Source organism: Sciurus carolinensis, unplaced genomic scaffold (assembly GCF_902686445.1).
Source record: "Sciurus carolinensis unplaced genomic scaffold, mSciCar1.2, whole genome shotgun sequence".
Lineage (NCBI taxonomy): Eukaryota > Metazoa > Chordata > Mammalia > Rodentia > Sciuridae > Sciurus > Sciurus carolinensis.
The window spans coordinates 3459507-3531595 of NW_025920119.1; the positions used below are offsets into that span (position 1 = coordinate 3459507).

A 72089-nucleotide genomic window follows, 5' to 3' on the forward strand; every position below is an offset into this window, starting at 1 on the left:
ATCCCTGGTAACCCCCCCAAAATACAATAAAATTACCTCATCCCTTAAACTAACCAGGAAAATATGCATTGTAAGAATAAATCAGAACTTCATTGAACTATCTGCTTTCATTGAACTATCTTCTTTCCACTCATTTTGTAGTTTAGTAGTTTAAGTTCAAACTAAATATTTAAAAATGCACTATTATCTTTTGAACACATACTTTTAAACACATACTCATTCATTGTTGCCGTGATTGCTGGTGAAACAATACAGTATTGTTCCTACTTTCTAGGGCACTACAGATTTGTGGTTTTACAGGAAAACCAACATATAAAGAAATAAATTCAACAGCAGTCTGTTTGAGAGGTTGGGAGTTTTGCTGTGAAGAGCCAGAGAATATATATTTTACACTCTGCAGTCCATGGAGTCTTCATCACAACTACTTAAGTCTGCTTTTTGTGCTGCAAAACTAAGCATAGACAGTATATAAATGACTGCACATTTATGTTATTTTCAACTATAATGGTATTTCTAAAAATAGGTAGTGGGCTATATGTAGCCTGAAGGTCACAGTTAGCTGATTCCCTCTCTACTACATTGTTACCATTGTGTAACAATGGCTGTAATAATTATCTGCTCCTGTAATAGAGACACAAAGCAGGAGACAACCAAGTGCCTTCAGATGTTTCAGTAAACAGTCTACAACTGACACAGCAAAGATAAATAAGGAAATTCCTACAAGGATGGGAACCATAGAGAAGATGAGCTACATCCCTGCCTAAGTCTTTGGCTGACCACCACAATGAACAAAAATAACAGTGGAAAGTCATGTAAACACAGCAGAGATATTAGCAGTTATATACTGCAGGGTAAAGTTTACAGTTTAAATTCAGGCAAGTGAATTCCTTAATAGGAAAACAACAACGAACCTCAGAGGAACATGAGAGAATTCAACCACTACAATCTATTATCAACCAGATTCAGTCTGCAATGAAAAGATGTTAGAAAAGCAGAGCAAGTGTGACCCTTATGGATTAAGAAAATAGTTAACAGCAACTCACCATAAGTGGATCAGTATTTTGCATAAGTCAGACAACAATTTTGCAATTTATAGTAATATATATTCTAAGAAATAAAGGAAAACAATTCAACAAATCGAAAACTCATAGTATCAATGAGCACAGAGAGAGAATTCTGAATAAAATGAGAAATCTGATGTAACTAAATGTAAATTTTGAGTTGAAAAATATAACCGAAGATGTAGCAAAACAGTAAATGTGATCAGAAGCAGATTTATGGCCAAAGAAGGAATAAACATGAAAATGTATCAGTAGAAATTATTAACTCAGAAAAAAGAATTATGGACAAAAATGAGCAAAACCTCAGACACTTGTAAGAAAATAGGAAACAATCCAATATTATTACAATTGGAATCCCAGAAAAAGAGAAGGGGGTGGAAAAATTATTAAAAGTATTAGTGGCTGAAAAGTCAAATTTGACAGAAAATGATACACAGATCCAGGAAGCTTAATCACTGGGCTACATCTCCTAGTCCTATTATTTTGTACATGTTCTATGTCATAACAAATGAGATGCTTGGTGATATTCAGGCATTTCCTATTTCTTGATGAAATATCATCACAGGAATATAGGAACCAAAAGGGAAATGGGTGGGAAAAGAACTACAGCCCTCTATCTCAAAAATGTGCCTGTAAAGTGTCAAGAGAACAACTGCTTCTCCTTGTTTTCTCTTTTCCTTGGCCAGTTGCTGGTGGAGGCATAAATGTCTCTAATTTTCTATCAGACCAGCAAGCTCCCTCTATTTTGAGGAGCAAATCCTTCATAAGCCATCAGTCTTGCTACGAAGGTTAGTTCCATCAGACTTTTACATTGTAGCATTTCATCCCAGGTTTTTGGAACTGACAGCCCTTGTTTTTCAATTTTATCTCCATTTCAGTAGTGGACAGATTCTAGAAAATACATTCATTATACTCTGTTCCTTCACACAATAGCTTCCTGCTCTTGACTTTTACATTTGGAAAGATATTGGGATTTTACAATGACCCCCTAACTTTCTCCTTCAGGCATGGATAGTACCTTTCCTTTGGCATCCATTCACATCTATAATGAATTCTAGCATTTCCTGCATGCCTGCTTTTGAATGGCAGCTTTAGTTATTCTATCCACTAAAATCCATAAGCAGCCTACTAGTCCAAAGGAATAAATTCACAAGCAGTCTATTGGGTAATAGGATAGCCACAGTGAAATGATGATTTCAAGTATTTATCTGAGTCAAGTAAAGGTTTTCCAGTCACATTCTTATTCTTTCAATATTATCAGGTTCTTAAAAAATAGAGAAGTTGTCCTATGCTCCAAGTCTAAATGGTTTATCCATTTGGATGTTCACATATGGAGACAGTAAATGTTAAAGATTATGCTACCCTGAGACTTTAAACACTTCTGCCTTTGCACCATTAAAAAAATCTGGACTGTACTGAACTAGAAATTAATTTAGTAACAGAGCATAAGGAGGCAATTGCTATGATGTCTAAGACTATTGCTCTACAGTGTTAACACACAGAACCAACCCTAGGACTGGTCCATTCACTGAAAGAACAGAAAGTTGGTCCTAGGTCTGAACCTCCTCACAATCAGACTAATGTGAGATTCACTTTGCTGTGATTTGCCATCAGAATTCAGTATCACTATCTCAATGCCTTGTTTATTTTGTTAAAGAAAATCATGAATTATCACTCTTTGACCTTTATATTAGTATACAGATTTGCTCAGTAAGCAATTGCCATTATTGGTTATTTATAGTATCCTGGCCTGTGATGGAAAGGCCAGTTGGAATTTTCAATATATAAAAGATATATATCATCTTAGAATTAATTTAAATGTAAACAAACACCACCACAGTGTTTTCTAGTCAATTTCCTGTGTTTATAATAGTACAAATGCAAAATGTCACCACTGGAATCTATTCTAAGGCACTGCTAGTAACAACATTGAAATGGTATAAGCTATGACATTATAAACACTGTTAAGAGGCAAATCTTTTCTGATTGGAACATAAAGAGTAAATGGGTCTAACTTAGGATAATTTAAAAACAATTTTTCATTTCATAGAAAAACTTTTCATTTTTACCCTGGATTTTGAATAATGTCGATTCTATTGATAAAAATAATATAGGGTGTTCATATTTATGTTTTAGAAATTTTGTGGATAAAAATAGTTTTTTTTTTTTTTTTTTGCAGTGCTGGGGATTAGAACCCAGGGCCTTGCACATTGCTCTACCAAATGAGCTATATTTCTAGCCCAAAATATTGAGTTCTTGAATGCTAATAATTTACTATTTTAAAAATAATAAGTTTTAAAAACCAATTTTTCTAATTAACTCACTAAAAGTTTTCTGAGAATACTAGTTTGAGTTCATGATATCCCAGCAAAGTTTTGGTTAGAAAACTTTGTATTTAATTTAAAAGAGAATGAAAAGTAATCCCTGGAAGGAAATTTAGAACTTAAAGAAAACATGAGAAAATTGACTTTTAAATCTTACAATTTCCCCTAAGAATTTCCAGCTCAAGACTTTTCATTTTTTCTTCTTTTCTACAATAATTTTTATATGTATCCATGTGAAATATAACCAAAGTTAATAAAAGTAACATATTTGCACAGATGAGTTAGGAATATAACTTATAAGGAATTGATCCATGTGGTATTAAAACTATACCTAAAGAAGCTTAGAGAATTAATTTCATCCTCAAGATGATACTGTTGTCACCAGTTTCCTTTGCCTGTATCATAAGCTTCGGTTTATCGTGCAAGTGCTTGTCCAAATTCTGGGTATTTCAATTTTGTTTTCTTTTGCTCATTAATAGTGTCCTCTCTTTTCTCAGAGTCACCTAGTATGAGACCAAAACCATGACAGGAGTTGACTCACATGGTCCTTTCCCTGGACATGGCTACAGAATCAAGAGGGAGTTAAACAAGAGAACTACTACTGATGGTATTCTGGGACATGTGCTGTAATAGAGATAATGCTCAGAAAACAACTATTCACTCAGATTAAAGGGAGTGGTTAGGAAGAGGTCTATGGAAGACTTGACTCAGATTAATTTGCAAAGATGACTAGGAGATTATTGAAAGAAGTCACAATGGCATGAAGTTGTCACAGTTGCAGAATAGATTAGCGTGGATACCAGATATATTTTATTTAAACATCCTTCTCATCTTCTATAAAAAAATAAAATATGCAGAGAAAATAATAGAGAGATTAAATATTTTTTGTTCTGTTATGGTACTAGTCAAAAAGTTAAAGCCACCACATTAAAGAAGTTCCAAGTTCTACACTGATTGCTATCTCTTCACTAAAGAAATTTTATTTCCCCAAATGTTGCCCTTGTCAAAATTCATCTCTCCCATTAAAATTCAAGTGGCAAGCAAACACACAAAATAAATTCTGATTCAAGTAGCAATGACGTAAAAACTATTAAATTTAGATTTATGGTAATAGAACAAACTTTAAAGTTCATAATTTCCAATGCATTTGTGTTTCTTAATCCTGGTTTGCAAAACAAGCTCAAAACCCAAAATGGAGTATCATTTATTTTTCAAGGATCTAAAAACATACAAAAGCAATCTTAACTGCATACAACATTAGCCTATTGTAATACCCTCTTATTTGCTGACGTGTACTCACAAACTCACTGTTCAGTATGTTTTGATGGGTCTCTATCGCGTTCCCTCTGGCCGCAGAGAGAGACACGACAAACGTCTGAAGCTTTGGAAGTTTATTATGCACAGTCCCTCTCCTACACTTCTCTTACTCCCAGCTTCCGCGCACTCCCAGCTTCTCTTCTCTTGGCTTCTTCTTACTCCCAGCTTCCGCGCACTTCCAGCTTCCAGCTCAGCTTCAGCCTCCTCCCCTCTACTCTCCCACCCACCAGGCTTATATACACTTCAACCAATCAGGGGAGAGTACACGAGGTAAACGCGGACAGCTGCAAGCATAGGATAGGTACACGAGGGGGGCATGCTCTAATCACATCGTTAACTAGCCAATCATTGGAATTCGCTGGTTGTTTACTGTATAGCTGGCCGCTTTTGGCTCAGCGTCAGGCGCCATCTTGACCATGCCCAAGGCTGGGGGTCCCGGAAACCCTGACATATCCCCCTTCTTTACTATTAAACTAAGGCTCGGGACCATGTCTGTCTTAGGTTGAGTGGTCAGCATATGTCCTTACCCGTCATCAGAGCCTGCAGAGCATGCTGCAGCTCCTGTCTTAGGTTGGTACACAGCCACCTCCTTCATTAACCGTCTTTGACTACCGGTCCAGCATCAAGAGCCATACTAATGGGGGGCTGTCGGCCTTTAGGGCGGTCATGGCCTGATGAAAGATATTTTGATCTCTCTATTGGCTAGCTCGTAGATGCATGCCAAAATGAATGAAGAGAAGGAGGCCAAGGCAGAGGAGTACCACCAGAGCTCCTAAGCCTGCCCGCTATTTGACAAATCTATAAGCAGAAGAAAAACCATATAGCCATATTAAATACAGAAACAATATACATCCCAGTAGAGTTATAATACGGGCAACACAAAACAGCTCTCAAGGAATAAACGCATCCCAGTCCCAAAAGTTCTTGCAAGGTATCCACTTGTTCTTATAATGAGTCCACTCTCTGATAGAGTCTCTATGGTCTGTAAGGCTGCAGCTGCATTCTCGGCCAAATGATCGTTGTTATGGTTGTGTCAATGCTGCTACTGCAAGGACTGTGATGACAATGATCACGGCTGTTGCAATGTCAAAACCTCTTCTGTTTCTTGATAATAGCACTGGCAATTCTATATCTGCAACAGAAACTAGGACTGGTAGGAAGATAGAAATGTGCAAATTGCACGGGTGGCAAAAGAACCATTCCAGTATTGTGAGAGATAGCACACGGTTAGTGAACAGTTAAGAGGTGTTATTAGAAATGTTAGTTGGTAGAAACATAAAAGGAAGGAAATACTCAAGCTGACGTAGGAGGAAAAGCAATATTACAGCTAGGGTCAGCAGAACGAGTTGCTCTACTCTGGGTCTGATTTGTAGTATGATTCCAACGGCAAAGTGCAGAAATTCCTTCTGTTAAAGCAAAGAAAGGCTAGAGATATCCTTGTCACCAAAAACAGCACGACCTGAAAAATCATCAATAGAATTGACAGGCTTTTAGAGGAATTGGTGAAAACAAGAAAAGGAAGGATAAAAAATGTGTTAGTTAGAAGTGAAAAATATGGCCAGGCTAACAATGGCCCATAGGTTCCGGGTTTGCCTTTCCGTCTAAGTTTTTGTTATTGGAGGAAGGCTCAGACTCGCCATTACGAGGAGGAGCAGCATCACTTGCATGCTGTAAAACTCTGATTAGCCTTTCTGGAATCCAGACTGGAGTCTGTTGATCCTGTGGGAAAATACAAACAGACCCTCGGACCCAACAAAGGACTGGATCCGGTCCTTTCCAACAATCTGTCAGGATATCTTTCCATTTTGCCCATACTTGAGGAGTATTATGGGGATTATAATGTCGATCAGCTGCAGAATGGCTGTCCCTATCCAGAGTTAAGAAATTTAGAATGAAAAGAACTAAATTAAGTTTATCTTTAGGAGACTTGTAGGAGGCTCCTATTCCCCCTTTTTGTTTATTTAGACAATTTTTTAAAGTAAGATGTGCTCTTTCCACAATGCCCTGTCCCTGAGGATTATAGGGGATGCCAGTAACTGATTGGATGTTAAATGTTTGTAAAAACAACCGGAAGCTTTTGGAAGTATAAGCAGGACCATTATCTGTTTTAATAACTTTAGGAATGCCCCAGCCAGCAAATGTTTGTAGGCAGTGTTGAATGACATCTTTTACCTTTTCTCCAGAATGAGCGGAAGCCATAATGACCCCTGAAGCAGTGTCTACTGACACATGTACATACTTAACAGTACCAAATTCAGAAATATGGGTTACATCCATCTGCCAAATATGACCAGGCAGCAGTCCCCTGGGGTTAACTCCAAAGGATTGTACTGGGATTAAAGGAGCACAATGTTGACAATTTTTTACTATTTGTCGAGCCATACATTTAGATATAGGAAATTTTCTGCTCAAAGTAGTGGAATTTACATGAAATTTTTCATGAAAGAGTTTTTGCTTGTTCCTCTATGGAAAAAACAAAAATTGATTTGGTGGCCATATCTACCAAGTCATTAGCATTGGCCAAAGGTCCTGGTAAATTAGAATGAGCTCTAATATGTCCTACATAAAATAGATGTTTACGCTGTAGGATAAGGTTTTGTAGCGTAGTAAAATAAGAAGCTACCGTGGACATGGAAGAAATATGGGGCACCGTTTCAAGAACCTGTAAAGCGTTAACGATATATAAGCTATCGGATAGAAGATTGAATGGCTGATTATCTGCTAATTTAAAGGCTACTATTACAGCTGCAAGTTCAGTAACCTGTGCGGAGTTGGGTGGAACTATTATGGTGTGAAGTTGTTTACTGATAAGTACTGCACCTACTCCATTTTTGGAGCCATCAGTAAAAATGGTTACACAGTCTTTAAGAGGCTGGACACTAGTCACTTTTGGAAAAACTATGGGAGTATTTTTACAGAATTGAATCCAGGGATGTTGGGGATAATGGTTATCGAACTGAGCTGAAGTGGAACAATATAATACTGACCAATCATCATCATTATTAATTAGCCATTTAATTTGCTGAGTGGAATAAGGAGTTATAATAATAGACGGATGGATTCCAAAAACAGTAATGCAAGATTCTATTCCCTTGAATATTACCTGAGCAATAGCTTGGGGATATGATTGCAATGTTTTAGCCGGAGAGCTAGGGAGATTTATACTTTGCAGAGGTCCTCCTTGCCAAACTATGCCAAAAGGGGTATGCTTCTCTGAGATTATGATTAAACTTAATGGTTGAGTAGGATCACAACGATCAATGTAACACTGCTGAAGTCTATTCTCTACTAGCTGTAAGGATATCTGTGCTTCAGGAGTAAGTTTCCTAGGGGAATTCAAGTCAGGATTACCTTTTAATATATCGAATAAAGGTTTTAATTCCCCTGTGGATAATTTTAAATAGGATCTGATCCAGTTAATGTCACCTAAGAGTTTCTGAAAATCGTTCAAGGTATTCAATTGATCTGTCCTGATGGTCAACCTTGTTGGTCTGACTGTAGTAGCAGTGAGCCTTGTACCCAGATATTCTTGGATCTCCTCTAATTGTAATTTTTCAGGGGCTATCGTTAGTCCTCTCTTTTCTAATGCTTGAGTTATAAATTGTAATGCTTCTAACAAAACTTCTTTTTCTGGATGACAAATAAGTATGTCATCCATATAATGATAAATCAACAATCTCTTAAACTTTTGTCTAGTAGTTGTTAACGCTTTATCTACGTATATTTGACATATAGTAGGACTGTTAGCCATACCTTGAGGCAACACGGTCCATTCGAATCTCTGTTCAGGCTGAGTGTGATTAAGAGAGGGCAAAGTAAAAGCAAATCTCCAACAATCATTTTTGTGTAAGGGTATAGAGAAAAAGCAATCTTTTAAATCCAGAATAATAGGCCAATTTTTTGGTAGTGCAGTGACAAGAGGGAGTCCACATTGGATGGGTCCCATAGGGTACATTTGTTCGTTTATGGCTCTTAAATCATGTAATAACCTCCATTTTCCTGATTTTTTCTTTGTTAAGAATATTGGAGTATTCCAAGGAGAGGTAGAATGTTGTAAGTGACCTGCTTGTACCTGCTCTTGTACTAACTTATGAGCTGCCTCTAGCTTCTCTTTTGTTAGGGGCCACTGTGGAATCCAGCGAGGCTTATCATCTTTCCATATTATAGGGATTGATGGTTTATCAGTGGCCCCTAGGAAAAACCCAATCCATGAGAATCATTTTTTGGTGGAAGTAAAGGCAGTGGTTGGGTAGATCCTTGACTATGTCTTCCTAATCCTTTTTTATCATCATAGTTCATATTTTGTAGCATATTTCTTACAGGAGTCCCTTGGTAAATCTGGTCAGTGGTGAGTTTCATATCCATTTGCTGCAGGACGTCTCGTCCCCATAGGCTAATAGGAGCATTACAGACATATGGCTGAAATATTCCTGTGTGTCCCTCTGTATCTTTCCACAATAATGAGGAAGCACTTTGATTGGGGCTCTCTGCTACTCCTAAGCCTCTCAAGCTCTGAGCTGCTGTGATCAATGGCCAGTGCTTTGGCCAGACCATTGCGCTAATAATACTTTTGTCTGCTCCCGTATCTAATAAACCTGTAAATTCCATATTTCCCACTTTTAATTTTAGGAGGGGCCTCTTTCCCATATCCATAGTAAGGTTTATTAAAGTGGTTCCTGTTGATCCAAAACCTCCTTGTCTTTTATTTGTATTTTTACTGGGCCACAAAGAATGTCGACTGGGCAATATAAGCATTTGTGCAATGCGATCCCCTGGAGAGATGACCGTAATTCCTTTTGGTGAAGAGACCAAGGCTTTTATTTGTCCAGTGAAATCAGGATCAATAACCCCTGGGTGTACTATAAGTCCTTTTAGTGTTGAGGAACCTCTACCTAGTAATAGTCCTACACTGTTCTGTGGGATTTTTTCATGCCAATCAGTATCAATCATCTGCACCCCCATATCTGGGGTTAGTATGAGTCTGGAGGTGGCACAGATGTCCAATCCGGCACTTCCTGAGGTGGCTCTGCGCTCCCCTTCTCTGTGGGAGGATACCACCGTCGGGGAACTTGTTGAATTACCCCGTATATTTGTTGCGGGCCCCGGGGAGGGCCCTGTCTCCCGTTTTTTTGAAGTTTAGGATTCGACCCTAGGAAATTATCCTCCCTATCTCTAATAGGCTGACAGGCACTATTCCAATGACTTCTTCTTCTGCATCTTGGACATAGCCCAGGTCCGGTTCCCAGGTTATTCTTTGTATAGATGTTCCCACCCCGGGCAAAGGGTGGCCTTTTGTTTGGACAAGTGGCTTTTAGATGTCCCTTCTGTCTGCACACAAAACATGATCCTAAAGACTCTTTATTAGTTCTTGAAGGGAACCTCCCCTGGGCTTGTGCAAGTGCGGCAGACAACAAGGTGGTTTGTCTGTCTATGGCTGCTACAAAGGCACTGCTCTGCGCCGAAGTATCATTTACATCTCTACACACTTTTAAGTAGGCGGACAAGTCTTTGTTTCTCCATGGTCTTATGGCCTCCCTACACCACCTGTTAGCTTGTTCGTAAGCCAACTGTTTTACTAGGGGCATGGCTTGCTCTGCATCTCCGAAGATGCGTGATGCTGTTTGAATTAGCCTATCGACAAAATCCGCATAGGGCTCACTATTCCCTTGAGTTACCTTTGACAACTGGCCCTGCAAATCTCCTGCTCCTTGTAATGTTTTCCAGGCCTTGGTTGCAGCCACGGCAATTTGCGCATAGACTGCTGGATAATAATTAAGCTGTGCCTGAAGGGTTTCATAAGGTCCTACACCCATAAGCATGTCCCTATCGACTTGGGGATTCCCCGCTGCTGTATTTCGGCGGGCGGTATCCGTAGATATTTCTTGCCATGATGTTTTCCACATAAGGTACTGTCCCCCAGACAGAGCGGCCCTAGCAAGATTAGTCCAGTCCTGGGGCACTAAGTTTAATGATGTCAAGGTATCTACTAAGGCTATAGTAAAAGCTGTCTGAGGACCATATGTGCTAACTGCTTCTTTTAACTGTTTCACTATTTTAAAGTCTAAGGGTTGGTGGAATCTTTGATTTTGAGCATCCTCAAAAACAGGATACGCTACAGATCCAAGATGACTCCATTCTGAGCGTAATCCAAAACCGGACGCTTCATGAGGGGGTTCCCTATTTATGGGAGGTGCACTAGGCAACACGGGCACCAGAGGGGGCTTTTTATCTAGTCTTAATCTTTGTACTCTTTTTTCCAGTTCCTCTCCTGATAATTCCCCCTCCGATAGTTCCTCATCTGAATTAGTTCCTTTTTCTGAATTTTGAGAAAGATATGAACGTTCCTCTTTTATTTCTTCCAAAACCTGTCTTCCTTCAGCTAAAGGCTCGGTGAGTGAAGGTTTTTTGTTTTTATCTTGCAGACAGGATTTAATAAGAGACCAAATAGCCATAGTGCCTACTGGCAAAGGGTTTTGCCTATCCGCTATACGAAGGTCCTTCCCCAACTGTTCCCACTGTAGGGTATTCAAAAGGCCCTCATCCAAAAACCAAGGAGAAATCCTTTCCACAGTATCAAGAAATACTTTAGCTGTTTTTTCCTTTAATGGCGTTCCATGGTTTTATAATAGCTCCCTGAGGGGTTGCTGCATTCTGAATTTAGACGTTTCAGACCCCATTGTTACTAATTTGAATGGCTTTAGTTATGGCAGTTACAAAATCAGACAGTGGCCTAGCTGCCAGGAGCAACGAGATTACTGAAAGGAAAACTATCTATCAAGTGTGCATTAGAATTTTTATAGCGGCTTTTCACGTACTACCTACACCCTAATTGGACCGCTTCAAACGTGTTTCTACTTTCACTTTAATTAGCCGGCGTTCCACGCGTCAGGACCGCTGATGGCGCATCCCGATACCTTTTAACCCGCGTTCTACGCGTCAGGACCGCTGATGGCGTATCCCGAAACCTTTTAACTGGACCGCATTCCGCGCGTCCCCAGGACCGCCGATGGTGCATCCTGACACCCTTTAACTTTTTTATAACTGGTTTAACTTGTATATATAAAAAAGATTTTTTAGGTATCTTACCTTGTTTTCTTTATAAGGCCTTCATCTTCCCGGGTTTCGGCACGACAAACGTCTGAAGCTTTGGAAGTTTATTATGCACAGTCCCTCTCCTACACTTCTCTTACTCCCAGCTTCCGTGCACTCCCAGCTTCTCTTCTCTCGGCTTCTTCTTACTCCCAGCTTCCGTGCACTTCCAGCTTCCAGCTCAGCTTCAGCCTCCTCCCCTCTACTCTCCCACCCACCAGGCTTATATACACTTCAACCAATCAGGGGAGAGTACACGAGGTAAACGCGGACAGCTGCAAGCATAGGATAGGTACACGAGGGGGGCATGCTCTAGTCACATCGTTAACTAGCCAATCATTGGAATTCGCTGGTTGTTTACTGTATAGCTGGCCGCTTTTGGCTCAGCGTCAGGCACCATCTTGACCATGCCCAAGGCTGGGGGTCCCGGAAACCCCGACAGGTCTCCTTCACTTAACATATTTTTGGATATTTTTGTATCATATGTTTCTCAAACAAAAATTTCAACTAGATAAGAATTACTTTCTGTCACAGCAGATAATACTCCATCAATGTTAGCTTGAACAACAGATTCATTGGCATTTTTAAACAAGAGACATTTCCCTTCTTAATATGTCATTGAATGAGACATATTAAAAATAGATGTGGGCTAGGGAGATAGCTCAGTTGGTAGAGTGCTTGTCTTGAAAGCACAAGGCCCTGGGTTTGATCCCCTGTACTGCAAAAAAAAAAAAAAAAAAAAAAAAAAATAGATGTGCTGCACAGCTTTCTGAGGTAGATTCTATGAAAAATTTTATGAACTCAGTTCCATATATCAATAGTAATACTGTGAATCACCCCAGTTTGTGGAACCATTGAAGGAAGCAGGAATCAATGACTTTAATAATTGTGCCCTCTTTGCCCATATTGGTCAATTGAATTGTGGAAGAGTTTCTTTAAAGATTTACTGTACTGTTAACCCCAATTCAAGATTATCTTGCAAAAAAAGAGTGTTTGCCAAATAGTCAATAGTTAAAAAAAGAAAAAAAAGCTATCAGTGTGATTTACATTTTCTTACTATGGACAAACAAACTAAATTTGAAGCTTCAAGGGAGGAGAAAGAAAGTTTGTGACCTTGATCACAAAGTGACAGATGTGAGAATCTATGTCAAAATAGGTTCTTTTCATAAAATAAGTCAATAATAGTGCTACATATTTTTTTCTATCATGTCATTATTCATGTTAATTTAAATACAACAGAGTATTACACAAGTTGGCTACAAATTACAAATTGACTACAAATTTGCAAGAAAATTTTGAAGAATGCTTTGTTGGCATTTAGGGTTGCTTTTCAATTTGTGACATAAATCTTTGATATTGATGTTAATAATGTGAAGTTTGCAAGGTTAAGGAATTTCTTTAGCATATATAAATGTAATTTTGAAACTTATGCTCTAATAGTTGAGGTTCTCTGTAGAAAGAGAACGGGACCCACACACACATAGTCTCCAACTTACAACAGTTAGCATGATTTTTCAACTTTGCACATTCAGCTAAAACCATAAATTTAAAATTCTGGTCTTTCCTATGCTAGAAGTACATGGTGCAATGCTCTTTCATAATGTGGGGCAGCACCAGTTTGTCATGGCTCCCAATCAGTCATATAATCACAAGGGGAAAGAAAATATTGGTTCTCAGAACTATGTTGTCAGTGTATCTTTGATCCAAGTATTCAATAAATCATGTAAGACAACCAATAATTTATTATAACATAGGCCTGTGTTAGCTGATTTTGCCCAACTCTACCCTAATGGAAGTTGTTTTGAACATGTTTAAGGCACAGCGATGCTGTGATGTTTGCTAGCTTAGGCGTATTGAATGTTTATTTTCCATATGCTATTTTCAACTTCTGAGGGGTTATCAGGTACATGACTCCATCATAAGTCTGAGAACATCTGTAGACAGGTAGATACACCTGAGGGTAATTATAATTGGATTAGATCATGCAATTTCAGTGGCCAAAAAGTCCCATGATACACATCTGCAATCTAGAGTACCAGGGCAGCCAGTGACCTAGATGGTATAATTCTCAGTCTGAGGCTGAAGGATTGAGAACCTGTGGGGATACTAGCACAGGACCAGGAGTCTATAGCTGTGAGAATGCAGAATTCTAAATTCTCAGGGAGATTTTGGATGCACCAGTTCCAGAATGGAGAATGAATTTGCCTTTCCTCTTCCATTTTGTTCTATCCTGACCTCAGTGGACTGGATGATGGTTTCCCTTCATTGTTGAGAGTCAGAGCTTTCTTATTCAGTCCACAAAATGACAACCTTTTCTGGAAACACCCTCACAAGTCTATTGAGATATAATGCTTTACCAGCTATCGGGGTACCCAACCAGTCAAATTGAAACATCAAATTAGGTATAATATTACATAAATGACAAAATTCTTCTAAAAATGATAAACCAGTCTTTTGATATGAAATAAAAATTTCATTTTGAGTATTGGACTTTTATATGTATTTGGAATGACTTGAAAATATGAATTTACTTTTTCAACTATAAATTTTATTAAATCTAGAGAACATTTTGATGGAAATTTGGTGTTCAAATTTCAATGCATTATGCAAAATTAGCACTTGGACTACAAAGATTAATCATGATAAAGAAAATAAAGAATCTCAATTGAGCCATAAAATAAAATGAAATATTATTATTATGGTATACCATGGATAGAATCTGAGAATAATTATCCTAAATAAATGAAAACAAATAAAAGTCACATTTGAGGTTATGTTGATTACATATTGAAATGAGAAGCCTGATATATTGTTTTAAATAAATATATTAAAAATGTCACCTGTTTATGACTTTAATATGGTGACTAGAAAATATAAAAGCAACATTATGCTTGTGAATTGCACTAGCATAGAGTTTTACGTATGTGAATTAATTTGTTTGGTATTTGTATTGTTTAATACTATGTTTTACTAATTTTTGTCTTTTTGTTTTCTCTCCACAGAGAGATGTGTCAAAATCTCCCATTTTAATTGGGGAATCATCTATTTATATCATTTCTTTTAATCATTCCATCTAGTTCTTATTTGTAATTTGAAAAATAATTTATAAGAGATAGTCAAATTTGGAATTATAAACTAAGTTGGTATAATGACTCTGGTTATAAAATGATCTTCTATCTCCAGTGGTGTTTTTGACCTAATGTCTATTTTCTCAGATGTTGACATTGTTATATCAGCTTTCTTGATTTGGTCTTGAGATATTATTTTTTTTAAATAAAACCATACTATTTTCAAACCTGCCTAGTTCTTTTACCTTATGTGTTTATATTTAATAGACACAATATAGTTGGGTTAGGTTTATTAGTGTTACCTTTCATCCAGTTGAACAATCTTTGACTCTGATTTTAATATTTAGCCTAAACATGCTTATAAATGTTTCCATTTTAGGACTTCATCACACTACCACATCATTTTCTTCTCTTTGTTCCAACTGTGTTACATTTCTTGCTCTTCCTTTATTCCATTGCTGAGTTGCTAAAGGCTTTTTTATGCCACTTTACCTTCTTCATAGTTCTGCCAGTTACAAAATCTTCTAAGGTGAATATTCTTTTAGAAATTAAAACATATATGATTTCATAGAGTTGCAAAACTCATTCCTCACCTTTTTGAATGTTGGAAGTTAACATTTATCATTCTTTTTTAAAACAAATAGTTTATTAAGAGACCATTCCTATACCATAAAGTTTATACTTATTAATTTAATAATTCAGAGAATTTTAGTATAGTCATGGTGTAGCAAATCTACCACTATTTAAATCTAATCTAGAATATTTTCATCACTTCAAAGATAACCCCTTAATCATACCAGCTTCCCATGTCTTGGCAACAATTAATCAACTTTCTGTCTCGGTGGATTTATCCATTCTGGACATAACAATGAAATAAATGAATGTGGCCTTGTATTTGGCTTTGTTTAGGAAAAGTAGTCTCAGAATCCATCTGTGGTATACCATATACAATATTTTATATTATGGCTGAGTAGTATTCTACTATGTGGATGTACTACTCTCTGTTTATCCATTCATAACATGATAGACACTGAGCGTCTGTCACATCTTGGCTATTATTAGTAATGTTTCATTGGATGGAATTAGAATCATTGCCAAATAATACTGTTATGAGCATTCATGCACAAGATATTTTGTAAATATGTGTTCAATTCTTTAGGTATGTATCTTTGAGTAGAAATGCTCAGTCACATTGTAATTTGGTTTGATATTTCAGGAACTGCCCCCACCATTTTACATTACCACTCAGATAAGCAGGAGGGTTCCAATTTCTCCATATCTTGTTAATGCCCATTACTCGTTAATGCCCAATAACACTACTTACTCATTGCCCATTACTCGTTAATGCCCAATAACACTTCTTACTCATTGATGTGCATTGTGTGGTTTTGATTTGAAGTTCCTGGTGACTAATTACATTGATCATCTTTCATGTATTTGGAATTTTGCATATTTCCTTTGGAAAAATATCATTCAAATAATTTGCCCATTTTAAAGTGGGTTATGTATCTTTTTGGTTTCAGTAGTGCTATTTTGATATTCTTAGGTACTCTGAATACTAGATCTTTATCAGAAACAATATGCAAATATTTCCTCCTGTTATGTGTGTTTTCACTTTCTTGATATTGCCCTTTCATGCATGTAGATTTTTTATATTTGATGAAATTCAAATTATTCTTTCTTCGATTATTTGTGTTTTTGGTGTCATATTATCAAGCTGATGCCTAATTTAAAGTCATGCAAGCTTTCAATTTTATAGTTTTAGATCCTACATGTTTTTGATCTAGTTTTAATTAATACTTATATGTGACATGAGGCAAGGATTCAACTTTATTCTTTTGCATGTGATTATCCTGTTGTCTCAGCACCATTTATTAAAGAGACCATTCTTGTTCCTTTGAATGGTTTTGGCCTCTTTGCTGAAGATCATTGGCTATCAGAGTTTGGGTATATTTCTGGCTTCTCAATTCTATTCTGTTGCTCTATAGGTATATCCTGATTCAAGTTCCACACTCTTCTGTTTATAGTAGCTTTGTGATAAGTTTTGAAACTGGAAAATGTCTTCCTTTTTTTCTTTGTGAAGAAAAATTTTGAAACAATGTTTTATAGTTTTCAATGTATATATCTTATACATCTTTTGTTCAATTTATTCCTATTTCATTGGTCTTGAAACTTTTATAAATGAAATCATTTCCTTAATTTCTTCTCTGCACTACTCATTATAAAGTACATAAAAAGATAATGTATTTATGTTGGTCTTGTATCCTGTGACCTTGCTGAACTCATTTACTCTAATAGTTTGTGTGTGTGCAAATGCGATTCTTTAGGTTTTGCTATACACAAGGTCAAGTCATCTTTTAATATAGTTTTAGTTCTTCTTTTCCAGTCTGGAAACTTTTTTTTTCACAGTGTGGGGGATTGAACCCAGGGCCTTGTGATTGCGAGGAGAGAACTCTATGAGCTGAGGTATATCTCCAGCTCCTGAAAACTTTTTATATAGTTTTCAACTACAACTGAACTGTTCTCACTACAACCTACCCAACATCAACACTAGAAGAAACACTGCATACATGCTTGTCTTGTTCCTGATCTTACAGGAAATTAGTCATTCATCATTAAATATGTAAGCTATGGAGTTTTATATGTGGTCTATATCAAATTGAAGAAATCCTCTTTGTTCCTATTTTTAAGGTTTTTTAATTGTGAAATAGTGCTCAATTTTGTCAAATGCCATTTCTATATTTATTGAAAGAAGCATGTAGTTTTTATACTTTGATTAATAAAATGTTTGTTAATTTTGTATACTAAACCAATTTTATATTCCTGGAATATATTCTGCTTTTTTTATAACAAATAATCCACTTTGTCTATAGATAGGTAAATCTGCTTGCATGTTCAGTAATTTTGCATCTGTATTCATAAAGGATATTGCTGAAAGTTGTCTTGTGATATCTTTGGTTTTGTTATTAGAGTAATACTATCATAGAATAAACCACAAAGTGGTTTTTATTGTATTTCTTTAAAAGTTTGCAAATAATTACTTTAATTCTGCCTTAAATTTTGATAGAATTTACCAGCAAAGTCTTCTGGGAAATTATCTGATTACCAATTTAATCTTTACTGTTATAAGTCTATTCTTATTTTCTACACAGTAAGTAAATTTCAGTAGTTCATGTCTTTCTAGGAATGTACCCATTTCATTAACATGACCTAACTTATTTGCACACATTTGTTCTTAGTATTACCTTTAAATTCTTTTCACTTTTGTAGGGTCATTTGTGAAATATTTTCTACCCATCTCATTTTAGTAACTTCTTTGATAGTCTTTTCTCTCTTTGCATGGCCATAGACAAAGACATGTCAGTTTCTCTTTTAAATGAATCAGGTTTGGGGTTTATTTTTGTCTTTTGTTGGTTTTTGAGTCTCTATTTCATTTATTTTTACTCTAATGTAATTTTCCAGCAAAAGCTGATGAACAGGTAAAATACTGGTGCTTATCTGGGGCTGTAGCTTTGGCATCCAAACCCTTTCAGAGTCTTCTAAGCCACTAGTTTTCTGTTTATTTCATTTTGTTTTAAGCAACTGAGATTGCAAGGTTGTTGGTTTTGAGTTGGCTGTGTATCTGAGAAGATGTGGATATGGTTAGAAAAAGTAAATAGAAACACCATCTTTCTTCAACATTCTTGGATTGTTGCAAGATTTTAAATTCGAGAGTTCTGAAAAATGCATTTGACAGTTTTGACAGATTTTATGGAGAAGCAGATTGCCAAAGGTAGTTCTGATGCAAAATGTCCCCTTCTACTTTTTATGACCTTAATTGTAGGTGTTATAATATTTTATATTTTTTTAATTCATAAACATTATTTTATATAGTTGCTATTTATTTAAACTCATTTGTGTTGTCTGTTGGCTTTTCATTTGCTAATGCAATCCTCATTTCCATCAAGGACGATTTCCCTTTGGCTACAGAATTTCCTTTAGTCTGTTGGTGACAAATTCCCTTGGTTTCATTTGTCTGAAAATGTCTTTATTTTGCCCTCATCTTTGAAGAGTATTTTTCCCCAGGTATAATTCTTAAATTAATCTTCAATTATTCGTGATTTTTCCATGAAATGATAAAAACCTCATTAGTTGTCTCTACTGGAAGAACCATTTCAAAGTTTCTTGCTCCTCACATAGGAGATCTAGCTAGTAATGTCAAAATATCAATTTGCCAAGAAACCACCAAGCATTTCATAAAATAACAAACAGCTAGAAATGCTAAAGAATGTAAGTGTAGGAAAGAAAGTACTTACCTTTGAGGGGTATAAAAATGTCCCACAGGTGGAACCATACACAAGATACAGATGGAAAAAGTCGTCAGGAAAGAACCTGATTTTGCAGCCATTACTATGGAACTCAGCAAGAAGTATTTATCATAGTTTGTGTTTTTTGATTTTCAGCTTGGTATGGGTGTCCATGTTCCCAAATGATTTATAAAAATACAGTTAGGTCCACCACAAATACTTGATTTAGTCACACATAAGAAGGCCTGGGGATACAGTGTCTTTTAGTGATGACTTCAGGTAATGTGCTGCCAACTGCCAGCACCAATCATAAATAAACTAGTGGTCCTTATAGTGAGGATCCCAGAGCAGCAGCACCAACATCACCCGAGAGCTTGTTAAAAATATAAATCCCTAGGCCCAACCCAGATGGCTTAATCAAAAAATGTAGGGCTAGCACAAGATTGTGTTTTTACAAACCATCCAAATGATTCTGATGTGTGTTTGGGAAATGCTGGTTAATTACCTAGCAAGTCAGAATGAGAGTGCCTTAATTAGCTTATATCACCAGGATATAAGGAAGAAAACAGGAAAGAGCAATTTGGGGCATTGGACAATTCCTAGATGCTGTTTGTTCTCCTTGTTGCCATGACTCACACACTTTGCCTATCTTTGCCTTTTTGGCCAGATTAAAGAGTACCTTATTTTCTATCTTTTCTCTACATGCAAAGGCATAAAAGTGCAATAAAGGCACATTGAAAATCCTCCAAATATTTGACTTTCAGGCAAACTGAACTCACAAGACGTAGACTAGTGTTTAAGAACATGGACTTCAAATATGTGAGGTCTGGATGGAAAGATCACAGTTCACAGGCTTACCACAGGTTGTATCACAGGCCAGCTGTCTAACATCTTTGAGTCTCAGTTTATTCACCTGTGAAACAGTGATTATTACCCCAACTGAAACATTCACTGGGCAGACTCGGTGTGATGATTTATGAGAGGCAGTTGCACAAAGCCTGTCATATAGTAAACACCTGTTGAATATTGTTCTCATTTCTAGATGCTTCCCTATATAGAAGCAACTGTCAATTGTGTGTTGCTGGGGAGGACAATGGAGAACACATACCTACTTACATAAAAAATACATTTATAAACTTGTCATTTTCCTCCATCTTCATTAGAAGCTCAATCATCAACTCTTTAGCTACTGTTAAATAAAGTTGATGGAAGCCAGGAATTTGAACAAGGCACCTGCACTGGGTGGAACAGACCAAACCTGTGCAGAGTTTAACAACAATCACTAAGCATTGGTTAATTTCAAAAGACCTTGTGGGCAATTAACCAATTAAGCTTTGCTCAACTGACTCAGAGACTAAGGGGTAGTCAAGTGAGCTGTTTTCTATGCTTCACTTCAGTTTCTCTATAAATGCTGTCAGATCACAATTATAGTTATAGTTCTCTACACATGCTTTGGCTCTGGGAACTGCCTACCCCATTCACAATAGCTTCGAAAAAAATAAAATACTTGGGAATCAATCTCACAAAAGAGGTGAAAGACCTCTACAATGAGAACTACAGAACACTAAAGAAAGAAATTAAAGAAAACCTTAGAAGATGGAAAGATCTCCCATGTTCTTGGATAGGAAGAATTAATATTGTCAAAATGGCCATACTACCAAAAGTTCTATACAGATTCAATGCAATTCCAATTAAAATCCCAATGATGTACCTTACAGAAATAGAGCAAGAAATTATGAAGTTCATCTGGAAGAATAAAAAACCCAGAATAGCTAAAGCAATCCTTGGCAGAAAGAGTGAAGCAGGGGGTATCACAATACCAGATCTTCAACTCTACTACAAAGCAATAGTAACAAAAACGGCATGGTATTGGTACCAAAATAGAAAGGTGGATCAATGGTACAGAATAGAGGACACGGACACAAACCCAAATAAATACAATTTTCTCATACTAGACAAAGGGTCCAGAAATATGCAATGGAGAAAAGATAGCCTCTTCAACAAATGGTGCTGGGAGAATTGGAAATCCATATGCAACAGAATGAAACTAAACCCATATCTCTCACCATGCATGAAACTAAACTGAAAATGGATTAAGGATCTCGGAATCAGACCAGAGACCTTGCATCTTATAGAAGAAAAAGTAGGTCCAGAGCATCAACATGTCAGCTTAGGATCAGACTTCCTCAACAGGACTCCCATAGCACAAGAAATAAAAGCAAGAATTAATAACTGGGATAGATTCAAACTAAAAAGCTTTCTCTCAGCAAAGGAAACTATCAGCAATGTGAAGAAAGAGCCTACAGAGTGGGAAAAAATCTTTGCCAATCATACTTCAGATAGAGCACTAATCTCCAGAATCTATAAAGAACTCAAAAAGCTCTACACCAAGAATGCAAGTAATCCAATCGACAAATGGGCTAAGGAAATGAATAGACACTTCACAGAAGAATATCTACAAGCAATCAACAAACATATGGAAAAATGTTCAACATCTCTAGTAATAAGAGAAATGCAAATCAAGATCACCCTAAGATTCCATCTCACCCCAATTAGAATGGCGATTATCAAGAATACAAGCAACAACAGGTGTTGGCGAGGATGTGGGGAGAAAGGTACACTCATACATTGCTGGTGGGGCTGCAAATTAGTGCAGCCACTCTGGAAAGCAGTGTGGAGACTCCTTAGAAAACTTGGAATGGAACCACCATTTGACCCAGCTATCCCACTCCTTGGCCTATACCCAAAGGACTTAAAATCAGCATATTACAGAGATACAGCCACATCAATGTTCATAGCTTCTCAGTTCACAATAGCCAGATTGTGGAACCAACCTAGATGTCCTTCCATTGATGAATGGATAAAGAAAATGTGGTATATATATACAATGGAATATTACTCAGCCATAAAGAATGATAAAATTATGGCATTTGCAGGCAAATGGATGAAACTGGAGAATATCATGCTAAGTGAGATAAGCCAATCTCAAAAAACCAAAGGATGAATGATATCGCTAATAAGTGGATGATGACACATAATGGGGGGTGGGAGGGATTAGTGTTAGGTTTAGAGTTAGGGTTAGGGAGGGGGGCAAGAATGGAGGAAGGAAGGACTGTATAGAGGGAAAAGAGTGGTGGGAGGGGGGGAAGGGAAAAAAATAACGGAATGGATCAAAAAACATTACCCTATGTAAATTTATGATTACACAAATGGTATGCCTTTACGCCATGTACAAATAGAGAAACAACATGTATCCCATTTGTTTACAATAAAAAAAAATCTATACTGAAATTTCATCTCACCCCACTCAGAATGGCAATCAACAATAATGCAAATTAGAATAATTGTTGGCAAGAATGTGTGGTAAATGGTACACTTATACATTATTGATGGGACCACAAATTGGGAAAACCATTTTGGAAAGTAGTATTATGACTCTTCAAAAGACTAGAAATGGAACCACCCAGGTATTCCACTCCTTGATATTTATCTAAAAGAATTAAAATCAGCAATACTTTGCATACCAATGTTGATAGTATCACAGTTCAATGTTGATAGCATCACAATCCACAATAGCCAAGTTACAGAACCAGCCTACATGCTCATCAACAGATGAATGGATAAAGAAAATGTGACACATATATGTGATGTAATTCTACTCAGTCATGAAGAAGAATTAAATTATGTCATGAGCTGGTCGAAGAATGGGACCAGAGAACATCATGCTAAGTGAAATATGCCAGACTCTCAAAGTCAAGGATTAAATGTTCTCTCATATTCAGAATAGAGAGAGAAGAAAGGTATTTCCAAAGGGGATTTCACACAAATAGAATAGAGACAAAAATAGAATAGAGGGCAGTAGAGTAGAAGCAGAAGACCAAGGTGGAGAGAGGATGGGAGGGAAACAAAATATTGAGAAATAAAGTTGACCAAATTATGCTATGTGCATCTATAAGTATACCACAATGCAATAAAATTTTATATGTAACTGTAATACAACAATTTAATAAAGAAGTTGGTTAAAGGAAGATCAATAGAGTAGAGGAAGGGGATCAAGGAGGAAGGAGGAGAGAAAGGTATAGTATCGGTGATTGAAATGAAGAAAATTGTTGTATGTATTTTCGGGTGTCAAAATGAACCTCACTATCATATACAACTAAAATGCACTAAACATTAAAAGTATATTAAATCAACTGGCATATTATAAATAACCCAAATGACATTCTTTTCCCATAATCATTTTAACATATTAAATTACCAGGTGAAGTGAACATATAATTGCAACACATCAAAACTATTGAAATACAGTAGAAAATGAAGGCAAATTTTATATATACTTAGAGCGGTGAATGTCTAAGCACAAAAAAAGGTAAACATAAAGAATAAAGTTGGCAGACAATGGTGTGTAACTTAGGAATTTTGAGACATGACAAAATAGGACAAATGGTAACAAAAGACCAATAAAAACTTGGGGAAAATCATTTTCATGATAGATTTATACAATTACTGTGCCTTAAAAGATTTTATAAACCAATGAGAAAAAAAAAAGCACTATATGCTTCAAACCAAGCTAGGGTATACAATCAGGAAACACAGTCACAAAAATACAGTTAGAAAAGGTACAGAGAAAATGACAAGTAAACATCATTAGTATGAAGAAATTTAAAAATACAGAATTGGATGGTATTTTAACCTATCAAATTATAAAATGTGAAAAATATTGAAATATGTAAGTGTTGTAAAACATACCAGAAAAACAGTCATATACTGCTAGCAAAAATAGTATATTTAAATTTATGAATCTAAAATCTTAAAATAAGGATGATAATAAACATAAAAATTGTACTTCATGTTTTTCCTTTCCTCTCAGTATATAATCTGAGAAATGGGCAAAGCCACATGTTATTCACTGAAAACTGATTGAAATTGGTCATCACCAAAGTCAATTTATGAACAGTGAAGAACTGAATTATTCATTATGGTACCTTCATTTAACAAATACTGTTGGCCCATTAAAAAGGATTGCTGAATACTGAATTGCAGCTTGTACATAAAATTAAAATTATATTAGAAAATAATGCCGTCAGTATAAGCATTTCTATTGAAAATACATTTGCATATATGTACAATGCTTATGTCATAGTATTAGGATTATGGGTGTTGTTATTGCTTTTCTTTTTTAGCTATATTTAAATATTTTCAAACAGTGAAAATGAATATCTCCTGGTAAAATAAAAGGATTTTAGCAACTTAAGAGTTAAGAAATTATTAAAGGAATCAGCAGCTGGTCTTTAAATGAGACATTATTAAATTAATGTGTATTATTCAATAAAATTCAAAGCACATATTAAGATAGACACAAGTAAGCATGTAACCCTCCCTGATAACGTTGTTGCCTGGGGGGCCCATTCTTTGAGCAAGAAAGACTTTCTACCGAGCATTATATGGCTATTCATGTACATGCTGGCTCCATGTCTAATGAAGCTTTCTCTTCTAAGTAGTTCAGGAAACAAATGCTTAATGTAAGAACAAACTGTAATGCTAATTGTGAAGACCACACTTCAGGGCAATAAAGATCCTTGGTTTGAGGAACTGATGTATATGTATCAGTCACTATATCAGAAGATCATATTGATGGTGTAAAAATGATTCATATGTGATACAGCATGTTCATACTTTCAAATTCTTCTCTCAATAAAGATAATTAAGGTAAAGGGCATTTGCCTTTATGTAGTTGAGGAATGTTTCTCTCCAAATTTTGTACAACCAAAACATTTCTTTCTATCTATGACCTAGACTAAACTCACTTCTTAGTGATGTGGGCCACAGGAAAAGCATTTTTTAAATTTACACAATTAAACAAAATTTTTAATTCTTGCATGCAATGTGACTGATACAAAATTTATAATTTTATTATATAATCAAAAGTAGCTGTATCTTTAGCAACAGAACAAGAAGTCACATATTTTGAATGTCTTCTTAAAATTTATATATTTCTATATATATAAATATATAGAATAATTCTGTATATATAAATATATAGCAAATATGCTACTTAATCACTCTCTACTTCTGTGTTATTTTAGAAAAGTTATGCAGTCTTAAATTCAAGTCATTCTAGTCCATTTTAAAAACTACTTATAAGTTAAAATTTTTTGAATAAAATCAAAGCTTGTAATTTAATTCACTTAATTAAAAATGAATTACTGATATATATAAAAATGTGGAAAATAAGTTCTTAACTCCAGGTTAGTCTAAGTTAATGGCATTTTTCTTGTTACTTAGAGGTATAATCAATGGCTTAAATTCAGTCTGTGGTAATTCAGTTAGAATGCCATTTGCCTGCAAGTGTAAAATGGTTAAAAAAAAAAGTCAACACTTGTCGCGCTCCCTGCCCGCAGAGAGACGAGACACAAACCTGGTTCTTTTGAGCTCTTTATTTTGTGCGCTTACTTACTTCCTTCTTCTCCTTCCGCAGCTCAATATATACAATCCTTTAACCAATCAGATACAAGTGCATGCGGGGAGAGCGTGGACAGGTACAGAGAGGCAATTAGGGCATACACTAGACATGCAGTGTTTACGAAGGAGCCTAACCAATCCAAACAACTTCCTCAAAGTGACGCTAGTTGTTGTCTCACAAGTCAGCTGCATGCAACCGCACTGGCAAGCTGCCAGGCGCCATCTTGGATACACATCTAAGTAAGCCAAGCCAGCTATGCCACACCCAGGCAGCCAAGCCACACCCAGGGCCAGGGGTCCGCGGCGCCCCGACAGTTCCCCCTTTTTTCTTTTACAAGAAAAAGGCTCGGGACCATGCCTGTCTTAGGCGGAGTGGTCAACCACCGTCCTTACCCGTCATCAGATAACTGCAGAGCATGCTACAGCTCCTGTCTTAGGTTGGTACGGGGTCACCTCCTTCCTTACCCGTATGACTACCAGTCCAGCATCGTGAGCCATACTTGTGGGGAACTGCCGACCTCTAGGGCGGCCATGGCCTGATGGAAGATGATGCGATCTCTATCTTGATCTTGGCGCATGCGCATGATAAAGCGTGTGAGGAAGAAAACAGCAATAATCATTAACATACAAAAAGCTCCCATTCCTGCCCATTGCTTTACAAAACTGAAAGAAGAGGATAACCAACTTAGCACTTCAGACTTTGGGGCTATATCAACTCTAGTAGCATTAAGGCTAACAATTTGAGATCTAAGAATAGCAGTAAGATTATCAAATTTATAAGACCAGTTGGTACGTAGCTGAACAGATAAGATCCTAGACAAGTCTGCTGCATAACTAAAGTTATGGTAAGCTACAGGTGTAACGCACAGTCCCGTCAGATGATAAATACATCCCACGTTTAACAGTTCTTGTAAGATATCCATCTGTTCCTGAAGCAAGTCCACTCGCTGGTTTACTAAAAGAATCCCTGCTTTTAAGTGTTGATCCACTGCTTGCTGAGTAGATAAGGCAGTAGCAGTCTGCTGAACCACATTATTGAGCGTAGCTGCAGACTGCACTGACGTAGTTAAAGCTACAGCCGCCGCAGTGGCTGCTGCTGCTGATGCAACTACGGCGGTGATGACTGCCACGGTGATTCCAAAATCTCTCTTATTTCTGGAAAGCAATACTGGCAATTCATCATCCGTAACAGAGACTGGCATAGGCAAGAAGGTAGGAATACGCATAATGACAGCTCGGTAATATTTTGTTGCGTTCCAACACTGAGAAAGATAGCAATTAGTTCCAGAGCAGTTGAGGGTCGTGCCATTAGAAACATTAGTTAATAGGAACATAAAAGGAGGGTAGACACATACAGGAGTGGAATACAATGTTATAGTATTGTTACAAGCTATCTTATTGACCTGGGAAGGGCCTGTGCCCGTATAATCTGAAGTGTGATTCCAATAACAGGCCTTAAACGAACCTCCTTGCAGAGCAAACAAAGGCTGAAGATTAGTATATCCTGCTTGGGAGGTAAATAGAAACCAATTATCAAAAGGATTTATACTTTGGCAAAAACCAAAGTAGACGAGGTTTTGGATAAAATTGTTTACAGATTGCTGGTATGTAAAGTTTGGGGTGAAATAAAATCCATGTTGAATAGGAGCTGCTCTTTCAGCATGTTGACAACCTGTCCAAATGGGAGGACTAAAAATTTGGGATCACAAGGAGGGAAAATACGAGGTGTATGAAATCCAGTAGATGGCAGTTTCAGTCGCTTTGGAATCAATCCTTCAAGAAAAACAACTTGCCCTGAAGTAATAACCTTACTTGTCCCTGTAACTTTACCCTGGGTTATAGTCATACTTTCTTGGAAACCAATCCCTTTAGTAGGCTGTCTTAAAAATAACCCTTGCACTTCACGCTGTAATTGAATGCAAGGCCTAAGAGAAGTGTCATTAACAAGTTTGTTATTGGTAGAGATATCAAAGCAAAGGGTACCTGGCAAAGAAAGGTAGAAAAATTATAAGGTTCTTCCTTGGGATCCATGATGACAGTTGGCAATCCAGTCCTAGGTCCTGTAGAAAACAAAGGTGGGAGGGTAGAGGAGGTGTTAGTTAGCGGCAAAGGATATGGCCAAGCTTTAACTATTGCCCACAGGTCTCGAGTCTTCACCGGCGTCATTGTCATCATCAATAGGATGCTTATCAGCACGATGTTCTTCATCATTGCTTTGATGCACCAGTCTAGTCAACCTTTCAGGTATCCAGATCGGTGTTTGTTGATCCTGCGGGAAGACACAAACAGACCCTCGGACCCACCGAAGAACTGGATCTGGGCCTTTCCATGTTCCTGTGAGAATATCTTTCCATTTTACCCACACTTGAGTACTTGTGGGATTAGCATGCCTCTCTGCAGCCGTACTTCCAATCTTATCCACATTTAAAAAATTTAAAATGAAAAGTACTAAATTTAGTTTATCTTTAGGTGCTCTAAAGTCAGCACCTATTCCCCCTTTTTGTTTTATTAAACAATTTTTTAATGTTAAATGAGTGCGTTCCACTATGCCTTGTCCTTGAGGATTATAGGGAATTCCTGTGATAAGCTGTATACCAAAATTTTGTGTAAATTGAAGGAAACTTTTGGATGTGTAAGCCGGCCCATTATCAGTTTTGATGATTTTTGGAACGCCCCAGGCTGCAAATGCTTGTAAGCAATGCTGTATAACATCTTTAACCTTTTCACCAGTGTGAGCAGAAGCCATGATCACCCCTGAAGCGGTGTCTACTGAAACATGAACATACTTAAGGTTTCCAAATTCTGAAAAATGAGTAACATCCATTTGCCAAATATGATTAGGTAACAGTCCCCTGGGATTTACCCCAACAGACTGTACTGGCGATAGAGGAGCACAGTGTTGACATGTTTTAACAATCTGTCTGGCAAGATCCTTAGAAATATTAAACTTTCTTCTAAGAGTGGTAGAATTAACATGAAATTGAGAATGAAACAGCTTAGCTTGTTCTGTTACTGTAAAAGCAAAGATAGTTTTTGTAGCCTTATCAGCTTGAGCATTTGCTTTAGCAAGTGGTCCTGGCAGTCCAGAATGAGCTCTAATATGTCCTACATAAAAGGGATCCTTGCGGTCTAAAATTAAGGCATGCAAAGTTCAAAAATAAGGAGCAACTGCAGATCCATCAGGAATGTATGGCACAGTTTCTAAACAAGGCACTGATTGTACCACATAATAACTATCAGATAACAAATTAAAAGGCTGATTTACCATGATATTAAATGCTAAGACTACTGCAGCAAGTTCCACCACTTGAGCAGATGAAGGAGGAAGAATTATAGTTTCAATTTTATCACCAATTATCACTGCTCCCACTCCATTCTTAGATCCATCAGTGAATATAGTTTGACAATGAGGCAAAGGCTGTGTTTTAGTAACTTTTGGAAATATAATTGGAACATTTTTACAAAATTGTATCCAGGGATGTTTAGGATAATGGTTATCAAATGTTGCTGTAGTTGAGCAATACAAAACAGCCCAGTCATCATCATGTTGAATTAACCACTGAACTTGTAGTTTGGTATAGGGGATAATAATGACCTTAGGGTGGCCTCCAAATATAGTAACGCAGGCCTCTAACCCCTTATATATCAACTGAGCTATTGCTTTTGGAAATGTTTGTAATTGTTTTGTAGGCGATGCTGGGAGATTAATACTCTGTAAAGGTCCTCCTTGCCACAGAATTCCATATGGACTATGTTGTTCTGAGATAATAATCAACATAAGAGGCTGGGATGGATCACTTCTATCTGTGTAATCCATTTGTAATCTTTGTTCCACTATAGCAATGGCTCTTTTTCCTTCTGAAGTAAGGACTCTTGGAGAGTTAAGATCAGGATCTCCCTTAAGTATATCAAATAAAGGCTTTAATTCTCCTGTGGTAAGCTTTAAATATGGTCTAACCCAATTAATATCCCCAAGAAGTTTTTGAAAATCATTTAAGGTTTTAAGTGCACCAGTTCTAATAGTTAACTTTAAGGGCCTTACCATAGTAGCTGTAAGTTTGGTACCTAGATATTCTTGTGCTTCTCCCATTTGTAGTTTTTCTGGAGAAATATTTAAACTATACTGTTTTAAGGTGGAGATCAATATTTGCAAGGCATTTTCTAATAATTGTTTGTTTTTATGACAGATAAGGATATCATCCATATAATGATAAATCAATAAATCTGGAAAGTCATCTCTTATAGGTTTCAAAGCTTTGTCTACATATATCTGGCACAACGTAGGACTATTAGCCATGCCCTGTGGCAATACAGTCCATTCAAATCTTTGGTCAGGCTGTGCATGATTGAGAGAGGGTAAAGTAAACGCAAACCGCCAACAATCCCTTTTGTGTAACGGAATAGAGAAGAAGCAATCTTTCAAATCTAAAATAATAGTAGGCCAATTTTTTGGAAGAGCTGTAACTAGAGGCAATCCTCTTTGTATAGGACCCATGGGAAACATTTGAGCATTAATGGCTCTCAGGTCATGTAATAGTCTCCATTTACCAGATTTCTTTTTTATGACAAATATAGGGGTATTCCAAGGAGAAGTAGAGGGTTGTAAATGTCCTGCCTGAAATTGTTCTTTTACTAAATCATGAGCCGCTTGTAACTTTTTTGTAGTAAGGGGCCACTGTGGGATCCATTGTGGCTCATTATTTTTCCAAACTATTGGAATCGGTGTAACAACAGTGGCCCCTACGAAAAACCCAAACCCTGAAAGTTATTTTTTGGAGGAGGCAATGGCAAGGGCTGTAACAATCCCTGTTGTCCTCGTCCTAATCCTTGGCCTTTAGTATATTGCATTTTCTTCATCATATGTTGTACAGGCTCAGAATTAATATTTGTAGTTAATTTGGCATTCATTTGGGTGAGGACATCTCTTCCCCATAAAGAGATAGGTATTTTACAGACATATGGTTGAAAAATTCCTGAATGTCCTTCATTGTCTCTCCACGACAACGAAGCTGCACTTTGGCCAGGCGACTGAGCTACACCTAACCCTTGTAGGTTCTGACTAGCTGTAATTACTGGCCAGCCTTTAGGCCAAACAGCCTCACTGATTATACTTTTATCAGCTCCTGTGTCTAATAGCCCTATGAAAGTTTTGTGCCCTACTATCAATTGCATGATAGGCCTGTCTTGAAGATCCATAGTAAAATTAGCCCAGGGTCCTCCAGTAGACCTGAATCCTTTAGCTCCTCTTATTGTCTCCTTACTAGGCCACTGGGAATGCTGACTAGGTAAAATTAACATCTGTGCTATCCTATCTCCCGGGGAAATGACTGTAATCCCATTAGGTGAAGAAATTATAGCCTTAACTTGTCCTTTAAAATCAGGGTCAATTACTCCTGGATGGACTATCAGACCTCTTAAAGTAGAGGAACTCCTACCTAAAAGCAACCCTACTGAATCTGCAGGAATATTACCTTCCCAGCCCGTGTCTATCATCTGAACTCCCATATCTGGTGTTAGTACAAGTCTGGAGGTGGCACAGACGTCCAATCCTGCACTTCCTGTGATTGCCCTTCTTTTTTGATTTTCATCCCTTTTTCTGTTGGCGGGTACCATTGACGCGGCACCTGCTGAATTACCCCGTATATTTGTTGCGGGCCCCGGGGTGGGCCCCTCACCCCGTTTTTTTGTAACTTGGGGTTTGGTGGCAATGGGTTTCCTTCTTTATCTCTTACAGATTGACATTCTCCCGCCCAATGATTTCCCTTTTTACATCGGGGACAAATACCCGGGGCTGGATTGTGGCTAGGATTATGTACAGGAGCTTTATAAGGACAAGTAGCCTTTAGATGACCCATGTGTCCACATACAAAACAGGAACCTAGAGGTCCTCTCTTAAACCCTTGCTTTCCTTGACCACCTAAAGCTAAGGCTGTAGTAAGCGCTGAGGTCTGTCTGTCAATTGCAGCCACAAATGCAGCACTCTGTCCAGTGGACTCACTAATATCCTTACAAACTCTTAGATAAGCGGATAAATCTTTAGATTTCCATGGTCTAATAGCTTCCTTACACCATTTATTGGCTTGTTCATAGGCTAACTGTTTTATCAAAGGCATTGCTTGGTCAGCGTCTCCAAAAATTCTTGAAGCTGTTTGAATTAATCTGTCTACAAAGTCTGCATAAGGCTCATTACTTCCCTGGGTCACTTTGGACAATTGTCCCTGTAAGTCTCCAGGTCCTTGTAAGGTTTTCCATGCTTTGGTAGCAGCCACAGCAATTTGAGCAAACACTGCTGGATGGTAATTAAGCTGTGCCTGTAACCCTTCATATGGTCCTCTTCCCATTAACATATCTCTATCTATCTGTGGATTCCCTGCTGCTGCATTACGCCTTGCAGTATCCATGGAAAGCTCTTGCCAGGCTGTTTTCCACATAAGGTACTGTCCTCCTGATAAAGTGGCTCTAGCTAAATTAGTCCAACCTAAAGGTGTGAGATTCTGAGACATCATAGTTTCTACCAGAGCCACTGTAAAGGCAGATTGAGGGCCATAAGTACTTACTGCCTCCTTTAATTGTTTTACAATTTTAAAGTCTAGTGGTTGATGGAAATGTTGATTTTGTGCATCCTCAAACACCGGAAACATGGTGGGTGTATGAGATGCCCAGTCTAGGTGTCTGCTAGATTTCTCCCTATCCATAGAGTCCCTGGGAGGTGCATTAGGTATTAAAGACACTAGGGGGCGCTCGGTCCGCGTGGTTAACTTCTCAAGAGCTTTTTCTAACTCCCCCCCTGACAGTTCCCCTTCTGACTCTTCTCCCTCTTCTGAGTCGCACTTCCCCTCCGAGCGGTGAGAACGTTCCTCTTTAATTTCTTCTAAAACCTGACTTCCCTCTTCTAGGGGTCCCTTAATATTTCGTTTGTCTTTATGTTGTAGGCAAGATTTTATCAAAGACCAAATGGCCAGTGTTCCCACCGGTAATGTTTTTTTGTCTATCTGCTATTCTTAAATCCTCTCCCAAATGCTCCCACTGAGGAATGTTTAATAAACCTTCGTCTAAGAACCACGGAGAGACTTTTTCTATGGTATCCAGGAACATCTGTGCTGTTTTTGTTTTTAACGGTGTTCCATGGTTCTTTAACAGTTCTCTAAGAGGCTGCTGCATTCTTTTTTTTGACAGTTCTGTTCCCATGATTAAAACTTGCAACACTAAGAGCTAACCCAATCACATGAACAAATAACACAATTGATGTAACAAAGACACTTACTATACAGAAAATCTACCACTACTTCATACACACAGACAACACAAAACCCCTTGGCTAGTCGCTGATCCGTGAACTTTTCTGGCTAGTCGCTGTCCCGAGAACTTTTCTGGCTAGTCGCTGCACCGCGAACTTTTAAGGCCTTTTTACTGTTTAATTTACTTTATTAAATACTTACCTTATACTTACTCTAGAGTTATTTTTAGGGCTCCCGGGTTTCGGCACCACCTGTTGCGCTCCCTGCCCGCAGAGAGACGAGACGCAAACCTGGTTCTTTTGAGCTCTTTATTTTGCGCGCTTACTCACTTCCTGCTTCTCCTTCCGCAGCTCAATATATACAATCCTTTAACCAATCAGATACAAGTGCATGCGGGGAGAGTGTGAACCGGTACAGAGAGGCAATCAGGGCATACGCTAGACATACAGTGTTTACAAGGGAGCCTAACCAATCCAAACAACTTCCTCAAAGTGACGCTAGTTGTTGTCCCACAAGTCAGCTGGATGCAACCGCACTGGCAGGCTGCCAGGCGCCATTTTGGATACGCATCTAAATAAGCCAAGCCAGCTATGCCACACCCAGGCAGCCAAGCCACACCCAGGCAGCCAAGCCACACCTAGGGCCAGGGGTCCGCGGCGCCCCGACACATTCCCTCCCTCCCTCCTTACATACCTAGCTCATCATTTTATTATTAGTTAAAGCTAGGTCTGCAGGGAGCCTAAGAGTCCATGTTCACCTTTCAGAGATAAGGGAGACTAGGTCTAGAGGAAACATGACCTGCTGAGACTCAGTCAGGCCTTCTGGCTCCCAGTCCAGGACCCACACCATCCCTCAGACTGATCAACTGAACTTAAGGGCAAGGCCCTCAAGGAACCACTTGACAAGGGCACCAGTGTATCTTTTCTGGTTGGTTACAACATGGTTTCTGCCTTCTAAACCTCCTTAGTATCCTAGAGGAGTCTGTCTCTTAACTATTTAGCACTCCACGCAGGCAGCCACCACCCCATGAATACAAAGCATCTTCCCTGAAAGTTTGTCCCCACACTCAAAGGACTGAAGGGATACTTACTGCCAGCAAGGGCCAGGTTTGCCATTTGAGGATCCATACCATTGAGACTTGTTACCAGGCCCATGGCTCGGCAAAGAATCAACTGCCCCAAGAATCTGTCCACCAATGGGAGCCTTCAGAAGGCCCAAGTCCCATTGTTGCCTAAAGATGATTTCACAGGGTTCTGAGCACTGGGCGTTCCAGGGCTGGTGCTTGTGGAGGGGCTCTGAGCTGACGGAAGGAAGGGACTCCATCTTGTGGCATCTCATGAGCATAGTTCTCTTCCATCAAATCGTGGTCCTCCCCACAATTGTCTGTTCCCAACTTCTTACGGTGAAGTCACAAAACAGCCCCCAGATTCGGGGCCTCACACACTCATGGGCTTATATTTATGTTGTTGCTTGTTAGGAAGCCATTTCTGGATATATTTTCCAGTGGAAAGTTGGGCAGTGAGCACAGTGAATATTGGGCAGGCTAGCCCTCAAAAGTTGGTGACCAAGGTGTGAGGGAAAAAAAGAAAGCTGTTCAGGGGAACCAAGCAGTCAGATCCACCTTCTTTGGCTCCTACAGTCTCTCTTTTGCCTCCTCAACAAGGGCTGGCGAAGTTTTCTCTCACTATCACCAGGCCACGTGGGAGCTCTCCCCTATGAGGTCCTGCAGCTCTTCCTAACTTCATCTCATCTCGGTCCTCCATATACCATTTCCCTCTTGGTGCGCTAGATTCCCCAAAGTCCCTGTTGATTCACCTCTGGAGCTTGGCTCAAGCTGTTCATTCACTCATCAGTGCCTCTCCCACATTTCCACCACTAAACACCTCCTCATCGTCCCAGGTGGTCAGCTATCCCTACTCTGGGAAAACAGTCCCTTCAGCTGAATTCCCTCAACCTCATTACCTCCGGTTGGAAGAGACTTGGAGAATTGTCTAACCCAAGTCCTCTCATACGCTTGAGTACTGATGGCACAACTTTCCTTCTCAGTAACCCATCCCCCATGGTTCCATTGACTCAGGGACTTGCTTACCACCACCTGAGACAACTTGCTTCATTTATGACCAGCTCAGATTGAAAGCCCATCTCCTAAGGAAGGCTGGCTCAACCTCCCAGTAGGTTGTGCCAGTGGTCCTGACTTGGCCCCTTGTCAGTCTTCAGTTACTCCCATCTTTATCAGTAGCCAGAATGTTCCTTTTAAGAATAGATGGGGTTACTCTGCTCGAACATCCCTTGCCTTCCCCCTCTCACTCAGAGTGCTACCTGCAGGCTGCAGGCAGGTCCTGGAAATGCCTTAGTCTCTCACTCTGTGGTCCAGCTGTGCTCTCATTTACAGTGACTGATGAATATCTATTTTTCATTTTAGGACCTGTGAAGAAGGCAAGGGAAGAAAGAGGTGGCTGGTGCTGCAGTGTTTGCCATTGATCCAGAGTTTTTCCAGTGGACCTCAGGTTCCTGCAGGCTGCCTGGGCCCGAGCCATGGCGTGACCACACAGAAGATGAGGAAGGGGAGCTCTGCCTGTTCTCTGTTGCTCACTTCTGGTCAGCACACCCACATTCAGCTCATCAAAGTTTAGGAGGTGTGGTTTTGTATTCACAGTCATTAGGAAAAAAATGACATGAATTACAACACCCATCTTTTCAGATCTGAGAATGTTTGACATGCCAGGTGTCATGAGGAATCTGACTTGTTCTCAGACATAGCCCAGAAAAAACAAAGCAAAGTACTTTTGCACAAGGGTGTGCTACCAAATCAGGTCTGCAGAGCAATCACACCTGGGTTGGCAGTCCACATCCCTAATGCAGCTCTGACCCTTGACCTGATGAACCAAACTTAGGGGTACAATTTATGACTGGCTATATTGAGGTATAATTGAGACTCTTCATTTCTGTCTAAAGTTTACTTAAAAATAGAATTTAATCCTTCTGATAACCATTAACATATAGTGGTAGTATCATTGGATTAGAAGAGCCCTTGACTTTGGTTTGGTAGGGACATAATTAGTTAATGTTGCATGATGTTTTACCTCCATTATGGACATAACAAAGGCAGTAGAGTGTGTTGGCTTTGTGCCCTTCTCCAATAAGTATTGTTCACTTTGGAAAATCAATATAGTCTCCCTTGATTTCTTTTGATTGGGAGAAAGAAGTAGAGTGGGATGGTTTATCCTACCATTTGGTACTACATAGTCTCATGGAACCAGTCTTTTAGCACTGGCTTACTTGGTAGCATATAGACCCATACGAGGATTATTGCACAAGTCCCAGGATGTTTTAAGGTCTTTCCCGTCAAGGTTTTTATGCTGTTGTAACATGAGTGCTTCCACTCTTTCCATCTGAATGATGTGTAATGCTAACTTGTGCTCTAGGTTGTGTACCCCTTATGCAAAGTATTTGGGACTAGAAGTTTTGAGATTTCCAAATATTTGCATATATACAGTGAGATAGCTTGCTTAAGGGTAGTCACTTCACAACATGAAACATTTATATTTCTGAAACACGTTGCTTGATATTTAGAATGGGGTGCATTCTTTTTCTTCCTTTATTGTTTTGTTTTCTGCAGTTGCGAGTCTTGAACTGAGAACCTTGCACATGCTAGGCAATCACTGTGCCACTGAGTTTCATCCCCAGCCTCTGATGAAATCTTATGCAGTATTTGAATACACCTTTTATTTTCTAGTACTGGGGATGGACCCCAGCATCACATAAATTCTAGGTCACATCCCCAGCTCCTTTAAATTTTTATATCATATTTTGAGTCAGGGTTCTGCTAAGTTGCTTAGGTCCTCACTCAATTGACTGGCCTAAACCCCTAATTCTCTTGCCTTGGCCTCCTGAGCTGCTGAGATTAGAGGCATTTTCCACCACACCGTGCACTTTTGACTATAGAAAATAAAACCCCAAACTTCACTAAGACTGTGAAAGCTGTTTTTCACTCAGGTGACAGAGGTGAATCCCAGTGTGGGAAGCTAACTGTCCTCCCCTTGAAGATTCAGGATCTAGCCTCCTTCCAATGTGTGAGTCCACCGTCTCCTAAGGCTGAACAGTCCTTGGCCTCCAGGTGTTACAGTGGTAGGTTTGGTGAGGAAAAGAATGCAGTCCCCTAATTTACTTAAACGTACTATCCCAATCCTCCACTTCACTTTCACCCTCATTCGAGTGGTGATTACTAGTACTTAAAAGAGCTTAGACTCAAGAGGGGCTGGGAAAGATCACTCAAGGCCAGTTTGGTAGTGCTGGTGACAGCCCCATATTATGGAAGGGAGCCATGACACTTTCTAGAGAGCCTGTAATCTCTGACACCATCGGCATCACATTTAGCAGCAGCAGGAGAACTCTGTAGGTAAGGATTTCCTGGCCACCACTGGGTGGCATGGGGAAGTGTGAGGTCACCATTTGCTGAGCCTCGTGAGTGCAGATAGGAATGGTCAGGATGTGTGACTCACCCACAACCCAAGCATGACATGTCACTCACACTTGTCCTTCAGTGCAGCCTGCCTTCCTCAATGGGTCCTATCTTGAACGAGGCAGAGGTGTGGGCAAAACATGAAGGAAAAGAGAATGCTTTTGGTTAAAGCTGTAGGACCCCAACGTGTAAGCAGCAGAGGCTACAGTAGCCCCTCATATCAGAGTGAGATCCAAGTGAAAGAGAACCCGTGTCTGCTCAAGCCACTAGGCTGGAGTCTGCAGGGAGCTTGAAGGACACTGGGCTTCTGTGGAGCCACCCTTTGGCATCCAGGGAGCTCGACAGCACTCAGCAGGTGTACCCTTGTTCTTGAACACACATGAGATCCCACCTGGGGGCTCCCAGAAATACCTGGAGTAAGCTGGGGGTGAGCTCTTTATGGGGGGCCAGGATCCTTGCGAGAGCAGATGGGGTCTGTGTCCATGACACACAGGATAGTGTCACATTAGATCCCATAATCATGGGCAGTGGTGTGAAGTGTCCTTATTTAGGCCACCATGCAGTACCCTCCTCTAAACAGTGCTGGCCTTCAGGAAGTAATAGGTGACTTTGGCTCTACATGTGAGTCTTTACGAACAAACATAAAGAAAGATGGCACACCAAGAAGCACAGTGTTAGCCAGCACAGGCCACAGGCCTGTGGTCCCAGCACTTGGAGGCTGAGCAGTAGGATCTCACATTCAAGTCCAGCCAGATATAGCAAGTTCCTGTATAAAAACTAAAAAGATAAAAAGGGCTGGGGTCCCCCTGGGTTCCATCCTCAATACAACAAAAAGCAATAAGAATGGTGTAAGATGACACAAAAAAGTGTCTCTAGGGATGTCAGGAATTCTAAATGTCCAAAAAGTTCATCTACCTGACAGAACTGTAAGTGTATGCTGGAGATGAATGAATAAGCATCCTGGAGATACAGAATCAAATTTCACATTGTCAGAGAAAGAAGTGATATGCAAACAAAGAGGGAATGCTGGGTAAACCCTCTGGTGTTGCACTGGTGTAAGGGGGGTCAGAATCAACCCTGGCATGTTTGACACGGGTGACAGGTGATGGATGGATGGATGATAGGTAGGAAGTAGACAGATGATAGATAGGTCACAGGTGGATGGATGATAGATGCTAGATATATAGATGACAGACAGATCATGATACATGGATGAATGGATGGATAGATAAGCAAGCTAGTGGGCATCCATTATTTCTTGGATGTGGATGTCAATAGAGCCTGCCAACAAGGACTCTCTGTGGCAATGAGCACAGGTAATGTCCAGATCTTGGCTTCTAAATCTCTACCCCATGATGGGAACCCATTTCCCCTAGAGACAGAGTTGACACCAGGACTGGGAAAGAGAAAGACCCATGGAACCTGGAGTATCTTGTGATGACAGAAAATAACAAAGTTCTTTTCAAAAATGGGGTTTATCAAAAGAAAAGACACAGGAGACAACATGAGAGATCTCCCAATGACCAAAGCTGGAAGAATTTCAGCAATGCCATAATTGAGTGTTGAGTTCAGCCCAGGGAATAAGAAGATCCATGAGTATATGCTAACACAGATAGGTTGCTGGGTAGTAACTATGGAGAAGGGAAACCTGCTCCTTAAGTAACAAACATTGAGGGTTGCAGGGATTAGAACGGTACTGCTCAGACAACAGTGCACCTGCCCTTTGCTTCAGGTGGGCTGCTGACAGCAGCTGGTGGGGAGCATGCGAGTTTAGGAAGGAACAGCCACTCCATCTTCCTCAAAGTACATGCCCCGAAGTCCTCTAGTTACCAAGGGGAAATGTGCTACTCCCTGATGAATCGCGAGACCCTGCTAGGCGAGCTTGGCCAGCAGAGGCCCAGGGTTCCAGGTCCCCAGATCCCCGTGGCATGCACTGATGGGACACTCTGGGAAGATCATGCCCCTTCTGTGTGACTCTTCCCCCAAACCACATGCTCAGTGTGACCCCAGAGAAACCTCTGAGGGACCTGCCCACTCCACAGGGGTCCAGGCCATGAGCACCAAGGAGCCCCTTGAGCACATGGAGGGATCTCCAGTCACTTCCTGGACCAGGAAAATGATCCTGCTGAGGAAAATGGGTGAGAGAGCTGAAGGAAGTCTGTAGGTATGTTTTTAACGTACATGTAGCATTTGATCAGGATCGGCAGGGGTCTATGGCAGATTCCAAAGCAGTACTTCAGTTTCATCATTCAAAATGCAGCTAGTCCACGCTCTCTGGTGAAGGTGACTGCTTCCCTAAATAAGCCCATCTACACCTCTGAAGAAATGATAGACTTGTGTATCTAAATTTAACAACTAAATGCTGTTAGTAGACTTGGAGAAATGGCAGACTGTGGCTTAACGGAGGATCCACTCACAGATGTCAGGAGAGGCTGGTGGGGCCTGCAAGTTTCTGGAATGCAGATGAGAGGGCAGCAACTTCACACTGGGCAGAACAGGCCCTGCCTCCTTTTAACCCAGGCAACCCTATCGGAGGGTGGAGCGTTAAGTAATTCCAGTTCACAAATGATTCCTCAGGCTGGATGAGGCTTGCCACAGTGGCTACTGTTTGTTGAGGGTCAACTACAGGTAAATCTTCAAACATTATTTCATGGAACTCTCCAAAGCAAAACAGGAAAACATAGCACCCGGTTTTAAAGATGAGGAAGCAGAAGCATAGGAGGACAGGGGAACTGGCCAAGGCCAGAAACAGGGCTGGCTCTCCTCCCCTTCCTCCATATGCCCACCCCACATGCAGTCACTGAGCAGGATCTCAAATTGATATGCAGATTCACCAAGTCCCTGCATGTCCTCTTGGTAACATTCCCTCCTAAGGAGATGGAGGAAGCCAAAGGCAGAGCAAGAAAAGACATCTGGACAGAGCAGGGAGAGGTGTCCAGAGACAGGGTGGCCACGTCGGAGGTGATTTTGGCATCCTGGATGCTGGGTCTGTGTTCTCAGAGACAAGTCGCTTCTGACCAAAGGAAGCCATCAGTGAGTGAGTGGCTGGAAAGATAGCTCAGCTGGTAGAGTGCTTGCCTCACAAGCACAAGGCCCTGAGTTCGATCCCCAGTACTGCAAAAAAAAAAAAAAAAAAAAAAAAAAGGAAGGCGTCAGAGGAAGACTCACTGTGCCAGACAGAGCAGGATCTGTGGGAAGGTGCACTGAGGTTACCATGGAAACCTTTCCCTGCACTGCTCAGAGCGCTGGTTTTTAAGGAGATGGTGCTGTGTGCTTCTTGGGAATATGATCAAGGGAAAAAATGTAGCCTCCCTTGGTATCTCCTGACCTGACCAATGGCTGGGCTTGCCCAGGAGCCAGCACTGCTCCTCCAACACCTGGCCACTACCTGTTCATTCACCTCCAGCTCTTCTCTCCGAGCCTGGTCAGTGACCCCTGGGCTAGTGGTGGCAGGGCAACCTTGTGTGCACAGCTGTGCTCTCCACATCCAGCGCTGGCACAGGGAGAGGCTCTGTTCCTTGAAGACACCTCTATTGCCTGGGAGGGTGGCCCTGGGCAGCATGCCTCCCTGAGCTATCCCAGTCACCCATCCTGCAGGACCAGTGGTGAGGCCAGTTTTTCCAAGAACTCCTGGTGGACACCCACACTGGCTGCCCCTCTGGTCCCAGAACTTCTGGAAAAATCAGGCCCTCTCCCCTTCGGCTCTGCTACCCAGCCTTGATCCCATCTTACCTGGCAGCCTCTCAAGAATGGATAATGGATAAACAGATTTTTAAGTGTACAAAAGCTGCAGAGGGGGTGTTCTTAATGTGATCATTGCCTGGCTCCCCCTGGAGCCCCCAACACCCAGAAGGGCTCTGTGAGACCCACCCTCCAAACTCAGGAGCTTGCTCCTGACCAAACCTCCTTGGTTAGGCCCTTGCAAGGAATCTGCCACTCCAGGGATGTCCATGGTGGGACTGAGGTGTCCTCTGATGGGAAACTCCTAACTCCACTGGGAACAGCACCCCTTCAGGGTCAGTCCTCAGAGAGAACAGCTGCCATCACGGCTGACCCTCCAGCACCATTATTTCCTATTGCACACCCACGGCTGACTCATTACACAGAAAAGATAGCTTTGGTTTGCTTCTTGAGGCAATGCAGTGACAAATCTATTTATAACAGGATGTTTGAACTTGTGTTCATTAAGTTTTCAGTTGACTCTGTGTAATTGAAAAATGCACTGGGTGTTGATGTGCTGGCCATGTGGATCAGCTGGCCACTGGAGTGGAAGGCCAGCTCTGAGGCCACCAGGCCACGCCAGCACTGGTCCCTGAAGGCAGGCTGAGGGCACAAGGAAGAACTGTCTGATACCCTGTGCCCAACAGCCTGCACCATGGGAAGGGCAGAATCCCTCCTCTCCCCACCCATTGGGCATCAGGCCACCATCCCCAGCACAGCGATCAGCTCAGGGCCTCCACTTCTAACTCTACCCACCGTCCACCGAGCTCCACCTCAAGTGGCCTGACATCTAAGATAGAGGAAACACATGGCATGATTGCAAACTAAAGGGCGAGATGCAGAGACCTGTGGTCACACGGCTGGTGGAGCTGTTAGGACACTGTTAGGACACTGTTAGGTCACTGGTGGCAAAACACCTTGTTTAGGATCATAGCTCATGAGGCCTTGGGCAAGCTGTCTCTACTCTGCCTCTGTGTCTCCATCTTGAGATGAGGCTGATGGATGTGGTACTGGGGCAGGGCACCCACCCCCAGGGACTGGCAGGAGGGTTATAGGAATTAAGTGGCACAGAGCACTGACACTTGGCACAGAGCAGGGGTTTCTAGGCACATGCTGCTCTTGGCATTGACCATGGAGCCCGAGTCCCAACTGAGGACAAGTGTGCTGCTTGATGGCAGCTGAACCTGACTTCCTAGGGATCAGCTGTAACCTTCGCAGTGTTGCTCAGGGTCCTTTACAGAAAAGAAGCAGTTCTGGGGGCAAAAGGGTTACACAAACCTGGGTTTAAATCCCAGTTCCTCTAGGGAGGCCTGAGGGCAGGCTCTTTGTCCCTCTGAGCCACAACCTCTTCATATGCCTAGCAGGGTCGATAGCCCCTCCCTCCAAGGTCACACAAGTCTAAACAAGCTGATTAGAGGAAGGTCTCCACCCCCCTCCCCGGGCCCATCCTGTTCCTCCTCAAGCTGTGGGGAACCACCAGGTGTGTTATGTTGAAGCCACCAGCAGACCCTTCCTAGGCCACATATCCACATCCAAGGCTGGCTGCAGACTTCAGGGTGGTGACTGTACAGCATGGTCTGTCCCGAAAGCCAGGTGCCAGAAAAACCACCCAAGGCAGAGTGTCAGGAGGTGGGGCCTGGGGGAGGCGTTTTGGTTACAGGGCCTCCAACCTCAGGAATGGAGGAATCCACATTGCAAGGGCCAGAGGCTGGGAGCCCAGTCCCAGAAGCTGACCAGCAGGGGCTTGTGGAATGAACTCTGAGCTGCAGGTGTCCAGGTGCATCTTCCAGTCCTCACTTAGGACCTCAGGTCAGGTCAGGCCCCATTCCAGCCATCGGGGCTGGCCCGTGACTTGGGGACCCTGCCCAGCATTGCCATCAGTTTCACTAAGAAGAAGGTAGATGAAGCTGTGAGGGACAGTCCAGGCCAAATGTAGAGACCCATGGTCACGTGGCTGGTGGAGCTGTTAGGACACTGGTGGCAAAACACCTGGGTTAGGATCTATCTTTATTTTTTTCCTGTCAGAAAATTTCGAGAATTACACCAAAAAATACTTAAGCCTCTGCTATCTACTGACAAAAATACACCACAAAATTATAAAGCGCTCAGTGGTTTTGCTAGGGACAATTTGTTATTCTGCTTCAGATGACAAATGAATTTACAGGTGACTCTGGTGATGAGAGGATGGGGAGGAGGAAGAACAGATGAAAGTGTTTGGCAGGGCAGTTTGAGCAATAGTAGCCTTATTACCCGGCTGTTCTATATAATGATTTCAACAACACAGCAAGCCACAAAAAATACCCTTTGACTGGCCTGTCAGAGACTAATGGGGAAGAGTGACACATCTCACATAACCAATTCTCCCAGCCGGTCCCAGACCTGCTGACCATGGAGCCAACACAGGCCTGGGATGGGCCTCCCTGAAGCATGTGAGGGCCTGGGAGCAGGAGGCCAGGGTGATGCCAGACGTGACCCTTCATCAGGAGCTTCTAGAACTCGCTTGCAGGCTTTGGACAAATGTGGTCTTTTAACACAACCAAGTAGCAAAAGGAAGTCCCCATTGTCAGCTCATTGTAGAAACGGCCAGGCTTTGTTGCACCCCATCTTAGTCTTTTCCTGACTGCCATTTGCGGCCCCTAGTCACCATACAGGTCTGGATATTTCCACACTGTACCACAAGGCTGAGCCCCTCATGCTGGTTAGGCCTTCTTCCTGCAGCCACCCCTTCCTCCTCTTCCTCTCTGCCCTGCCAGTTCACAGACATGTGAGCACCCAGGAGTAGATCTAGAAAAGCCAGAAAAAGGCAAAGACAAATCTGTCCACGTTTCAGTGCCTGCCACTGCAAGTCACAGAGCCACAGGGCCAGCTCTCAGAGCCCTAGGGGGCTGCCTAGTCCTGGAACCAGTGCCCATCCCCAGTTCATGCCCATCTTGCAAATGAACCAGAGGTCAGTGTGCTTCACTCTGGACTGTGCACATCCTGGGCTTCAAAATGCCAAACCCGATCCTTCATTCCACCCAGGCCACTCCTAGCTTTCCATGCTCCTGCCCCAGTGACAAACCAGGGGCAACCAGGCAGCTCCTGTCCATCACTCACTCAGCTGAGCCTGCACTGGGGCTGAGGCTCTTCTGAGATGCCCAGGGACTCAGCTTCTCACCTCACCGCCTCCCTAAGTGGAGCCTTCCCATGCTCTCTGTTCCTTTTCTGTTTCTCTCCTTTTCTGTTTTTTAACTGTTCCTAACAAAGAAGAAGGAGTGGCTTTGAGAATATCTTACATGGGAACAATCAATAGGAAACATGCCTTTGTACGTGAGCCTGACTTGGGGCTGAATCAACTATACCAAGGGACAAAGGAACATCAGTTCAGACAACTCCAGTGCACCACATTTTTGGAGAGTGCTGCCCCGCCCCCCATCCCCCACCCCACATCCCAGGAGTACAGTGCTGTCTGCCCAATCAAGCTTGGCTGAGCCTGGGGGCCCCCTGTCCATCCCCATCCCCACTCTGGCTCGGGTGGGCCCTTAATGGCCCTGGGTCTTGGGCGACTTGGGCTTGTGAATGACTGGTGGTGACTGACAGCCAGGGCCTGATGGCCTGGGCAGTGCTCTGCTTGGCCATGCTGTAGTGGTTGATGACCATGTAGAAGAAGCTCCTGGATTTAGGGTCCTGGGATGAGTAGTAGGCATCCAGGGAAGCTGGGATGCAACGCTTGTGTTGGGGAAGAAGGAGACACCATCAGGGGTGCACAGCAGCACGGCCAGCCCACCCACCCCACACAGCATCCCACAGAAGCCCAGCTCAGTGCACAGAGGGCAACACCCCCAGCCAATCCTGCCCCTCCCCTGTCCGTCACCATCACCATTGCTTGGAAGGAGCCAGAGGAAATGAACCTGGGGCTTACCCACCCAAGGCCAGCCTCCCTTGCTTGTGGATGGTGGGGCTGTGCAGGCACCACTGACCCCAGCTCCCCTCTGCTGGCCCCAGGGGTTGCCCTGGGCTGCTGCCCACAGACCGTGGCTGCTTATTCTATGTTCTCCATTTAACATTTGTATCTCTTTTCTCTTATTTTTGAAGTCTTTGTTCCTAACAATATTAATATAATTGTGCATTTGCATTATCTTTTAACATATGAAGAACAGTCGCAAAGTAATACCAGTCTTCCTCCTCAGAGTCAGACCACTGAATGAACTTGGACTTGGCTCCATGGCTCTCTGGGCCCATAGAGTCCCCAGCTTAGAAGGGTTGTCATTTTCTGACCATGCGATGGTACACCAGGTGACAGTGTCTCTCCTTTCAATGTGATATTCAATTACCCGAGACAGCAGACACCTTGTTGTAAAACAGGCTCGGTGGGAGGTGACTCCTGATGCAGGCTCAGGTAAGCCTTGCTGTGCTGGTGAGTCCATGCCAATTTTGCTTGTGTCATTTTCATCTTATGGTGGGCCTGTCATGTCACAACCCCTCCGAAGTCATGGGCATCTCTACCTTCCACTGAGGGTGGACGTCAGCATGCCATATGCCTCAGTCACTTGAAGTATTTATTTTCTTTCTAAGTTTATGTTCTCAACTTGATTTAGGGCCAGGTTCTTGGTTTAGCTTGTTTCTAATTGTCAGGGTTTCTTTCTTCTTATTTTAAAAATTTTTCAAATACATCAGTCACTTAAAGTCTCGTGGACAAATGTCTAAGCAAACACACCAGAGGAGCCTGACTCCTGTCCCTGTCCCTCCACTCTGTTTCCTCTCTGTCCCTGAGTAACCATTTTTAGTAATTTTTTTTATTATAGGTCTCAATTTAATTGAATAATTTGGGAGGTAAGTCTAAAGGGTTTTTAATTCTTTTTTTATTTTTGCAGACTGCATTTTGATTCATTGCACACTAGTGGGGTACATCTTTTTGTTTCTATGGTTGTGCACAATGTAGATTCATACCATTTGCATAATCATACATGTACATAGGGTCATGATGTCTGTCTCATTCCACCATTTTTCATACTCCCTGCTCCTTCCTCTCATTTCCCTCTATGTAATCTGAAGTTCCTCCATTCTTCTCTCACCCCACACCCCCACTATTTATCATCATCCACTTATCAGAGAAAAAATTCAGCCTTTGGTTTTTGAGATTGGCTTATTTCACTTAGCATGATATTCTCCAATTCCATCCATTTATCTGCAAATGCCATAATATTATTATTCTTTATGGCTGAATACTATTCCATTGTGTGTATATATACACATTTCTTTATCCATTTGTCAATTGAAGAGCATCTTGGTTGGTTCCACAATCCAACTATTGTGAATTAAGCTGCTATAAACATTGATGTGGCTGTGTTTTAATTTATCCTTCTGGACTTTCTTTCTTAAAAAGTAAGCTACAGCTTTCACTTCCCTTTCCTCACACAAGGGCCGATGGTCTCTTTTTTCCTTTAGCTAGAAGCTGTTCTACCTGCTGAACTGGGCCATTCTCATCTGTCCTCACAGTGCCATGGAACTCCACCCTGTGCATCTACCATAGTTCACACAGGTGTCCCCAGCTCCAGCTATTCCCAACTGTTAGGTCCTGGCCTTTAGCCATGAGGAGGGTGGTCTGGGGAAGTCATAGGGCAGAACCCAAGGACCTGTTCATGTTGGAATGTGATTGATCACCACCCCAACTTTGGGGAGCCCTCCTCGTGGAAGCGTGGAAGGCTTCACCTCTTTCCTCACCTGTGGGGTGAGGTTTGAGATGGGGATGCTCAAACCTATTTTTCAGAATTGTTGTGTGGCCTGATAGAATGCTTATGAAAATGTGTAGCCAAGAGCCTGAGATGCAATGAACACCTAGTAAATGGTGATTATAAACATTATAAATCAGATTCTGTTTCTACGGTGTCAAGAACCCAGCATCTGACAGGCCTTTCTCCAGCTGATCCAAATGAATCCTATCCTTAAAACCTCCCAAAGATCTTTGGGGCATTACCAGCCCCACTTTATGGGCATCAACAGCCCATGTTTCAGGTGAGAAAACTGAGGTTCACAGGGGTAGGAAGGTTCTTTCAGGTTACACAGGTGGCTCAGTTCTTTGAAGGAATGTTTGCAACTGGAGCAGTGGCCAGGGGAGGGGCCCACCATGAGACCAGGCGGGAAACCTTAGAAGTGCCCATCTTCACAGCTCTGTGGGGCACTGTGAGGTAAGGACCCTGCCCACCTACCAGGAAGACTGTGCCAAGAGGAAAAAGTAAGGGCCAGTGCTGGTGAGCTCTGCTCACGGCTGGACACCTCCTGACCCTGGACAGGGCCCATTGGGAGAGGAACCCAACCCTCTGCTTGAGGCTGTGGCCTCAGGAAACCCAGAAATTCCTTGCTGGACACACACTGGGTTTCAAACAGTCTGCAGAGTGGTTGTCAGGCTCAGAATTTGGGCACCAATGAATTGAAGACAGTGGTCAACCCCCAACTGTAGCTGACAGTGACCGGGAACCACCTACCCACTGGAGTCCCTTAACTTGAAGACAAATCCCTCTGGGCAGTTGTGGTCACAGGTGAAGGCTTTGTAAACCACCAGGAACATGATGTAGGCAAGGAACACTAGGGCCAGGCTGACGAGGATAGTGACTTGCAGGACGACAAGACTGAGGGCCAACCACGGATCATGCCAGCTCTAGCCCACACGTGTGCAGCAGGCAGGTGGCATGCTAGAAGTGAGGGAAGGGACCTAGCACACTGCTCTGCCTGGGCTTTGTCACTGATTCACAGTGTGCACTCAGGCCTCAGTTTCCTCTTATGCAAAATCATCTTGAGGCTCTTCCTTGAACCCACACCAACTAACTTTCCTGTGGGCTGAGTGGCAAGGGGCTATTGATCAGCAGGCACTCCTTTCCAGAGCCTCCAACCTCTGCTGTGACCACCCCATCACTGCTGAATTCCATCTCAGACATCCACTGCCTCTCTGGCCTCTGCGTGGACACCTAGTGCCTAAACCACCCCCAAGGCTCTCCTCCCAGCCCACACCTGCTCCACTAAAGTCTTACCCACTGGCAAGCAGTGCCAACCCACTCTGCAGTCATCAGGCCTCAATCCTGATGTGCTCTTTGCCTCTTTCCCACACTGTACTTCCAACCTTCTGGGATCATCCAGAATCCAGCACTTCTTACAACTTCCATCACTTCCAGCCTTGCTCCTAGCCACTATCTACCAGCAAGCTTGAGGAACACCATCAGGATTTATCAGGAGGGAGTAGGTGAATAATTTCAGAGGCAGCTCCAGGTTTACACTGGCCTCATCACAGCCCCTGTGCAAGGTAGATATTAGGGCTTCTGGTATTCTGGGTGGAATATTCGTGTGTATTATTTTTAAGAGTCTTTGAGTCTGTTAGTCTAGAAATGTTACAGAACTCCTCTCCTGGAGAAAGGGGTCCTCTTGATTTAGAAGAAAAATGAAAGCAGCTTTGGGAATCTTGCTCCTATCTCTCCCCACCCCAAAGCTTGTTTGTGGATGGGAGAGGACAGGAGGCCATGAGGCTCCAAGCAAGCAGAGCTGCTTTTTGGCAACTTTAAGGCCAGATGGGAGAGGTGTGGGAAGGCAGAGGGGAACAGGGAGGAAGGAGGGAGTCAGTCAGAATCCTTTGGGTGGAGACTGGAAGAGAAATCCCCATGCACGTGTGTGTAGGTTTCAGACAGAGAGGTGTGCTGTTCAGTTTTAAAGTACAGTTGGAGCAGTGTGCTTCCCACCCCTCCACTCCCCAGTTCCCCTGCTGAAGTGTTGGACAGGAATCAGCTCCAGCCAGGGACTGGGGTGGAGACAGTGTAGAGTGAGTTCAAGTGGAGACAAGACCAGACCAGAGCCATGTGGAGCTGAATGGAACAGTTCATGGAGGCTGAATCTGGCACATCAGATGTCCCCATGTCACTCATCCACCTTCAGAACTCCCAAATATGGCACTGGAACAGTACAGGAAAGGGTGTCACCCAGGACCCCTACATTGCACACCGATGCTGAGGACCTAGGAACACTGGTCAGTAGACGTTTGTAAAGAAGCTAAAAATGCCCAGATTTTCCAAAAACCAAAAGGCAGAAACAGCCCCAATGCCCATCAACTGATGAGTTGATTGTCAGATTGTGGCACATCAACCTCCGTATCCACGGATTCCACATCCATGAATGTCATCAACTATGGGGATCAAAATAACTGGAAAAAGTAAATTGCTTTCTTTCTGAAAATGTATAGATATTTTTCTTGTCGCTATTTCCTAAACAATATAATGTAACAATTATTTACACAGCATTTACTTTGTGCTAGGGATTATGAGGAATCTAGAGAGTTAAAGTACAAAGAAGGATGTAGATAGGTACCATGCAAATACTATACATTTTATATAAGGGAGCTGAGCATCTGAGGATTTGGGCATTTACAGTGGTTCCCGGATCCAGTGACCATGACTCTTGAGGGATGACTGTGTATCTACACAATGGAACATTATTCAGTCACAAAAGAGAACAAAGTACATTACAAATGCAGAGATACCTCAAAACCATATGCTAAATGAAAGAAATCAGATGCAGAGTGTCAGGTCGTATGCGACTCCATTTGTATGAATTATCCAGAATCTATGGAGACAAAAGCAGATCGGTGGCCTCCAGGGGCTGTGGGGGCAGAGAAGCAGTGGCTGATGGACCCGGGGTTTCCTTTTGGTCATGATGAAATGTTCGGGAGCCAGATAGAGGTGATGTTTTGTCGCGTTCCTTTCTGCCCGCAGAGAGAGACACGACCAACTGGTTGTTCATCAGAGCTCTTTATTGTCCTTCTTGTTCTTCTTGTTCTCCTTCCTTCTTTTACAAGGAAGTCATGGTCATTATATATGGATCATGAGCCAATCAGGTTACAGAGCATGTGGGGAGAGCATGATAACAATGTAATACAATAAGCATGATAACAATGTAATACAATAAGGGCGCAGCGAGCATGAGTCACCTTGTCCAATCAGAGCAGTCCATTCTGGCACTGGCTTAGTGCCGGGGCAACTTCCTTAAGCAGTGTCAGCTGTTTGTTGCAAACCAGGTTGCCCCGGCTCAGTCCAGTGTGGAAGTCCTTGATGTTTCACTGAAGTCCTTGTCAGCTGTTTGTTGCAAACCAGGTTGCCCCGGCTCAGTGCCAGGTGCCACACTGAAGTCCTTGATGTTGCAAACCAAGCCGCCCCGGCTCAGTGCCAGTGTGTTTGTTGCAAACCAGGTTGCCCCGGCTCAGTGCCAGGCTAGGGTGGGGTCCGCGGTACCCTGACAATGTTTGTGCAACATTATGAATGTTCTAAATGCCACCCAATTGTTCACTGTAACGTGATTGATTTCATTTTTGTGACTTCAACCTCAATGTTTTTAAAAATATATGTTCATGGCCTGGCAGCATCCTGGCACCCACAGCTCTGCCCAGGAGTGGGGAGCCATCTTCCTCAGTGATGGCCACAGATCCACCTGTTAAGAGCTTAAAAATGTGCTAACAGCCCTTGACCTCATGGAGCATGCTGCCTGTGCCCAGCCCAGGGTGCTGCTCCCAACAACAGCAGTAGGCATAGGCACAGCCATGTCTGTGGCATGGGACTCAGACCCCCTGCAGGCAGAGAGAGAGAGTACAGAAGCACAGCACCCACCTGCCACCTCCAGAAGCCTGAGGAGGGACGAGGTGTCCTGGGAACACCTCCCACCCCAGTGACCACAAAAAGAGCCCTGGACCTCTCAGCCAACTCGGGCATTGGACCAGAGGCCCAAACATAAGCAGGTGGCCCCAGGCAGGGCTGGACACTCCCATGGCCACAGCAGGTGGGTGAAGGGGCCCCTCCCGATGGTCCCTGTGTTCACAACCTCCACCCAGGAGGAGCAGGGTCTGATTCACAGAAGTGTCACCAGAGCTTGAAATGTGAGCAGAGAGGCCTTCACCAAATGTTGCTGGAAAAAAGAGACGTGAGGCAGGGAGGGACTGGACCCTCCAGGGTGGTGGTTTCAGCCCCCACTGCACCAGAGGCAGCTGAGGGCCTTTCAAAGCTGACGCCTGGGTAGCTGAAACTGCAAGGAGTCTAGTTTCACAGGTCAGGGCCATGGGCATTGCTGTGAAGTCTCCAGGTGATGACTGTGTGGGGCAGCCAGGGAAGTGCCTCTCCTCTGTGTAGTGCTGACTGGCCACACATTGTTAGCATCACCCAGGCAGCATTGGAGACAATCCAGGTTCTCTGGTCCCACCCGGACCAATGACATCAGAAACTCTTGGGGGAGGAGTTCAGGCCTCAGGATGTTTTGAAGCCCCAGGTCCCTCCCTAGTGCAGGTGGAGGAGTGCTGTGTAGATGGGGAACAGCTGGCCCTGATGACCAACCGGCACCATCGGTGTGAGTGCTAAGCAGGTGCCAGGACACAGCCCACCCAGTTCCTGGGATTCTGCCCAACCAAGACCATCCCACATCAGGTTGGGCCACACGTTCCATAGCTCCAGGGTGAGGATGCCCAGGGTGGCTCTAGCCAGAGTCTGCCTCCCTATTCTGAGGTTTGGTAACTCCTGCGACTTAGGTCTGTCATTCCTGAAGAGACTCGGGAGGCTGGGCAGTGGCAGTGAATCAGGTCTCACTACCCCTCAAGACCTCACAGTCTTCAGGTGAGGGAGAGGTAGACAGATGGACACGGGCAGTTGCAGCACATGGGGTGGCACTGTGAACAATGCAGGTCCCAAGTGCTGAGGCCAGACTTGGGCCACAGAGTGGAGTCAGTGGCTCAAGGAGACCTGTGAGAGGAGTAAGATGGACACTAGAGCTGGGTCTGAATTCCTGAGAACAGTCTTCCTTGGTTTTCCAAGTGGGGGAGAGGCTGGAATCTTGGCTGACTCCAGGCTGGATTTCCTGCAGGCCATGGTGCTGGCACATCCTACAGAGCTGGCCGCCCTAAGCCAGCCTCAGCCTTTATGGCAGATTTGTGGAATTCAGAGCCACTGGTGCCTGATCCCTGCAGCAAAGCTCCTGTGGGGAGGGTGGGGCTTCAGGGTCCCAAGAGAAGCCTGCTTCCCCACAGAGACCTCTGCACATGAAAGCCTGGCTCCACATCAATATTTATTAACTGGGTTTATAAAACCTCATTCCTTGGGGACATTCTAAAGCCCTTAGTCTCACCTCCTGAATTTAACAACCTGGGACCAGCAATAAATAGCTTGTTAGCTTTCTGATGCTAGAGGTGACTGGTCCATCAGACATTATCCTGGCTACTTGATGCTTCCTCTCTGTTCCCCATCTTCCCACTCACTGGCTCTTCACTCACGCAGAGTGGGTGAATTACAGGGTCCCTGGCGAGCCAGGCACTGCCCACAGTCACTGCCCCAAGGAGCTGCACCAGGCAGAGTAGGCATTGGATGCACAAGTAACCAAATCATGAGAAAACAAGACTAGAATGGGACCTGGAACAGAGGGTGTGGAGGAGAGGGCAGTCCAAGCAGCAGAGCCAGGCAGAGGTGACCCGGGATGGGACATTCTAGGGCATCCCAAAGACCCTCACAGGAGAGGAGTATAGGGTTCCATAGGACCTGAGAGGAGCAGAATGGCTGTGACAGGAGGTGCTGCAGGGGACAGGGGCCAGCCATTGGAAATTTTGCAGGCCCATCCAGCCTCATCCTGCTGGTGAGCCAGCTGGTCCCAGGGCTTTCAGCACAGCCCCACTTTGCCTGTCCCCTGCTGCACCCTCTAGTCTCATGTCGGTCAATCCCTGGCTCACTGCCCTTCTCAGTCCCAGCCCACGCCTTAGTGTCTCTGGCCTGCCTGGTTCTCCTCCTGGTGCCTCTGCTGGAGGGCCAGCGAGAAGGTCTCCTCAGCCTCCTTGTCAGCCTGGCCCCTGCCCCGCCTCTGCCCCACCCCTTCCCTGGAGCCCAGCTGGCTCAGGCTCATCCTCACCACCATGTCCCTGAGACCCTCCTGCTGGGAAGGCCTGAGCCTTAAGTGCCAGCAAGTGCCCTCCTTCTCTGTGCTGGGCACAGAAGATCCTGAACTGCAGTGTCAAATTGCAGTAATACCACACACACACACACACACACATACACACACACACACACACACACACACACACACACAGAGGGCGTGGGACACAGGCAGATGCAAGTGCAACCTGGTTGAAAGCACACTGTGCCTTCTATCCCATCTCTCAGTCCCATCCACCAGCAACCATACACGCACTCAAAGGCCCTTCACCTGGAAAGAAGCAGAACTCAGGTTGACAGACTGCACCAGGCAGCCCGGGATTCCTCTTCAAGTTTTGGGGTAAGAGAGAGACTAGAGGAAGATCTTGCAGTGGACTCTGGAGTTGGCGATGCTGGCAGAGATGTTCCGAGACTGAAGACCACAAGCCACAGCTCCATGGAAGAAGAATGGTGGTCAGGGAGGTGGCCTAGCAGGAGGGAGAAGAGTAGGAGCTGGCTGCCTGGGTTGCTGTCACCAGTGTCACCAGCAGCACAAACACAGGAAGTACCATCGTTACATCCATTTTGCTGATGGGAAAGCCATGGTTCTGAGATATGGAGTGACTTCAAAGTCCACATTTAGTGAGAGTGAAGTCCAGACGAGCCCGAGGGCCCTGACACTCCTTGTGCCCATACCTGGGCCTCCCTGTGAGCAGGCAGAAAGCTGCACCACCTGGGCTGGCCTCCTGCAGCCTCGCCCACCTCCACTTCTCTCCAGCTAGTGACCAATGCTTCTGCCTCTAGAACAACTGACTGAGTCCTACTCACTGGCATCCTCCTGCTCCCTGCCCAAGACCATGGCTGCACCCCTGGACACTACAGCCCCCTCTGTCCCTGGCCTCCAGTCGTGGCTTCCAGTCCACTCTGGTCTTTCTAACAGCAATGTGGTCATTCTGCCTTCTGGACGAATAAGCCCCTCACCCACACGATGACAACAGGTACTCAGGCCCTCTAGGACCTAACCACAGTTTGTCCATGGCCTTGGCCCTCCTCTTCCTGCCTCAGGCACCCACACTTTCATGACTGCTGTTCCCTTGCTGGGAATGCTGTTCCCAGTGCAGCAGATACCTGCCTCCCAGGTCAGACTTCCCCAAATCCTCCCCAAAGCCCTTGGCACTCTCCAGCACCCCCATGTGTGCCCGCTGCCTCTGAGACACCTCCAGGTGTGCCACAACCAGAACCATTTCTCTTGGCCCCCAGGAGGCAGTGTGGGCAGTGTCGGGGAACAACTCCTGGCAATTCCACTCCCTCCCCACTGGCTACGTGCGGGACTCGGTCCTCTGTCCTGTGCACGGATCTGCCGATGGGCCTCACCACATCCTGCTGAAGGTGCTGCTAGGTATTCATTTTGGGGATGAGGAAACTAAGGCCCAGAGAGGTTGCCTCAGTTTCTCAAGGACACATGGCTCACTGAGTGATACGCTCAGGAGTGCCTGCTGTATGCTGCACATGTATTGCCTTCGTGTACCTTCTCAGCCCTCCTCCCTTTAGTGAACTCCTACCCATGCTTCAAAGCCCAATGGCTGCATGCTGCTTCCTCAAAAGGCTTTCCCCTGCCTTTCCCTCCACCAGTTAGCACCGAGTGCCTGTCACAGGCATGTGCCCTGTTGTATATGCCGGTGGGCAGGGCTCATCTCTTCTCTCCATCCTAACCCCAGCTTGTGCCCTGCACAGTGGAACAGAGCCGCGGGTGCACACCCACAGACCTTGCACGCCCTTCCTCATTTCTGGCACAAAGCCCCACCTTCCACCAGAGCTTCAGATCCCGTCCTAACTGTTCCACAGCTGAGAAGGAGAAGTGACAAGCCCAGCCGGGTCACAGGAGGCCACCTGAGGTCTGGCTTGTCTGATGCTCGGGAATTACTTATTGCCCCCAAAGTGATCTCCCTGTCTGCCGCCACACACACCTGGAAAGTAAAAGGCCTCTCTCTGCAGCCTTGGAGAGCTGGACCCCCCCTTCTCTGTGGATTTGGGCAGTAGCTCTAGACACACCCCATCAGGGTTCCAGTCTTGCTTCTGCCTCTCATGAGCTGAGTGTCCTTGGGCAAGATGTTTCTCTCTGAACCTTTGTTGTCTCACCTAATAAATGGGGGTAAAAGAATCTCACCCATGGGATTGAGCCAGATTGGACTCTGGCACTTGGTGCTGAAGGCCTCCATCCTAACCTCGGCCTCATATGGCTTTTGGATAAATGCTTCTGTCCCGCGGTGGCCTGTGCTTGCAATGAAGCCAGATGTTATGCACAATACACATGAGAAATTCTTTCAGGGAGGGTACATCACTGCATATGTGGAAACCCAGGAGCTAAAAAATGCTCCAGCTGCCCGGCCAGCCAGGACACTGATCAAGGCCCTCATGATGCAGAAAAGCACAAACTTGGTCAACATTCGGGTTGAGCACAGCCCAGAGCACACAATGACCCATGGGCAGCCCCGTCTAATGAAGAGTGAGAACCCAGCAAACCTCAAGCAATAGGACCTCTCACAACAGGGAAATTATATTTTGCAGGAAGATGAAAACAGTTCATCTTCTGAACATGGCAACAGGAACTTCCAGAGGTAGGACGGGTCTGCCCCCAGCTGTGTTCATGGCTCAGTCCAGAGATCCTGCAAACGGGGCTTGAGTGGAAAGGATGAAGGGATTGCAGCCTCTGTTTACTTCCCCTCAAGTGACACCCTGGCTTTCCCAGCTCTTTCCCTAGTACCAAGTGGTGGATGGAGCAGGGACTTTGAAGCCAATTGTCTATACGGAAGTCATGGGTGGTCACTTAATAGTGTGAAGCTGGGCAAGCTGCCTGCCTTGGGAGTCCTCAGCTTACCTCTCTCCAAAATGGGTTGAAATGGTGACTTCCTCACACTGGCCATGGAGAGGCTGAACAGGGTGTGGAGAGTCTAGGACTGGCCCATTATACCTGCCCCCCCATAGGAACAATGATAGCACACGCAGAGGGTATGCATACAAGATCCCATTTCATGTCCTTGCAACTCTGTGACATGGACACTATCAATGTGCCCATTTTAGAGATGTTGTGCAAGAGGTAGGCAAGAGGAACTATCATGTATGAGCAGCAGAGTGATGATTTTCACTTGGGTCTAACTCAGAATTCCAGCTTCCCAACCAAATGTCAGCCTGCCTAAAAACCTACCAGCACAATAGAATTCGTTTTTATTAAAAGTGTACTGGGGATGGAAGTGTAGCTCAGTGGTAGAGCCTAGCATTGATTGTGAGGCTCTGGGTTTGATCACCAGCTCTGAAAAAATACATAAGTTAAATGAACCAGATGCGGTGGTGCATTCAGGATGCTGAGAGAGGAGGCTCACAAATGGAAGGCTAGCCCTAGCACCTTAAAGAGACCTTGTCTCAAAATAAAAAGTGAAAAGGTCTGGGATGTAGTTCAGTGCCCCTAGGTTCAATTCTCAATGTGAAAAAATTAAATAAATTAAAATGTATTGTAGCATTATTGTGATGACAGTATTAGAAATCCAAGCTGTCACCTGCTGAAATCTCAGCATCCTCAATCCACCATCCACACCTGTCTCTCCTTCCCATCCACGTGTGGGTCAGTGTAAATCTTGATTTTTTTCTGCTCCATACCATTTTACACCCTCAGGGTTCCTCCAACTTTCTGTGGTTACACAGGACACCCTCACATACACATCTGGGCCCCCGAGAACCAAGACTGCCCTCAACATCACCATCTGTATAATGTCCCTAAATAGATTATGCTAATCTATCCCAAATGGTCAGGGGTGCATCCAAGGTTAATAATGCTGAAGGAGAGCTGGCGGTGTGGTGCTGCCATGGTGATGAAGACTTCCCATGGCTGCTGGGGTTACAACTGTGCTCCACCAGGGCTGGGTTGGGCTCAGTGATTTTCTTGGCACCAGGACCACTGGGTGTTACACTGTGTCACTGCCACTTAGCACCTGTCCTGTCCAGCTGGCTGAGTCCCTCCAGGACAGGGTCTTTCCTCCCTCTCTGAGTTTCCCCCAGGGCCTGAGGGTAGGATGCTTTAAAGCATCCCCATGTCCACTCCTGTCTCCCTGCCTGATCTGTTCTCCCTGCTGGCATGGATCTTCCCAAATTACCCTTCTGAACATCTCACAGGAAGCTGAACACCTTTCCCTGAATTCCTATCTCTTGGCACAAAGGGTCTGTGAATTGACTGGGCCACCTAAGAAAATGGACCAGATGCAGGGACTTGAGTCCTGTGCCTCTGTATTCAGAGGCCCTTGATCTGCCTGACACCTGAGGTCAGCATACTCCACACACACCCAAGAGGCTTGGATGCAGTCACCTGGCACTGGCGCCTAGGACACAATTCAAAATCCTTTGTCTGGCATCTAATGAAAGGAGGACAAGGAATTCACCACCCTTGGGTGCCAAATACAGCTGTCTTTCTATATCCATGGGAGATCATCCCCAGGAACCCCTGCAGATATTCCTGTGCATGTGCGCACATGCACACACACACACACACACACACACACACACACACACACAGTCCTTGATCCTGAAAGCACTAGGCCCTCTCCCACTGCCCCATTTTTCCCCACAGAGGACCCCCCCAACATGCACACACCAGCCAGCCCAGGCCTGTCCCTGGTGGGTGCAGTTTCTGGCCACCACGGCTGTCAGTCCTCACCATGCTCACATGTCTCCAGATATCATGGCTTCCTGATATGCCAGCCTGTCCTCCCAGGCTGTGAGCTTCCCAAGAGAAGGACCTCTGCCCCAGTGACCTCCTGCCCAGCTCTTGGCCTGGAACTGGCACAGAGAGCACACGACTGAGCTGTGAAGGGTGACATCCATTCACTTCCAACAATCCCAACAGGCAGGCACCAGAGAAGGGCCAGGCGTGTCCTCTGCCCAGAGGGCCAACAACACAGATTCTGCAAGTGCCTCTCCACACCCCAGCCAGTCCTCAGGTCTGACATGACCTGTGTTCCTGTCTCCATGGAGACGCAAACCCTGCTGCTCAGATTGCTTGTTTCATTAAGCTACTTTCATTCCCTCAATCTCCTTTCTTGGCAGAAGAGCTGACTAAAAGAAGGAAAAAAAAAGAAGAAAAAAAGGTCAGGTCAGCAAAAATTGGTTTGGAAAATTAGAAATCATCTTCTCCAGATTCCAGTGGATAGCACACTAGCACACCAGGAGGGACTCCCCAGCCAGAAAAATGCATACATGTCTTCCTGTAGTTCCTGCATGGTGGGAAATGGTGCCCACCACCACCACAGACTTGCACCTCAGCATCTCCTGCAGTGGCCACTCCTGGGAGAGAGCATTTCCATCCCTGCCTCAGTTAGAGTCAGAGGGATCTCTGCCCAACTTCCTATTCCATTGCCCTCCTTCAAGACCGACACAGACCACCAGGCCTGGGCTGGGTGTGGAGCCTTTCTGCAGGAGAGTGTCCCTAGCAGGCCTGAGTTGCTCCCTCCCTGGGAGCATCTGGAAACCTGGGCTTTAGGTGTGATCCTGTTAACAGGGCTGGCAGGAAGGCTCTCCTGTGCCTGGGCTGGGTGTGCAATGGGGTCTGGGCAGCACGTGTGCCTTCCTTCTGGGCCTCTGGGCCTTCAGGAGGTGCTCAGCCCCAGTACGACTATGGGCACTGGGTCTCTACCAGCACAGCAGGTAGGCAGACCGTCACAAACATTATCAAGGGGTGAGGGGTCGATCACTGGGAGGAGACTCGAGGGCTCACTTCTCTCTGGGCTTGGCCACTTGCTCTTTCTCCCTTGGGCAACTTTGCTGCAGGTCCCTTTACTGTAATAAGTCATAGCCAAGCACACAGCTACATGCTGAGTCCCTGGTTCCTCCTGGTGGATCACTGAGCCTGGGGTGGTCTTGGGAATCACAACACAGCTCCCATCTCCATCTGCTTTCCTGATTTCCCCACTGGAGAAATGGGCCTTGCACTTCAGAGCCTGGAAGGAGCTTGACTTTACAAGGGACCATGTGCCTTAATGGCAGTCATCAGGTTCCAGTCCCTCCTGTTTCCTTTCTGCCTCCCGGAGCCTGGGACCCACTAACGTCTCTTCTTTTTGTTCTTCCCTCAAGGGTCAGGATGAGGATAAGGTTCCATTCTTCCTGCATGAAGGAGCAGGTCACCTGGTGTGGGTCCATCCCTCTCCTTCCCTGTGGCATCCTGGCTTAGGCTACCACTTAGCGAGCCTGACACCAACATTGGAAATAAGCACAATTTCTCCTACACGCTACCTTAAGGTTTTTCCTCTGGTCATGGTTAGTGCCCTTTGGGCTACTGCTGTGGTCTGCATAGGGTTTGACTTTGTGTGGTGGAAGCAAGGACATGGATGTGGAGATGTGGGAGCTGGAAGAAGCCTGAAGAAGTGGACACTGTGTGCAGCACTAGGTCACCTGGAGGCTCGGCCTTTGAAAGAGAGTTCAGACAGTTCATATGGAACCCTGGTTGGTTGCCATTAGAGAGTTCAGGCCCTTCCCAGCTCTCTGGCTTCCTTTCTCTCCATGGGATCTCCCTCTCCCCCACACTTCCATCATGATGGCCACCATGGTGATGTAACATAGTCCAGGGTGGCCTAGAAGGAGCAGGTGCCATGTCATTGAACTTTCAATCTCCAAACCATGAACCAAATAAATCTCTTTTCTTTTTATAAACCTAGCATTTAGGTGTTTTGTTTTAGCAGTTGAAAATAAACTATAGAGCAGTGTGAGATCCCTCCCTGTAGTGAAGTGGGCCCAACAGGATGAGAAGATGAAGATTATTGTCTCAGGGCCCCTCCTGAGCCACATACCCTGGCTTTGCTCACAAAAGAAGCTGCCCTCTGGTTTCTCAGCTGCTTACTAGGTGAACAGAGCAGATCTTTGTCTTCCATTTAGAGTCTGTCCTTACATACAGATCTCCTTAGCAGGGTGTCCAAGGAGGAAAGATCCTGGCATGAGAAACCTCCTCCCGTCCCTGTGCATGGACTGATGCCAGTGAGGAAGGGCTGAGCCTGCATCTACATGACCCAGGCAAGTGCTCACCAACATCGCTTCTACATGACACCCAGAAGCCACGTTCCCCCTCAAGGCCCAGATGTTCTCAGGTCAGTGGGTCTGCTTCACTGACCTCAGTTAGAACACCTTCCATCATCCCTTCTGACCTGAGAAAGACATAACAGAGGGCAATGGCCAGACCTCGGTTTTGAGGCCAGAACCCCCAGGCTTGCTTTCCGACCCTCTCTCTTCCTGGTTCTCTTATCACATCTCCATGGCCTCAGCTGTCTCACCTGGGAACTGGGATCACTGTAACTACCTTGAAGCACTGAAGTAGGAGCAAGGAGATCACTCTGTGGGAACACCAAGCACTGTGCCTGGCATGGAGCAGTAGCCCTGAGCCCAGGAGCTGGCAGATGAAGGCAGCCTGGGGTTGAATGGCACTCTCTCTGCCCATCTTGCTGTTCTGAGGATCCCAAAGACATGCTGAATCAGACCAGCACCCCTGATCTCACAATATAAGCACAGGTAGAGGTGGGCACTTCCTCATTTCAGTTACTTAAGGCCCTCCTCATGACTGATGGTGGAGGCCCTTGGTGGAAGCTTGCCCAGGGCATCCAAACTCTGGAGTAGCTAAGAAGCTGTGCCCACCAGGCAGAACCATGGTCTCATCCCTAGCTGAACTCTCCAGGCCTTAGATACCATTTGACTTGACTCTTTATATCCACAATCTCTGTTGGGTCCAGGTCATCCTTCATGTTATTTGGGTATGTCAAAAATCATGAACCTTTGAGTTTGAGCAGGCACCAAAGGGTGTCATTCTGGGTCCTACTATGGATGTATGGAGGCTTCAGGCAGACACGGGACCTCCTTGCCCTGCCTCTTCTCCACCTCTCCAAGGCCCCCTGCCAGGGGAACCCCTGGATCACTCACACCCTGGCAGGGAGGGTGGACAGCAGCACTAAGAAACTGCATGACACTTACAGAGGCCTTGGCATGCTGTCATTTTCTCATTCACACTGCTGGGCCCTGCCCTGCTGTTCCTGGAGTCATTTGTCAGAGTGCTCACAATTCACATCACACCTGTGTCAGCCTGCTGTCCTGCAGGACCATCTTCATGCAAAGCCAGAGCAAACAGCCTGCCTGGATGCACTGGAAAACAATCTCCCAGGTCCCCCTGCTTCCTGCAGAAATAATCAATGATAATAGCAATGAGGGACATGGGGTTGAGAGATGCCAAGAAACCAAAAGGCATCTTCCAAGACCTGGATGAGGAGATGAGGCTGGACTGAGACACACCTGTGCCTGGTGACCTTGGGCAACAGCCACTCTCTCCCTGGGCCTTATCCCTTTTCTTTTGGGTAAAATGGAAATAGAATAAAAATTTTCCATTTGTAGGTTTTCTAGGACTGCTGCAGTAATGTGCCAGCAGCTGGTGGATTAAAACAGCTGACATTGTTTTCCTCAAGTTTCGGAAGGACCAAGTCAGCAGGACCAGGCTCTCCCTGAGCCTCAGAGGAGAGGCTCTTCTTGATTCTTCCCACATGGAGTGGCCACTGGCTGTCTTTGGTATTCCTTGGCTTCTAGATGCATCCTTCCAGTCTCTGCCTTGGTCTCCATGTGACAGCCTCCCTGTGTCGCTGTGTGCCCCCATCTCTCTGTCTTACCCAGATTACCTATCACATTGCAGTAGAGCAGACCCTTCTCCAATGTGGCCTTTTCTTTATCAAAGCTGCATAGACCCTTTCCCCAAATAAGGTCACGGGCCCAGTGCCAGGGGTCAGGATTTCACCATGTCTTGGGGTGCAGGCAGGCCTACTTACCCCACAACTGTTCTTATTGAATGCTATGCCACTCAATGGATTTAGGGGTTTGAGATGTCCCTGCTCACTCCTCCTCTGTTTCCTGGCTGTGTAGTGACCAAACAGCTTGTTTGCCCATAACAAGCATTTCTGGTTTTGGTTAATACATTGAGAAATACAGGGGCCCAAGATGTATTCTTGAAAGTTGAGACCGGGATGGGTGAGGCCACTGTTCCAGCATGCTGGCCATATAGCAGGTCTTGAAACCATAAGGAGGTTTGTTAGTTCACTGGTGTGTTACCAGTGCCTAGCTGAGGGGAGTAGAGATGAGAGCACATAGTAGACGCTCAATAAATATTTGTTGAACGAAATATAGAAAGTACCTGACACAACTGATGACCACCATAAGCTAGAGAAGCCTCAAAAAAGAATCTACCTGCATTAAAATACCTTTTGGAAAGGTTGAGAGCCTTTTTAAAATTTTCAATGAAGAAATAGACAGGGGGGAGATCCAAGATGGTGGACTAGAGGGAGGTTGCATTCCTTGTAGCTCTGGAACGCCGGTTTCAAGCAGAGGATATCTGTTTCTCGGTGAGGCAGTTTTTGCTGTTTATCGATACCCTGGTGTTTACCCATTTGTCTGCTGTGATGACCTGCAGTCTGCCAGCATATTGACACCTTCTTTGAGAGCAGATTACTCACTGTCAGGCATCTATCATCCACCATTTGCCTGCCACTCACCTGTCCATTGACTGCCTTACTCTTATCCATCACCCAACGTTCGAGGTTCACCTCCTGATCATCTGACAACAGTCAGCAAACTGATCACCAACCACCAGTGGAGCACCAGCTGCCTGTTGCTGCCTGGAGTTTACTGTTACAGTACCTGCAGGTTTAATTACATGTGGCTGCCGCCATTTTGAGACAACAGCCAGGCCCCATAGGACCCCTGGCCAGAATGACTGAGCCCCGTCTCCAGGGTCCCTCAGCCCAACCGATCACTCCCTGCCTCTGGGGCCCTCACATCGACTGACAGCTCCCTGCCACCAGGACCCCCAGACCAAATGACTGCACCCTATCACCGGGACCCCAGACCAACTGATTGCACCAGCCTCCAGGATCCCACAACTACACCAAACACATTGGACCTCCAGGACCCCTGCCGGACCAACTGCATCCTGTCTCCAGGACCTCCAGCTGACCACATCCACCCATGAACAGCAGCTCCCCATTGGCCAACACATTTCGAAGCCAGAGCAGCCATCTTGGATAATCCTGGAGCTCCGATCCAAGCTCTGATCTTTGGATGGGGCAAATCCCATGCTGTGACACCAAAGGACTTAAAATCAGCATACTACAGAGATACAGCCATATCAATGTTCATAGTTGCTCGATTCACAATAGCCAGACTGTGGAACCAACTAGATGCCCTTCAATTGATGAATGGATAAAGAAACTGTGGTATATATATACAATGGAATATTACTCAGCTATAAAGAATAATAAAATTATGGCATTTGCAGGCAAATGGATGAAATTGGAGAATATCATGTTAAGTGAGATAAGCCAATCTCAAAAACCCAAAAGACGAATGATCTCACTGATAAGCGGATGATGACACGTAATAGGGGGTGGGAGGGGGCAAGAATGGAGGAAGGAGGGACTGTATAGAGCGAAAAGAGAGGTGGAAGGGGTGGGGGGAAGGAAAAAATAACAGAATGAATCAAACATCTTTACTCTATGTAAATGTATGAATATGCAAATGATATGCTGTTACTCCATATACAAACAGAAACAACATGTATCCCATTTGTTTACAATAAAAATAAATTTAAAAAAAAGAAATAGCCATCTCATAATGTGGGATATGTTCAACACTTTTATATCATGTAGCTACTTTTATTATCTCCATTTTCCAGCTGAGGCAGACAGAGGACCTAAATCCTTACTCAAAGGCTTTTAGGAAACAGAGACTAGAAGGCTGATTATACCTTTTTCCATCCCACATTCTAAGATCAACATGAAATTTCCCCCTTAGTCTCCAATCCTATGTAAAATCACATTTTCCTTTGTGTGATTATGTAAGTCTTATCTGTCACCCACTCTAGACTGGGGCTCTGTATTGTTCAGGCACCTAAATTTGTTTGTCACTCAAACAAGGTGCTAATGGCAGTCATCCTCCAAGATGATCCTCAGTGAACCATGCCCTGTGCAGGTCCTGCCCCTCACTAAAAAGCTCTGACCTGGATAACCAATGGGGTATTGATGGACAGCATCTGAAGCTAGATCATAAAAACCACAACTTCCATGAGTCCTCCCTTGGTTTGCTTGCTCTGGGGAGTTTAGCTGCCACCTAAGGACTCTTGAACAGCCCTGTGAAGAGGTCCATGCAGAGGACAGTGGACACCTCCTGCCCACAGTCATGTGAACTGCCTTCAAAGTTGATCCTCTGGCACCTGTTAAACCTTCAGATGAGACCACAGCCCCAGGCAGCACCTTGATGGCAGCCTCATGAATAATCTTGAAGCATGACCTCCCACCAAGTCACTCCTGAATTACTGATCCCCCAAATGAGTTCATAAAAGATTTTTTTTAAAAAAAACTATTTGTTTTTTGTTTTAACCACTAGATTTTGAGTTAATTTGTTAAGGAGTCATGAAGAATAAATATTATGCTCAGTTTATAGTTCTTGAATGCCTAAGGAAAGCAATGAAGAAGTTGGGCTGATCCACCAGAGACAGACTGGTTGACTTTAGGCAAATATGATCTGGCCTCTCTGAGTCTTGGTTTTTGTATGTGTACAATGGAGGTGACAATCACAGTACCTCAAAGGGTGGCCACAAGAAGTCAGGGGCAAAGACAGGCAAAGGTACTTTATGTTGTGCTTGGCTGGGTCATGCTGTAATTACTGAGCTGGAATAAGCAGTCAGAAGGGGCAGCATCGTGATGACTGGCTGGATGTCAGCCATGGGGTTTGGTATGTGATAAGCTCCTTGAAAGTGGTAGTCATTTTTGTCACTGCCATCAGGCCAAAGGCTAATAGCTCAGTGTCTGCCTCAAGGAGCTCTCAGCCTTTTGAGCACAGGCAAGCAGACATTCACATTCTGCTGTGATTGGCAACACAGGGACCCATTCTGAGGTGGGAGAGAAAGGCCCATATCACTACAGAAGACAGAATGTTTTTGAAGTCACCAACCTTATCAGTCCCAATTCCAGCTTCAGGTATTCTCTGAAGAGTTGATGCCTATTTCCACTGTTCCACTCAGTTGGGAAACTAAGACATCAGTCGTGCACTGATCAAAGACCTAACCCCTGACTTATGTGCTCTGTGACATTTCACAGTTCACTTGGCTTTTCTGAGTCTCAGTTTCCTCATCTATAAAGTTGCAGTTGTCATGAGCCGTAAAACAAGATGGTCCTTGTTCCTGTGTTGAACACAAATAAATGCTTTATAAATGTCATGTGGTTACCATGAGTACAAAGACACATGGACTTCTTCCCCAAAGACTCTGTTCTCATGGAGAAGGTGGCTCCATGAAAGAGGACTCTGGGTTTTCTTTTCCACATAACCCATTTGCAGGGTCCTCGTGAACTTCAAAGAGAAGCCCACCAGGAAGCTCCAAGTGCAATGGGAGAAAGATGAGAGCTTCTTCAAGGGTTGCTGAGCATCTGTTTGGTGTCACACCAGGATGGCCAAGTCTTTGAGACCTGTTTATTCCTTGCAGATAACATCTCAAGTGGACTGCAAGAAGGGACGGTAGGACCCTCAGGGTTAGCCCACACCTTTGCAGTTGTTTAGATATCAATTCTAATGCATTTGCAGCTAGGGTGCTGGGCAAGTGATGGGTTTGAAGACACCCCATAGATTCACTTGGAAGCTTCATCTAGAGAATTGTAAATCTCTTAACAGAATGAGAGAACCTCAGCCATCATTGTCCTGCTGAAGAAAGTGTTCAGCAACTCCTCATCAATAACCCTTTAGAAGGTACCAGCAGCTCTCTCCATCTTTATACAATATGCTGGTGAATATGAATATGAGATTGAGCTTTCTGGCTAATTGGGATGGGAGTGAGAGACCAGTAGGATTGCAGAAAACAAGAATTTTCTTTTTTTAAATTTTAAAATTTGCTCTAATGAGGTTTACCTGACTGTAGAATGCATTCATACATTTTGATAGATCAGAAAACAAGGATTTTATGAGCAAAGATGGTTTGGGAAAGAATGATTTTTTTAAAAAATGCAATGATTTTCTTAATTGTAAGATTTCCCAGACTCCACTGTATGCTCCTGTGTGTTTTGATTTTTTCTTCCCTGAGAAGGATCTTCTAAAGTGATATTTCTGTTCATATTGTGGGGCCACCAAGTATAGTTTTTGGAGCTTGTGTGAGATGAGCATTACTGGGAACACAATTTGGTGCAGGTTACCTCAGGAAATAAAGCACACAAAGTACTTGGACCAGTGCACACAGTGCCCAGGAAGTACTTAGCAAAGGTACATATTATCACATTACTCTGTGGGGGAGAGGCTTGGACTCCAGGGTCACCCCCAAATCTTCAAATCTATGATTCTAGTTCTAATGTCATCCCCCAAATGGTGAGGAGTCTTGTTACCTTGGAAGAAATGAGGAAAAAATATAGAAAACACACATCCCAGTACAGTTTCCTCAGTAATTTAAATTGAATTCTTAACAAGTAGCAAAAGTGACCTTACCTACCTTTTCATTTGCTCTCTCATGAGATCAAATAAACAGTAAAATCACACATGAGGAAAACCCTGGTCACTTGGTATGGAACAGGTGGCATCTTCTAGCAGAATCTGACTGGACCAGCATCCTCCCTAGGACACACACCAGCTATGGTTCCAGGAGAAGCAACTCTCTGCTTTGGTTGCTGGTCTTCTTTACTGTCAAACACAAACAAGAGATGACCAAGTCACCATCACACTCCATATGTGGCCCTGTGGTCAGCATATTGATAGTAAGTTGGAGGACTTGAGTGTCTGGAGGGTCAGTCAAGAAATACTTGTTTTGATGGACAGAAACCTTATGACCTTATCCAATCCCAATTGCCTCCTAATGGCCCCTCTCCCAACTACCATTGATATGTGAATTGGAGAATTACGTTTCCAACACAAGCATTGCTTTCAAACCACACCAGAGTCTCATGAATTGAGAATTTATTCTCTGAGCCCATGTCGTACAGAGCAGTGTTAGGAGACCAGATGTCCTGATAAGAAGACAACTGCCATGGCTTGTACAAGTATCCCCACCCCAAAATCTCCCCCCACTAACAGGAAGGTACCACCCCACCAGGCAGAGATGTCTCTCCTGGATCCTTCCTCCCAGGTGACCAGGTGCCCTCGGTGTCTGAGAGTACAGTGCAAATTTTATGCAAGTTGATTGCAAAGGGCCACTGCAAAATCTTGCCAAAGATGAAGCATTTCATAAAGTGGATGGAAGTTTTTCTGGAGAGTGACTCTAATTATAGGCAGAGCATCTGACGGATGGCAATGTGGGAGCTTTGGACCAATTGACATGACAGGTGCTTCAAACGAGAATGATTTGAGTATTCAAGGATTAGAAGAGGCCCTTAGGGAAACTGATGAAGCCTGCTAGGATGTCTGAAAAAGTACCTTCCTTATGATCAAGCTGCGTAAACTCAAATGTGAAGGGAATATGTCCTGTTATGGTATCTTCTTAGTTGGCTCCTAAGCTCTAAGTGTTTGGCCTGGCCAATTAGGTATTTATACAAGAACACTTACTCTCAGTTTAAGCAATAATTCAGTATTCCAGATCAAGTCAAGACACAGAAAACACATATTTGAATCACAGCTGCATCTAAGACTTTGTGACTTCCTCATTTCTGATTTCCTTGGTAGATTGACTATTTTCAGCTTCCAGGAAAAACATTTTTTTGTGTTATTTCATATACTAGCCAAAAAATAATGATATTGACATCTAACTTGCATTTAGCACTTTCCACGTGCCAGGTGCTTGTTAGGAATGCCTGGCCTAGGAAGCCATTTGATCCATATGACAAACCTAGGAGAGAGATACTTTATTTAGACTGTTTTATGTGACTACAACAAAATGCCAGAGACTGGGTAATCTATAAAGAAGATAAACATCTTTTTCTCATTTCTGCAGGCTGGGATCAAGGTGCCTGCCTCTGGGGAGGGCCTTCTTGCTGCATCACAATGTGGTCAATGGCATCATCACCAGGTCAGAAAGCAGGCTTAGGCTCTCCCGTTCTCCTCTTATGAAACCACCAACGCCATCAGGGGACACCACACTTCTGACTTCATCTAACGCTCATTACTTCCTAAAGGCCCACCTCCAATTAGCATCAATTTATGAATATGGGGGTGAGTTTTCCAATGCCTAAAATTTTGCAGGACACATTTAAACCGAAGTGCTATAATGATTCCCTGTAGCAGAAGTTCAGAGAGGTTAAGTACCAAGCAAGACCACACAGCTAATACACAATACAGTAGGATGTGAACTGAGAACATCTGGATCCAGACTCCAGGTTGCTGGTCATAACATCTTCCTGATATCAAATATTAACAACATACTCCTACACAGAAAAGGAAACTTTCAGCAGGTGTGGGGTGCATGCCCATAATCTCAGCGGCTCAGGAGGCTGAGGTAGGAGAATGGTTTGTTCAGGGTTGGCCCCAGCAACTTAGCGAATCCCTAAGCTACTCAGTGAGACCCTGTCTCTAAAATAAAAATAAAAAGGGCTAGGGATGTGGCTCAGTGTTTAAGTGCCCCTGGGTTCAATCCATGGTACCAAAATAAAGAAATAAATAAAATAACCAAATAAACAAACTTCCAGAGAGGATCAATTCACACTGCCCCTCTGCTGACACTCTACCTTCAATTATGGGTGATCCATGGCTGCCCCAGACTTGGCTTCCTCTCTCCATTTCTGAGGAAATGCCCAGTGACGTCACACCACCTTGACGTCTCAGAGCAGTTAGAATTGCTTTGCTGTTTGACTTGGGTTTTTCCTGAAAGAGTATCGCAGCAATCCTAACCTTTTCCTTTCTGTGCTCTGTCAATAAACCACTGCTTTTGCTACTTTTTATAGAAATCCAATCGAAAATGTGTCCTTTAAAATTGAATCACCCAGGTGGCCCAGACTGCAAACCTCTGTCACCCACCTCCCATCAGCCCAAGGTGCTGGGCCAGGTGATGAGACTGCTCCTCCTCTGTCCATAGAAATCCTCCCACATCTCTGCCTCCATCTCTGGAGGAGCTCCAAGAGCTCTTTGACCCCTGCCTGTGGGTCTCCAGCCCCTGCCTCCCAGAGTCACTGCCAAACACAGCTTCCAGAGCCTGGCCCAGAGCAGGAGGGAGAGAGGGGCTGGCACCGCAGAGCAGAGGAGCTTCCCAGGAGTGGAGGCTACTGCCTTCCTGCTCTGCTGGGGGAGGAGGCTGCATGTGGGTGGCCTCTCAGGGAGGAGGAGCCTGAGAGCCAGGGAGCAGGAAACCCAAAGACCTGTCCTGGCAGCCGGGGGCCAGGCAGGCCTGCCTGGGCAGCAGTGGGTCAGGGGTCACTGGGGATTCTGATGGGCCTGGGTTGCAGTGCACAGTGTTGAGACACTGAGGGTTCTGAGCAAGCTCCTTGGCAGCCTCCGTGTCCTCCTGTGTCACTGCCTCGGGTACATCAAGCCCAGGGACAGCAGGTCAGCCATGTGTGCAGTGGGATCTTCTGCACTGCTCTCCCCAGGCAGGGTCTTGACCTGCTCTCCTTCAGCTGACAGTGTGGTCGTGGGTACAGCGTTAGTTCCAGCCTCATCATTGATGAGACGCAGTGACCATACCTACAGTGCCATTGAGGAGACTCCCTGAGACAGTGTCTTTTGATTGTTGAACTGTTCCTTCCAGGCGCGGTGGAAAACTCCTCTCTGTTCAGTTACTCAGGAGGCTGAGGTTGGAGGACACTAGTTCTACACCAGCCTCAGCAAAGGAGAGAGGCCCTCCTCAATTGAGCACAGGCCCATTCTCCAAACAGTGAACAAACAGGGCCAGGAGGGGCCATGGTTAAGCACATTTGGGTTCCATCCCTGGGACCCAGAAGAACACAGAACAGAAGAAGCAAACACAGTGTTTTCTTCTTGGGAAAGAAGCTCTTTCATGGTCTCAGAGAGGAGTGGAGAAATCCTACTTCTGACTCTTTGTTGGGGAGCGTGGGACTTGGTTCCAGCTCTGAATCTTTAGTTAGTGACTAATTGACCTGCGAGAAGTTACTTGCACTGAGCCTCAATATGAGGATGAGAAAATAGGAAGCTGCCTCATGTGCTGAGTTGCCAGGTCTGAGGCGGGTGGAGGCTCAGGACCTGGCACAGGAAGATGAAATGGCCAGGAGGGCAGGGACGTTCCCTCGGTCCCTGTTGGACTCAGAATGGAGTGTGGCCTGTTGTCTTCGCTCCCTCCTCTCTGTGACAGCCTCATCTGTATGTTTGTGAGTGACCAGCCTGTGACCCCAGCATTAGAGGTTCCCCAGGTGATACAGGTGAGTGACGACCCACACACCTGGGGACAAGCTCAGAGCAGATGGCAGAAGGACCCTGTAAGACATGTGGGCAGCAAGGGAGGCCCTGCAAGCTCCAATGGCTCATCCAGTGTCACACAGAGAGCCCAAGGAGGGGAAGGGTCTGAACCCATCTGTCTCCCCCTCCTGGAAAGCTGCTCCCCAGGCCTTTGCTGAGCACAGAGGGAGGGTGTGTGCGTCGGCCACTCTCACTTGTGTCACAGGCCAGGGGAGCAGACGACTCCAAGATGGCTCCCATTTTGTGAGGAAGTGCCTCAGGTAAGGGGACCGCAGGAAGTGACCTCACTTCCTGGCAATGGAACAAAGAGAATTTGGAACCCTGGTAGCCAGGCACCTAGAGACCGGGCATAGCCCAGTCTGTTCAGTTGTGTGGAGAGAGCGATCCAGAGCCATGAGCTCTTGCTGTCTCCTGACGGATGGCTGCACAGGCCTCAGGAAGGCCCTGAGCAGGGGCCTGTCCTGAATGTGGAGGCGCTGGGTCAGTTTCCAGCCCCCTCCCATCTGGCGAAGGTTTAGGAGGAACTGGAGAATGAGACACAGCAGCCCAGAGCAGGTGAGCTTAGGGTAACCCCCACTCTGATCCTGTCTTGGAGACCACAGTCCTTCACGACTGTGTGTGTGTGTGTGTGTGTGTGTGTGTGTGTGTGTGTGTGTGAGAGAGAGAGAGAGAGAGAGAGAGAGAGAGAGAGATAGGATACAAAGAGAGCAGAACCTCTTTGGATCTCACTTGATGATCTGCCAGCATCGTTTGCAGGTTGCCACTGTTTCCATGTTGAAGTGTCCCCTTTCATGCCCACACTATGAGGAACAGAGCAAAGCTGCGCAGGGGACCTGTGCAGGCTGGTGCAGACATTCAAGGTGCTAGTGGTGGAGGACATCATCAATGACGTGCAGAGGGGCAATGAAACCTTCGTCCACAAATTCCTGAGCACCTACCAGAGTCTGACCAGCACCCACAAGCTGATGGAGCAGCTGTGCAGAATGTGCGCCCCTTTTCCCAGCCCAGGGACCCACCCCCTCCAGCATGTGTGGGAGGCCAGGCATCACTGAACCCCATCACTGTGGAAGGAGGGGCCACAAGGACCACCCTGCCTGGGTGTGTGCAGGACCAAGGAGAAGGAGCCCTGGCAGGTTGGCCTCAGGCTGGGGCCCAGGGCTCTGAGCTTCTCCCTGGGCCTGTCCTCAAGCTCTGAGGCCTCAGGAAAGCAACTTCCACATTTGGGAAGTAAAGGAAAGTGTGGATCACTTCTGGAAGGGTCCCTCATCACCACGGAGCCAGACAGGGACCCCTGGGATGCATGTGGGGTCCCGGGCCTGGAGACAGAGAGGCAGGGGGTGGTGGGTCCATTCACCTCTCAAGGTAGCCTGTCACTCAGGAGAAGGGAGACACACCTCCCGGCACTCGTGTGCCCCTACTCTCAGGAAGCTGGTCAATCCCACCAGGCACCTAGGAGGTAAGGGGCCTGGGTTGTAAGAGGTGACACCTGCTTGGCCTTCTCTAGGGATGGAGACCTCAGGGCACAAGAGGAGGAGGAGCAGCTTAAAGTGAAGAAGTGAGTGGTCTTTAGTCTTAGACGGAGGGTCCCCTTCTCCAGACGGGGCACTTGGGAGGCTGGTGTAGAGGAGGCTGGGCAAAGCCAGGTCCACCCTGCTGTGACTCCCAGCAGAGGGCTTTGCCTGTAGCAGGACACAGAGGGGAGGGTCAGGGATCCAAGGAGCAGAGGATTGGCCAGGGTCCCAGGGCCAGGCCCCGTGAGGACCCCTCCAACACGGCTGATCCTGCCAGAGCACCC

At 44.2% G+C, this 72089-nt stretch overlaps 1 pseudogene; it reads right to left on the minus strand.

Moving 5' to 3' along the window:
• Positions 1-44548: 44548 nt before the first annotated feature.
• Positions 44549-54165, minus strand: LOC124973698 (neuronal vesicle trafficking-associated protein 2-like; annotated as a pseudogene).
• Positions 54166-72089: the final 17924 nt, after the last annotated feature.